Source organism: Neofelis nebulosa, chromosome 8 (genome assembly GCF_028018385.1).
Source record: "Neofelis nebulosa isolate mNeoNeb1 chromosome 8, mNeoNeb1.pri, whole genome shotgun sequence".
Classification (NCBI taxonomy): Eukaryota; Metazoa; Chordata; class Mammalia; order Carnivora; family Felidae; genus Neofelis; species Neofelis nebulosa.
Window position 1 is genome coordinate 103,487,208 of NC_080789.1, and position 53,693 is coordinate 103,540,900.

At 44.2% G+C, this 53,693-nt stretch overlaps 1 protein-coding gene and 1 pseudogene across 1 annotated transcript; one reads left to right on the top strand and one right to left on the bottom strand.

The window, feature by feature from the left end:
• Nucleotides 1–743: 743 nt before the first annotated feature.
• On the bottom strand, nt 744–1,661 carry LOC131484066 (large ribosomal subunit protein eL6-like; annotated as a pseudogene).
• A 12,204-nt stretch (nt 1,662–13,865) lies between these two features.
• On the top strand, nt 13,866–26,025 carry FGF6 (fibroblast growth factor 6). Its single transcript, XM_058743980.1, has 3 exons — nt 13,866–14,497; nt 15,459–15,562; nt 25,329–26,025. Exons 1-3 carry the CDS (start codon nt 14,152–14,154, stop codon nt 25,503–25,505), a joined length of 627 nt encoding a protein of 208 aa, XP_058599963.1. The 5' UTR covers nt 13,866–14,151; the 3' UTR covers nt 25,506–26,025.
• The last annotated feature ends 27,668 nt before the right edge of the window (nt 26,026–53,693 follow it).

Below are 53,693 nucleotides of genomic sequence, written 5' to 3' on the forward strand. Positions count from 1 at the left end.
GCATCATTTTACATTTCCTACCAGCAGTGTATGAGGGTTCCAGTTTTTCCATAATTTCACACCCCCTTGTTTTTGTCTGTATTTTTGATTATAGAGTCATCCTAGTGGGTGTGAAAGCATATTTCTTTTTAGATTTAATTTGCATCTCCCTAAGATTAATGATTTTGAGCACTTTTTCATTTGTTTATTGGCTATTCATGTATCTTCTTTTTTAATTTTTTTAATGTTCATTCATTTTTGAGAGAGAGAGACAGAGAGAGACAGAGTGTGAATGGGGGAGGAGCAGAGAGAGAGAAGAAGACACAGAATATGAAGCAGGCTACAGGCTCTGAGCTGTCAGCACAGAGCCTGATGTAGGGCTTGAACCCATGAACTGTGAGATCATGACCTGACCTGAAGTTGGATGCTTAATTGACTGGGCCACCCAGGTACCCCTCATGTATCTTCTCTGGTAAATGTCTATTAAAATATTTTGCCCATTTTTTTACTTGGGTTGTTTGTCTTCTTATAATTGGGTCATAAGAGGTCTTTGTATATTCTGGATATAAGTCTGTTGTCAGATATATGATTTGCAAATATTTTTTTCCATTGTGTGGCTTCTTTGACTTTCTAAAATAAAAGCAAAATCAAGCACAAACACTTAATTTTGATGAAGTCCAATTTATCAATTTTTTATTTATCATTTGTTTGTTTTATGTTTTTGGAGGTGGATCAGTTATTTAATTAGGTTCTGTATAAGAAATTTAGAACACCAATTTGTGAGGATAAATTCCATCTGTGAGAGAAAACACAGAGTGGAGGTAGCCCTGAAGCTAAGGAACAGCTTTGATTTTTGGCAGAATTTTTGAATCCACAGCTTCCTGATCAACCTCTATAATCTCATATTTCTCTTTCTCTGGGTCGAGGATCTCACTGTCCTCATGTCTAGGTTTACACAACTTCTTCTTGAAGTAAACATCAGTGAAGATGTTTGGGGATTTTCACACTGCCGATATCAATTTTGGTGGAAGTAGCAATGATGAATTTCTGGTATGTTCTATGCAGAGGAACTCAATTGGGGGCCAGCAGTCCGGTCACAAGAAACAAACCACTTCTAAGCTGCTTCAGGAAAACCACTTTTTTGCCTCTGTGGCACCCAGTGAAGATGATCAGAATGGTCCCAGGAGTGATGCTAGCTCACCATTTTCTCACATGCTGACTGACAAGTTTTTTTTGCCATGGCTTAATAGCTTTTGAGGCACATCTTCAATAGGATAATACCTAGGCATTTTGTGAAGTTTAATCACTCTGGTACCACCATTCTCTTCACCACCAATGGGTTTTGTGACAGTGGCAAGAATCTTCTCCTTTTTCTTTTCAACCCTGCATTTGGCTGCTGAACACTTCCTCTTGTACGTGGCCTTTCTGGAATACATAGCTGATTGGGAATATCTGCCAATTCCTCTGACTAGGACAGGGTTTGGGCTGCAGTGGGGCTTCCCCTTCTTTGGTGTTTTAGGCTTGAGGTTACCCTTCATAATCTTGCCACCAGCATCAGCCTTTTTGGCTTCAAGTTTCTTCTCCTTAGTATCAATCTTCTCAGATTTTTCGCCCACCATCTTGCAAGATGGGAAAGAGCTAATGTATCAATTTTTAAAGTTAATTTTTGTGTATGGTGTGAGGCAACGATCTTAATCTTTGTTCTTGTATATGGACTTCCATTTGTCTCAGAACTATTTGTTGAAAAAGTGATTCTTTGCCCCATTTAATTCCTTTGCAGTTTTGTCTAAAATCAACTTATCATAAATGTACAAGTTTATTTCTGGACTCTCATTTCTGTTCTATTGATCTGTATTTCTATCCTTATGTAAAAGATTTATTAAAAACTTACTAAAAATTTAATCTTAATAATCAAGATGGTTAGTTTTAGAATCAAGAAGTCCTCCATTTTTTTCTACTTGGGTTCATTTCATTTTCATATAAATTTTAGAATTTTATTGCTTAATTCTATTTTTAAAAAGCTGAAATTTTTATAGAGATTACATTCAATCTACCTAGAATTTGAGAAGGATTGCCATTTTAATAATGTTGAGTCTTGAAATCCATGAACATGGATTGTCTATCCATTTATTTAGATCTTCTTTAATTTCTTTTAGCAATGTTTTATAATCTACAGTTGAACATCTTTAGATAGATTTATTCCTCAGTACTGTATTATTTTTGATACTAGTGTGAATGGAATTATTTTCTTGATTTCATTTTCAGGTTGTTTATTGTTAGTACTTAAAAATAAAATTGATTTTAGTATATTGATGTTGACTTTATTGAACTCATTTATTAGTTTTAATAGTTTTTTTGTTGTTAACTTTTCGGGATTTTCTCTCTGTAATATAATGTCATCTGCAAATAAAGACAGTTTTACTTCTCCTTTCCAACCCGGTTGCCCTTTACTTTTTCTTGCCTAATTGTATTGGTTGACACTTCCACTACAAGGAGAAAAGAAACATGTCTGACTTGTTCCTGATATTAGGGTGAAAGCCTTCAGCCTTTCAGTATTAAATATAAAGTTTTCATAGATTTTTTCATAGATGTCCTTTATCAAGTTGAAGAAGTTCCAATTTATCCTTGATTTTCTGAATTTTTATCAGAAATGGTATTGATTTTGACAAATATTTTTTTCTGCTTGAGACAATTATAATCTTTTTTAGTTTGTTAAATTACACTGATTGATTTCTGAGTGGTAAACCAAAATTACATTCTTAGGATAATTTCCTAAAATGTCCTTGAGAATGTTTCCATCTATGCTCATGGGGATATTGATCTACAGAGCTTTCTTTTTTTCTATTGTAATGTCTTTATCTGGCTTTGGTAAGTGGTAATACTGGCCTCATTGAATGAGTTTCCCTTTCATCAATTTTCTGTAAGAGCTTATGGAGAATGGATATTATATCTTCTTTAAATACTTAATAGAACTTACCAGTAAAGTCATCTGGGTCTGAAGTTTTCTCCTTGGGAAAGTTTTTAACTATAAATTTCTTTAATAGGTAGCTATTCAGGTTATTTATTTCTACTTGAGTGAGTTTTAGTAGTCTGGATCTTTCACAGAGTATATTCATTTGGTGAAGTCACCAAATTTATTGTCTTAGAGTTGTTCATAATAGTCCTTTATTATTCTTTTGATATCTGTAGAGTCTGTAGGGATGTCGCTTCTCTCATTCCTGATATTGGTAATTTTCATCTTCTCTATTTCTTTTCCTGATCAGTCTGGCTAGAGGTCATTAATTTTATTGACTTTCTTTAAAAATTCAGCTTTTACATAAGAGACTGTTAAAAACTGAGAACAAACTGAGGGTTGATGGGGGGTGGGAGGGAGGGGAGGGTGGGGGATGGGTATTGAGGAGGGCACCTTTTGGGATGAGCACTGGGAGTTGTATGAAAATCAATTTGACAATAAATTTCATATATTGGGAAAAAAATTCAGCTTTTAGTTTTATTAATGTTCTCTTTTTTCCCCATTTTTTTATTGATCTCTCTAATCTTTATTATTTCTTTTACTCTTACTTTAGGTTTAATTTATTCTTTTTTTCTAGTTTCTTTCTTTCTTTTATTTATTTATTTATTTATTTATTTATTTACTGGGGAAGTGAGGGGAAGAGGAGAGGGAGAGAGATAATCTTAAGTAGTCTCCATACCCAGCATGAAGCCCAGCATGGGGCTTGATCTCATGACCATGAGATCATGACCTGAGCCAAAATCAAGAGTCAGACCCTCAACCAACTGAGCCACCCAGTGCCCCATTTTTTTTTCCTAGTTTCTTACAATCAAAGCTGAGGACATTCATTTTACATCTTTCTTCTTTTCTAATATAGATGTTTAGAATTATAAATTTTCCTCTAAATACTACTTCAGTGGCATTTCACAAAATTTGCTAACTTGTATTATCATTTTCATTTAGTTCAAAATACTTTTTAAAGTATTTTTTAAATGTGTATTTATTTATTTTGAGAGAGAGAGAGAGCAGAAGAGGAACAGAGAGATAAGGAGACAAAGAATCTCAAGCACAGAGCCTGATGCAGGGCTCAATCTCACAAACTGTGAGATCATGACCTGAGCTGAAAGCAAGAGTTGGACACTTAACTCTGAGCCATCCAGGTGTCCAAAGTTCAAAATACTTATTAATTTCCCTTTAGGTTTCTTCTGTTACCTGCAGATTATTTAGAAGTGGGTTATTTCATTTTCAAACATTTGGAGATTTCCCAGATATTTTCTGTTATTGATTTTTAATTCTATTTTTGTCAAAGAACATACTTCATATTACTTGAATTCTATCAATATTGGATTTCTGGCCCATAATATAATCTGTCTTGGTAAATGTACCATGTGCCCTGGAAAAGAATGGATATTCTGCTGTTTTTGAGTGGATAGTTTTTTTTTTTTTTTTTTTTTTTCAACGTTTTTTATTTATTTTTGGGACAGAGAGAGACAGAACATGAACGGGGGAGGGGCAGAGAGAGAGGGAGACACAGAATCGGAAACAGGCTCCAGGCTCCGAGCCATCAGCCCAGAGTCTGACGCGGGGCTCGAACTCACGGACCGCGAGATCGTGACCTGGCTGAAGTCGGACGCTTAACCGACTGCGCCACCCAGGCGCCCCTGAGTGGATAGTTTTATAAATGTCAACTAGGTCAAGTTGGTTGATAATGTTCTTCAGGACTTCTCTATCCTTACTTATTTTCAGTCTCCTTGTTCTGTGAATTGTTGACAGAAGGAATTAAAATGTCTGACTGTAACTGTGGATTTATCTATTGCTGTTTGTAGTTATATCAGGTTTTGCTTCCTGTATTCTGAAATTCTAATATCAGATGCATAATTATTTAGGACAGTTATATCCTCTTAATTGTCCCTTCTTCATTATGAAATGAACTTAAAATATTTTTTATTCTATTCTTTGATATAAAGTCTATTTGACTGATAATAATATAGACATATAAGAGTTATTTTACTTTATTTTTAATGTATTTACATCAGTACATTTACAATGATTTTAATCTAGGCATTTTTTTTTGTGGGTTTTTTTTTTTTTTTTTGCCTTCCTTTGGGTTAGCTGCATGTTTTGGGGGATTCTATTTTAACTCATTTGTTAGCTTATTAGCTAACATGCTTTTTTATCCAATATGATACTCTGTCCCTGCTAATTTACATATTTGGACTATTTGCATTAATGTGATTATTGACGCAGTTTTTTTTTTAAGTTTGTTTATTTATCTTGAGAGAGAGAGAGAGAGAGAGAGAGAGAGAGAGAGGATGAGCAGGGGAGGGGCAGAGAGAGAGGGAGAGAGAATCCCAAGGAGGCCAGAACTCACCATGTGGGGCTCAAACTCATGAACCCATGAGAATATGACCTGATCCAAAACCAAGAATTGGACACCTAACTGACTGGGCCACCCAGGCACCCCTGCCACAGTTTAGTTTTAAATATAGTGTCTTGCTATTTACTGTCTTTGCTTTCTTGGTTGTGTTTTTTGTTTTTTGTGGGGCTTTTTTTTTTTTTTTTTTTGCCTTCCTTTGGGTTAGTTGCATGTTTTGGGGGATTCTATTTTAACTCATTTGTTAGCTTATTAGCTATAACTCTTTGTTCTATTTTTTAGTGGTTGCTTTAGGGTTTATAGAGTACATTTTTGACATGACTCGCTCTACCTTAAAGTGATATTATACTATTTTGTGTCTAGCATAAGAATCTTATGCCATTTCTCTCCTCCTGGTCTTTCTGATATTGTAATACATTTTATTTCTTCATTTATTATAAACTCTGCACTCTCTTGTTATTATTACTATTTTAATCTCTCAGTTATCTTTTAAAGAGATTTAAATAAAAATTTTTAAGATTTCATATATTTATCAACATATTTATCATTTCTGATGTTCTTCCTTCCTTTAGGTAGATGCATACCTCCATCTGGTATCATTTTCACTCTTCCATAAGGGCTTCTTTTAACATTTCTTGTAGCATGAGTCTACTAGCAATAAATTCTTTTGGCCTTTGTTGGCTGAAAATAATGGTATTTTGTCTTTAAAAAAAAGATATTTTGGGGGCACCTGGGTGGCTCAGTTGGTTAAGTGTCTGACTCTTGATTTCAGCTCAGGTCATGATCTTGCAGTTTTAGATCAAGTCCCACGTTATGCTTTGCACTGACAGCACAGAGCCTGCTTAGGATTCTCTTTCTTCATCTCTCTCTCTCTGCCCCCCCCCCCACCACTCTTGTGTGCTCTCTCTACCAAAATAAATAAACATTTTAAAAAATAAAATAAAATAAAAATGATGGGTCACTTGGGTGACTCAGTTGGTTAAGCATCCAACTTCGGCTCAGGTCATGATCTCATGGTTGGTGAGTTCGAGCCCCGCATCAGGCTTTGTACTGACAGCTCAGAGCCTGGAGCCTCCTTCGGATTCCATGTCTTCCTCTCTCTCTCTCTGCCCCTCCCCTGCTCACAGTCTGTCTTTCTAACTCTCAAAAATAAACATTAAAAAATTAATAAAAATAAAATAAAATAAAACAAAACAAAAAAGATATTTTGCTGAATATAAAATTCTACATTGACAGAATTTTCTTTCAGTATTTTAAAGATGTTGGCTTACCATCTTCTTATTTGCAGTATTTCCTACCAAAAAATCTGCTGTTATCCTTACCTTTATTTCTCTGTACATAATAAATGTTTTTTGCTTTGGTTGTTTTTAAATTTTTCTGTTTTTTTTAATTTGATTATGACTGTGTTTTAGTTTTCTTTGTATTTCTTGTGCTTGTGATTTCTTGAGCTTCTTGGATCTGACTTTATATAGTTCTCCTCAAATATGGAAAATTTTCAGCCATTATTTCCTCAAATTCTTTTGGTCCTTCCTTTTTATCAGAGATTCCAATTGCACATGTATCAGGTTGCTTGAATGGTGCTCTGCACATTTTGAATTAATTTTTTCTCTCTGTGATTCAGTCTGGGTAATATCTATTGTTATGTTTTTGATTTTACTAATGTTTTCTTCTGCAGTGTCTAATCTGTCATGTATCCCATCCAGTGTGTTTCCCATTTCAGGCACTCTGGTTTTCATCTCTAGAAATTCCATCTGGGTCATTTTTATATCATCTGTGTCTCTACTTACCATGTTTAATCTTCCTCTAGCTTTTTGAGCATATAAAATACAATTACGATAACTGTGCTAATGTCCTTGTCTAATAATGCTAGCATTTAGGTCAGTCATGGATCAGTTTCTACTTTTTAAGTTTTTCTTCTTTCAATGGCTCATATTATCCTGCTTCTCTGTATGACTTGTCATGTTTTATTATATGCCAGACATGTGAAATTTACCCTATTGGAGTCTGCAGGTTCTTCTGTTTTTATGAATATTCTTGAGCTTTTTCTTGGAGTGAATTTAAGTTACTTAAAAACAGATTGATCCTTTTGAGTTTTTCTTTTAGTATTTGTTAGGTGGGACCAGAGCAGCATTTGGTTTGAAATAACTATTCTCCACTATTAAGGTAAGACCCTTGTGAGTACTCAAACTAATGTCCCATGAATGACTATATTTTTTCATCTGTCTGGTAGGAACTAGCACTGTCTCCATTCTGAGGTGAGTACCAAGTACTATTGTCTCAATCCTTTTGGGTAGCTCTCTCCCCAGCCTCAGGGAGCTTACACTTGTGCTAATCTGTACCCAGATGACCACTCCAGGGGATTGCCCCTCTGCATATCTCTGAGTTCTCTCTCTGTACATCTCTCTCTCTTGCCTGCTACTCTGCCCTGTAAACTCTAACTTAGTCTCCCTCAGTCAGCTTCATTTCTTCAATTCAAGGTGTTTACAGGCTCCACCTAGTTTTCTTCTCCCTGAGCCATGCCTGAGAATTCTCTTAAGGGAGTAAACTGGACAATCGTAGCATTCACTTTGTTAATTTCTCATTTCTCAGGGATCATTGCTGTTTATATCCTGATATCTAATGTCTGGAAAACTGTTGTTTGATGTATCTTTTCCAGTTTCTTAGTTATTTTGAACAGGAGGGTAAATCCAGTACCTGTTAGTGCATTTTAGCCAGAAGTAGAAATCCTGAAAATGTTGGGGAGAGGGTGCCCAGCACCTTATTCCAGGGTTTAATTATCCATATTAGTAGGGGCCTCTTCTGGGGTCTCTACTGAATGCTCTCTACTGAGAAAATCTAGTTCTCTCTACTCTGGCTGGTCTGAACACAAAGAGTTGTGTGAGCTCTGGAAATTGCCCACCTTGCAACATTCTGATAGTGCTCATCCTACATTTGTATGGCTTCGTATTGAGCAACAGTCTTAAGGGCAAACACATCCAGATTTCTGGAGCTCTTTCTCTATGCATTCCCTCTTTTTTTTTTTTTTTTTTTTTTTGTGTGCTCTACCCTGCAAGTTCTTGCTGCCTCAGTGTCCCTCAAACACTGGTCTCTGCATCCTCACTCTGATCTCTGGGCTCTGCTTGAGTTCTGCTTTCCTTCCCTGTGGCCTGGGAAGTGTCTCCAGGGAGAAGGAAAAGGTGATGCTAGAATCCATCTCATTTGTTCCCTTTCTTCCATAGATCACAGTCCCATGCTGCCTGTTACCCATGTCCAAAAATAATTGTTTCCCCCATTTGCCAGTTTTCTCACAGTCTACAGTGGGAGCACAAGTCCAGTACAAGTTTCCCTAGAAATGGCAGAAGCAGAAGTCTCCAGAGTAACTGCTTTTTTTTTTTATGACAAAATGCAAATAGTAATATTAAAAGTGGGTTTTTTTAATGACTATGCCCCACCCCCACCAAAATTCTGATCACCCCTCCACAGAGGGCTGAGCCCTTGTTCGAGAATCGCTTGCCTAGTAAAATCCATGGATTCAAAGCCTTGAATTCAACAACATGTATTCAGACATTTTATAATATTTATTATGTAGCAGGCACTGTGTTTGGTTCTGAATATACAGAAACCAGTAAGGCACCATTGCTGCCCCAAGGATTCCACTCTCAGTGTGATCTCCTTGTCAAAATTATTATGATATTGACCCGGGCAGTGACAGAGGCATGTGCAAAACATTAACAAGGTGAGGATGGGGCAGGCAGCAGAGACGGCGGCACATGTCCAGCCTGGAGACAGGTGGAAGGTTGCTGGGGATTGCTTCCGGAGGTGACATTTAAGCTGAGTCCTTAAAGATGGGAAGCAACTTGCAGGCAAAGAGAGGACAGTCAGAGCAAAGACAGGGAGGCAGAACCAGCACAGAGTGTGCCTGAGAACAGCAGGCCATGTGGGGTTCATGAAGCAAAAATCCCCAGAGAAGGAGAGGCAGGAGATAAAGCCGGAGAGGCCGGCAGAGGTCAGACACCAAGGGCCTGTCGTGCCACACTGGGGAGCCTGCCACTGAGGGCTGAGTCTTTTACATAACTCTGCATGGTGGCTGGCAGAGAGCATGCCCGCCTCAGCACGCAGTAGGTATTATTAGATGATGATCATGAAAGGCAAATCTGAGAAACCGCAAAAGTCTGAGCAGAGCCAAAATCCCTTACGTTCTGAGGCTCCAGAAAGTTATCTGACTCCTCTGCCCCTTTGCAAATTCAGCTGAGATGTGCTGCCATAGTGGTCAGCCAGACCTGAGGTGCTGCCTCCTTGGCAGTTGGCTAGACCTCTAGGCTTGTGCATATGGTGAAGAATAGTAAGCAGAGGAGGGAGGCTAGAGAGTAGGGCTGGAGAGAGAGCAGGAGAGACTGAGAAAAGAACGACAGAGAGCCAGGAGACAGGAAAGCACACTGAGTCACAGCAAGATGGGGGCTCAGCTTGAAGGATAGATCAAAAAGATAATTTCTGGGGTAGAGAGGAAGACATGACCTCCTCCCAGCAGACTCTGCAAATCCTCCAGCAATTAAGCCACAAAGCCGAGCATCCAGGCCTCCCTCGCTCCCCAAGAAAGGGGCTGCAGGGAGTGGAGCAGGGTCTCCCCTGTGAACTTACGTGGTGATTCAGACACATCTGGACCACCGGTGGGCAGGCCCCAGCAGAAGTCTACTTGTCTGAAGCCTGAGGAGGCTCCATCCAGAAGGAAAAAAGAACTGAACTGGATAAGCTTGTCCCATAACAAAGACTGAATCCTCTGCAGGCAGGGAATCTGAAAATAAAATTGAAAGGAATAAACCACCAGGGGACAAGTAGTACCCTTTAATGAGCAGAAGTATAAAGAAGGGGGACTAAGATGCTCATTCCTCCTTTGAAACAGAACATGAAGAAGCTTCCTCTCCGGCCTTCAGGTGGTAAGCTGAAGTGAGAAATGTCACAGCCATGGTTGCCAGGGGGAGGCGGAAGGAAGGCTGATGGACAGGGTGGTCCATTCAGATGCCCTGCGGCAGTCCCGGGCAGGAGCAGGGTCACATACTCACAAACACGTGTGAGGCATGCTGGGGAGCTCCAGAAATAACTCGGGGACAATTTATAGTAAGGTGAAGTCCCTCCCCACATGAGCTGGTAGAGGCAAAAACTCAGGAAATTTGGATCATGCTAATGGATCCCCACTTATGTGGGTGAGGCCTGGGGAAAGTTGACTTCCACTAGGAAAGAACGAAGTATGACTCCTCCACGGACAAGCTAGCGGGACCACATGGGACTCCTACCCGCAGAAGTTGAGGATCTTTGTTCTGGTCAAACTTTTTCTCTTGAATCCTCCCACCTGAAGTAAGCTTTATGAGCCCAAATACCCCTTTCCCTCAGCTCCAGGGTAGGGGCTCTGCTTAATCCCTCCCCTCTGCCCACGCCCAGGTCACACCCAAGTCTGTTGAGCACACTCGACCCCTAACCACCAGGCACAGGTGTGTTTTACACACAGGTGCCTGTCTGAGCAAGAAGGAGGGAGAGGCAAAGGGAGGTGGCCAGGCCTCTGTGCCAATGTAGCTCAAAGGAAGACCGAGACTAAATCTATAAAGACACTAAGCACAAAGAGTTATTTTATTTTCTACCTTATCATCTTCTGTATTTTCCAGATTATCTATAGAAAAAGGCTAATATCACTTTTTCAAAACCAAATATGAAAGATACAAATGGACACTGCTGTTCACAATCTACATGACCCCTGTGGTCACTCTGAGGTGTTTGAGTTTTAATATGTCATAAACAGAAGTCATAGAAAACAACCCACTTGGTGTTACAGAAGTGGTCCCACGGTGCAGGTGATGTGCCAAATTTGAGCTATCTACATAATGTGGTACCCCACTCAGGGACAAAGACCCTGTCATGGAAGGAGACAGACATTAACATTTTTTCCTACTCACCTCCACTAACTCTTGGCTCATCCAGAGAGAGTGATTGACAACCGCAAAGGCTGCTGGGCAACTATGTGAAAGAGGGGTCCACAGAGAGGCCTCCTCCACCTGTTACTCTTTTCTCTATCACTTCACATCCATAGGGGTCCCTAAGCCCCAGGAGAAGGGTCAAGTGCAAATCTGGTAAACCAAGAAGCCCTAGCAGTTGTCAACTTAATTAGCCTTCAGGAGAAATATATGGATATATGAGCACAGTGGAGTTGCTATAGAGACAGGCCCAGGAGGCGCATTTAGAACAGGGCCTCATCACATCACCCGATAAAAATAAGACTCAGGCTTTTTAATAGAATGAATTACTTAAGTTTTATATTTAACAGGGACGATACCAATGCTATTACTGGTTTTCAGAATATTTTAGGAATCTAGACTGCCTGCTTCTACATATGTTAACAGCCATCACAACATATGCTCTGGTGGTTGGGAATTAAGAACTGGGAGCCCATGTGTCTCTCCCACCCCTTGAGATGAGACAGAGTCCTTCTCACTTTGGGCTTGTCCTCCCTTAATTGGGTGATAGATTTCCAATATATTTCAGATAAAGGACTGAGGGAGAGCTATATTGTGCTTTGCACTGGGCCCTTTGCATATATAATTGCTAATGCCTATAACAGTCTTATGAAGTAATGATCTCATTCTGCAAATGAAAATAATGAGGTTCAAAAATTTTTGCAATGTCACAAAGCTAATAGTGGAGTTGGGATTCAAATTCAGGTGTCTTCCATCCAAAAGCCCATTGCTTTATAAGACACCACCCACAATCTCTGCACAGAGAAGAATCTGAGAAAAGGTGGATCTAAAGAGATCTACCACTGATATATAGTATTGACCTTATTATAGCTTAGACTCTCCTCTGAGGCAACCCTAAAGTGGATAGGTTCCAAGAAGAATCCCACAGTGAGGGCGATGAGCACATCCCCAAGTATCCAAGGCAAGAGTTCATTTCAGACTAACTTCTTACCATCTTGCATGCTTCTTGGATGCCTCTTCCCTACCGCAAGCATGATTATTAATACGATGTTCCAAACTGAGCACCATTAAGAGAGCATCTCCACTGCTGTTATGTATATGAAAACTTAAATTTATGAAATCAAGCTGGAGATCCAGGTGAAGGTAATTTTATTTTGTCTTTGGATTATTCACGATTCTCCTACTTTGCAGAGACTTTTTTTTGTATAATTTTCCAACAAAGGCCTACATAGTAGGCTCAATCTGTGCCACAGGTGCCAGCCATTCCTTATTGTAGGAGAGGGGGGTGCTGGTGATTGTAAGGCTGGGCACAAGGCAATGGAGGTGACAGGGAGGGGAAGGATGGTTGGGAAGCTGGGGGGCCTGATGGTGAGGGTGATCCTAAGCAGGGGTGCATATATCCCTCCCCATTAATTTTACCTGCAGAGGATAATGGCAGAAGATGTTAGGGCTTCCAGGGATATGAGAGAACATATCTAGGGCCAAACTGAAATGCACGGCTTGACGGAAATTCTAACCACAGCATCAATTCAAATGAATGAGGCAGCAAGGCAGAAGGCAGGGAGAAGTAGAGACTGGAGACTTGAGCCCAGACCCGAGCAGGAGGCTTGGAAGCAGAGGGGAGGAATGGTGTCTGAGAAGAGTCCCTAGGCAGTGAGACTCATCCTAGGAGGTTTCCCCAGGCTGCCTGTAACCTCCAGCCTGTGTGGGAAGGGGAATCCTTTTGTGCTATTGAAATAATTCCATGATGTACTCTTAGCATAGAATGAGCTCACTAGACTCTGTGGGCCCCAGCCAGGTAATCTCACTTCTACTATAGGCAATCGTGCAGGGATTAAAAGCATAGGCTTTGGATTTAAGCCAATTTTCTAGGTTCTGGCTTACAAGTTCTGGCAAGTCCCTTAAGTTCTCTACAAAATGGGAATAATAATAGTCAGATGCCAAGGATGAGCCCAGGTAGGAAAATGGCCAGTGGGCTTTGTTGGGGGCCAGCACAACTTCCACCCCGTTGGCTGGGTGAACGCCATGGCCAGAACAGCGAGCAGAAGCGTGACCCTAGCCCTCTCTTCCTCGACAATCCTAGGGACCACCTCCCCACCCCTCACCACTGAATCTCTGTTCTCTCCCGTTAAAAGGGATCAGCTTTTCAGTGTCCCCTGAGCCTACTTTGCCCTCAACCATGCACTCTTTCCATGAAAAGGTCTCTAGGGTAGCTCATAGGCCACTGTCATCATCTGACACCAAGCTTTCCCCTATCACTATCTTTACCCTTTGCCCTCTAAACAAGGAAGCCAGCACTGCCAGGCCAAGAACTTTTGCCCAGTTTGGGTTGTGGGTGGCCTCTTACCTCCCTCTTCCCCTGGGCCCCCAGCCAAGTCCTCCCTCCCTCAGAGATGCTCCCTGCTCACTTCATTCCTGCCTCATAGCTGGAATGACAGTGGCTCCCAGAATCCCTGGGGTGTGGGGAGGGTGATGGGGGTCTGGGGAGGCAGCCAGGCCCAGGAGCAGATTAATGTTACAGCCTTGGATAAGTGAGCTGGGCCAGTTGACGTCAGGGTGATGATGGGTGGAGGGGAGGGCCAGGCTGCTGAACTATAAAGATAGGTCAAATCAAATATAATCGACTCGGGACGGAGCAAGCGGGCAAGCTAGACACCGTCCCCAAGCCATGGTCCCTACCCACGGCTCAGCCTGGGTCCCTCTGCTCCCGACCCGAGTGCCCAAAGCAGGCTTTGGTTTCATGTCAGCAGCCTTCATCTGCCTTCCAAAAATAAGCCCCTGCCGCCATGCTGAGGGGAGAAAAACAAGAAGGGCGGTATTTTTAGGGCCATTAATTCTGACCACGTGCCTGAGAGGCAAGGTGGATGGCCCTGGGACAGAGGCTGTTCATCACTATGTCCCGGGGAGCAGGACGTCTTCAGGGCACGCTGTGGGCTCTTGTCTTCCTAGGCGTCCTAGTGGGCATGGTGGTGCCCTCGCCTGCAGGCACCCACACCAACAGCACGCTGCTGGACTCCAGGGGCTGGGGCACCCTGCTGTCAAGGTCTCGAGCTGGGCTAGCTGGAGAGATTGCCGGAGTGAATTGGGAGAGTGGCTACTTGGTGGGGATCAAGCGGCAGAGGAGGCTCTACTGCAACGTCGGCATCGGCTTTCACCTCCAGGTTCCCCCCGACGGCCGGATCAGCGGGACCCACGAGGAGAACCCCTACAGTGAGTGCAAGCTGCAGCCAGTTGGGAAGCTGGGGGCTTGGGTGCAAGCAAGGCTAAAAGATGAAGGGGACTTGCTCTGGTGCATGGGGCCTATTATAAAGGGGACAGAAGTCATATTCTCTATTTGGAATCTTATAAGCAGAGCCACCTCCCCCAGACTGACTTTGACCCTGCCTGGGTGCAGGCTTAATATGCTGAGGTCCAGGCATTCTGGTGTCCTTTGCCATCACCCCACAGAGCCCCCGTGGCATCCATTACTTCAGTGTTAAAGGCACATCTGTGCCCATATAAGACCACCTGGAACCAGCCAGGAAGCCTTAAGGCAAGAGTAGTGAAAATAAGTAAGGGTTTTTGGACCAGATTCGACTTAAGCTCATTTTTATTTAGCTTCCCTCTTTAAGAAGGACAGGAAGTATTTTGCAAAATTTCTCACTGAAGCGCATCTTTCCCTTTATTTCCACCTGCCCTCTCCGTCCCCAGGTCCTTGTCCTGCAAGTTGGTGGGTTGCTGCATAGGTGCATTCCCGCATCCAAGAGGGGTTGGGGGCTGCAGGATCCACACAAGCCTTCAGTCTTCCGTGTGCCTGCAGTGTTTGCAAGATTAGATGAGTTGAAATTTGTTGAAGCACGGAGAGTATCTACTTTATTAAAAAGCTAATTAGCATTCATGTTTCTACCCCAGGCAAGGACTTCATGTGAAGTCTGTAAAAGCTAATCTCATGTAGATATGGCTGCAATCCCTGACCCCGATGTCAGAACTTCCCCAGCGGAAGTGGATCTTTGACAGTAAAGTGGCAGGACTTGCCGAGTCCAAAGTGAGATCAGGGATAGAGGTGATGAAGGGTCTGGCTTTCTAGGAGCTGGGGGATGGGCTGAGGTGCCCTTGTAGTGTCGCCTCTAGATTGATGTCCCGCTGAGCCCTGCACAATCCTTGGGTAACCTGGCCCCCCTTTCTTTGTCAGGCCTGCTGGAGATTTCCACAGTGGAGCGGGGTGTGGTGAGTCTCTTTGGAGTGAAGAGTGCCCTCTTCGTTGCCATGAACAGTAAAGGGAGATTATACACAACGGTGAGTCCACTGGGCTGGGGGATGTCCAGGCTATTTGAGGGCTACAGCTTACACAGTTGAAGAAAATGCTACAAAAGCTTGCATGAAGAAGTGAATATTTGTCTAGAATAAGAAGGAAGCATGTGAGCTCATGCTTCATGTGTTTCATGTGCTTCGCGATTAACTGGCTTCTGCTTTGGACCATGTTTTTCCTGAGCCTTCCAGCCTTTGTAATATTAAATAGGAACCGTAGGTCAGGAGGCTGCTGGTTCTGAAGGAGACCTGCACCCTGGCATAAAGCTGTCACCCAGCCTTACGGTCGGGTTTGACCCCCTGAACTGGAGAGGTCTGGAGAAGCAAGCCTGTCTTTCAGTCCGGGTGCTGTTCCCCATGACCCCGAGAGGTACCCCATCTAGCGCGCAGTATGAAGAGGAGAGACGAAGGAACTTGAAGTTTTACTCTATGGTTTTAAGCCCTCTGACCCCTGATCCTGTAGGATGGAGAAACATCCTCTTATTCCACCCTCTGGACTGGAACCCAACCTCCAGCCCGCTCCCCATCACAGATCACCCTGGGAAGGTGAATGCCGGCCCTTTGGTTAACCTAGTTGGCTTCTAAGTGCATTTACTAAAACCTCTGCTCTTATTGACCCCCGGAGTCCTGGGTCTCTCCTCCTATGATTTGGCTTATTCCAAAACTACGGCGGGGGGTGGGGGGGAACAACATCCTTATGAAGTTGAAGACACTGAGAGTTCTTTCGACAGAAATTAGAAGGAAAAAAGGTAGACCGCTGAGCAATTGTGAAGGAATACCAGAGTTATTTATGGGGAGGGTGTGGAGTGCTGTTCTACCTCTCCTTGGAGGCAGACTGAGCACCAGGAAGTGAGCAGAGATCTGGGATTGGTGCCTGGTTCTGGCGAGGCTATACCTACACGAGAGGCCTATTACATACCCAAAGGGGAGCTCAGGTGGTCTCTTCCCTGTGATCTTTAAGTTTACTTACTTATTTTTGAGAGAGACAGAAAGGGAGAGAGAGCAAGTGGGGGAAGGGACAGAGAGAGAGAAAATCCCAAGGAAGCTCTGCACCATTAGCAAGGAGCCCGATGCAGGGATATAACCCACGAACCATGAGATCATGACCTGAGCCCAAAACAAGAGCTGGATGCATAACCAACTGAGCCACGCAGGTGTCCCTCCCTGTGACCTTTAGTCAAGGAGACAAGGCGTGGATTAAAAGTGGGCGTTGGAAGTAAGAGGAATAGCCCTAGGCTAGGTGGTACCCTGAACCAGAATTCAGTCCCTGGTGTGTTCACCAAGGGCACTTCTGCAGAGCCGTGAAGTGCATTACCTGCAGAGCCCTGAGGCAGGTCTGCACACTGCCCTGACAGGACAGGAGACCTCAGGAACCCAGTGTCCCATCTGTAAAGGGAGGATAAAGTTACATGCGCCTCCCAGGGCTGCCGGGAGATAATGCTTGGAAAGCACTCCACAGGGTGCCCTGCAGACAGTAAGTACTCAATACAGAGCAGCTATCATATCAGCTGATGCGGCGAGGCACCCTGCCATGAGGTTCTGCACCCTTCTTTCCTAGAAGTGACATGTGTGGGACATTTTGCATCCCATCACCTTGGCAGCTTGTTAAAAGTACAGATTTGCAGGGACCTCCATCAGAGATGCTTATTTGGCAGGGCTGGGATGGGGGACCAAAGATCAGTTTGTTTGTTTGCTTGTTTGTTGTTGTTGTTGTTGTTGTTGTTGTTTTTAAGCTTCTCTGGTGTTTCTATAGACAGGCAGGCTTGGGACCACCAGGCCACACAGCCTTTGGAGGGCGGGGCAGGTGAAACCCAGCATGAGGTTTGGAATCCTCAGACACCCCCTTTCTTTCTCAGACATCACTCTGTGCAAAGGTGCTGGAGAAGATAGGAGCCAGCCTGGGGCCAGCCTAGGTTTGGGTGAAGCAGGGCCCCTCCTTGTGGAGATAGTCTTTCCAAAAAGCCCTTACTCACCAGCCTGCACCGTGCCTGGGATCCCGCCAATTGGAGAGCCAGGAACTGGGGTTGTTGACTAAGGCACCCTCTGCAAGGGACCATTTAGCAGGTAGATCTCCTGGAAGGAAGGACAGAGTGCAGAAAGCATTACCAGAAGGACTTTCAACTTTGAGGCAAGGAGAGGGCACAAATATAGGAAAATGTACCCACTTCCAACTAGAAATCCATTACCCCGGTAAGAGAACCTATATGACATTCAAAAATCAGAGCTTTAATCACAGTCAGAGGCACTGCACAGGGGTAAAGCATGGAGTAGCAAATGGGAAGGAGCCACCTTCCATAAGTAAGTGTGAACTGACTCCTCATGTTGGAGACACCCCTGCACCCCTCCCTCAGGGGCACATGACTTCAAAGGGGGTCAGGTGGGCCCCTGAGCTGGAGGGTTCACGAAATGAGAGAGTCCAGGGAAAAGGGGGGCTGTCCTGAGGGAAGGCTTGCTCATTCTGCACACTCTACCCTCCCCCTCCCACACCCCAGGAGCACTGAGTCCGGGAGCACCTTCTCTAGGGTGGGAGTTTGTCCTCCCTGGAGCCCAGGGCTGGGCAGGCTTGTGTAGGAGAGTGGGGCTGGACCCAGGAGTGTGGCCCAACTATGCCCCAAGCTTGGACAATTGATGCTTTGTGTGGCTGTGCCCCAGATGCTTCCAAACCACCTCTACCCCCTCCCGCTGCCCCTCAGGGGCCTGTTATCACAGTCTAAAAAAACAATTGCCAACTGATCCCCGGAGCCAGGAAGACTCCCGCTGGGTGATGATTTCATTCACACTATTTCCCTTAAGCCCCTAGAGCTGCCTCATCTCCCCAGGCTCAGCTGCTACCGCCTGCAGCTAAATGAGATTTCTCATGGGGGGAGGGGACCCTTGCACGGGGTGGGGACAGGAGACTACTCATGGCCAGAGAAGAAGAGCTGAGAAAACCCACCTAGGAAAAGTGACTTCCTGCATGTCTCACTTCTAGGAAAGAGGGGCACAGAGCCCCATGGCAGGATGCCTATTCCCAGCTGAGACAATATAAATAGCCGTCCTGGTATTGAGCACCTATTGTTTGTAAGGCATCTTGCAGAGTACTTTCCAAGCATTATCCCCTAGCAGCCCTGGAAGGGGCATGTGGTCTTTATCCTCCCTTCACAGATGGGACACTAGGTCTCTAAATTCGCACAATCAGTGCTGTGTGCAGACCTGCCTCAGGGCTCTGCAGGTAAGGCTCTTGAAACCCACAGAAGAAGTGCATCTCACGTACAGATTGGGACCCAAATTCCAGCTCCTGCCCCACCTACCTTCCACTACCTGCTTAAATGTGGGGCAAAATCCCTGGCCTTCTCTGGGCCTGGACCTCTGCTCTCTCCATGTAGACAGAGGCAGAAATCAGTGAATTCCAATGTCCTTAATGCTTTTAAAAATAAAATTGAAAAAAATCAAGGAACCCCACTTAACGATTGGTGGTCGGCCTGGGCACTCTCTACAAGAATCCCTTGGCCAAGAAAAAAATGCATACTGACAAAAAGCTAGTAGGAATTCAGTAATGCTTTTAAATGATTTTAGTTTTACTATTTATAACTGCATCTACATCCTTTTAATCAATAGTAGTATGACAATGTGCAGAGAACACAGTATTTGTTTCATCCATCAAGGCCTTTGCTTATTCTGTGGGTCATTACACTGGGAGAGGGGAGGACCAAGCCATGCCTTCATTCAGCTGGCAGCAAAGCTCATCCAGCAGAGAACAGATTCCTGAGGGGATGTGTTAGCACCTGCTGGGTAGAAGTACTGGGGGAATGGGACCCGAGAACCCTGAAGACAACTCTCCCCGACACACGGCCTGCCTGCTACAAGGAGCTGCACAGGATTGACAAGAAAGTCATGCCTGCTGAAAAGCTTTTCAAACACATCTAAATCGACAATGCCATTGTGTGTTAGGAAAGGGGGTTACAATATACAGACCTCTTGGAGCTGAGAGATGTTATCTATTTCTCCATTTCAGCTAAGGACAGAAAAAGAAACAGAGGCTGCAGGAGGAAAGGGTCTTAGGAAAAAGAGTCTTTTTTTTTTCTCTCCATTTCCCACCTCCTTAAACACCACCCACCCTTGCCCCTTCCATGCACACTCACAAACCAGGAGGAATAGAAGAAGCAAGTGGCTCTGGGTTAGCCCTGGGAGGAAGAGCTTTAAAGACACACATCCACTTCCACCAGTCCGGGTGACTTAGCTCTGCCCGAAGACAAGAGGATGGATGTTTCATCCAGCCCAGACCGCATGGGGCATTTCTGCCAGAGGTCACAGGCTGGAACAGCCCTCTGCAAAGCCCCTCTGCAAAATGCCCTTCTCCATGGTAAGAGCCGATCGCTTTGGAGTTTGGTTCCACATAAGTCTGATTAGACCTACATGGAATTTAAGACGTTGTCACACTGGGGCCTGAGCCCCGGCAAACCCAGGAAATGTGATCTGGTGGAATTATTTTCATTTGTTCAAGTAATAATATATGGTAGCTGCTTTTATTAACATGACGCTCACGTGACATGAGTGCTTTTCTCACCAGAGCTGAGGAGTCACCACTCTTGGGTCATGAGAACCGGGCTCAGGATGCAGTAGACGTGGATTAAGAGGCTGGGTCTGGATACCAGCTCAGGCATCAGTCTGGGCAGCGGGAATACCCACTAGCCTGAAGCATCAGCTGCTTCAAAGGGTTTGGGGAAATGGTCTTGGCCTCCTGCCACCTGAACCCCAAGGACAGGGCAGAGGGGTACAGAAAGAGACAGGCAAAGGAAAGACAGAGCTTTGAAAGCAAACTTCATCCACTTCTCTTTTTTCACTTTAGATTTGTACCCAGTTCTGGGGAAGGCCAGGAATATGAGCAAGGCTAGAGAAAAGGAACCAAATGGACAGAAACAAAAGTGGGGAAAATTGTTTTAAAGGGCAGGAAATTTGAATAATCAAAATGCAATGAGCGGAGAACAAGGCACAATGTGTACAACCACCAGGATGCACATTTAACCAATGTTTGAGGTTAAATGTTGAGACACTGTGAAAGGCTGGATTCTTAAATTGAACATGTTCTAGAATGGAGGATTTGGGCAGATGCTCTCAGAATTTCTTGCCCGAATCATTCAGTTCCTCTTCCTTTCCTTCCTCTCCCTCACACCCTCAGCCCCAAGGTTTGATTTCCTCTCTAGAGTTTGCAAACCACACGCAAATCCTCTCCCTTAACCACCATCTAGATCAGAAATGAATTCTGGAGACTGAGGGCAGGTTGCTCTCCAGGGATGTACAAGTTAGAACAGAGGGAAAAGTGGCTGGTGGCAGGGGCTAGGACTACCAGGACACAGGGGGACCACCCGTTTTTGATATAAATGTTTTCTTTTCTTTTTTTTTTTATATAAATGTTTTCTTATTCCACTTCCTGGCTCAACTTGTATCCTGAATTTCTTTCCCACTTTAAATAATCTACTTAGATGACTAGGTAATGCATGAACACGGTTTAAGGTGGGGAGAAAGGTGTAAAAGAATATGCCATGGGAATTTAGTCTCCTTCTCATGCTCTTTGAAGCCACTAGTACCTCCCCAAAGATGTCCTGGCTCTTTATGTATCATCCCAGGAAGACCCCGTGTCCCTGTGTGTGCACCCTCACTGTTATTTTAAAGGTCACACAAATAGGAGCATACTACACATCGTTTTGAACCTTGCTTCATCACTTAACAGTATGTCTTTGAGACCATTTCAAGTCAGTGCCCACAAAGGTTTCATATTTTTCCATGGCTTAATAGCATTCAGTTGTGTAGATCTGCCATAATTGAATTAACTACTCCCCTCCAAATAGACACTTTGTTGTTTTGGGTCTTTTACTATTATAAATAATGCTGCAGTGAGTAACTCTTGTACATGAGTGGGAGTGTGCTAGTTAGATACATTCTTACAAGTGGAATTACTAATCAAAGCTATATTCCTTTTTCATTGTTGTAGATATTGTCAAATTTCTCTTTATAGAGGTTATAACAATATACACACCCACAGACATTAAATGAGAATTCCTAGTCTTCATGCATTCACCAATGAAAGAATATTATCAAACATCTGATTTCTTTTTTTTTTTTTTAATTTTTTTTTTCAACGTTTTTTATTTATTTTTGGACAGAGAGAGACACAGCATGAACGGGGGAGGGGCAGAGAGAGAGGGAGACACAGAATTGGAAACAGGCTCCAGGCTCCGAGGCATCAGCCCAGAGCCTGACGCGGGGCTCGAGCTCACGGACCGCGAGATCGTGACCTGGCTGAAGTCGGACGCTTAACCGACTGCGCCACCCAGGCGCCCCTCTGATTTCTTTTTTAATGTTTATTTATTTTTGAGAGAGAGAGAGAGTGTGTTCACAGAAGAGAGGCAGAGAGAGGGGGGCACAGATGACCAGAAGTGGGCTCTGTACTGACAGCACAGAGCCTGACAAGAGGCTTGAACTCACAAACCGTGAGATCATAACCTGAGCTGAAGTCAGACACTTAACTGACTGAGCCACCCAGGTGCCCAAAAATCTGATTTCTTTTAATCAAACAATTAAAAATGTGGTCTCACTGTTAGGACTTACATTTCTCTCATTAGGCGTATTTTCTCATGTCCAAATGCTAGTTGTATTTCCTTTTCTGTGAATGGTCTGTTCATAAACACTGTCCAAGGGTCCTGAATATAGTAACAAAATGTACTCTCTGACACAAATGCAACTATTTTTTAACTGAGTTTGCCATTTACATTTTTGTTTTGTTTAAGGTAATTTTTTCCAGGCAGAAGTCAAATGTATTCCTTTTGCTTTTTTTATGGCATCTAGTTTTTTGTGCCCTGATCAAAAAGATCATCCTGACTCAAGATTATTTAAAAAAATTTTTTTCTGGACTCATGAGGTTCTTTTTTTTACATTTAGGTCTTTGCTACTTGTAGAATTTATTTTAACATAAGGAATGAAATGATAAGTCAAATTTTATTATTATTTTTAATTATTGTTATTAGATATTACCCAGCTGTTTCAACACCATGCTGTCTCCAGTGATTTGAAACTCCACTTCTATATTAATTTCAAATCCATTTTTATGTTATATTGCTATATATTTGGATCTACTTCTGGACTCTGTATTTTGTTCATCAATCTTCACCAGACTTTTAATCAATGTAGCTTCGTTTCTCATTTACCTTTTACAGTTAATCCTGAGATTCTATTCTCCTAGTGGTGTTGCTTCAGAGCTTTGCCCCTCAAATAGTCTCAGCTTCTGTGGCTGCTTCTACCTCTCATGTACAGGTAAAGAGGCCATGGCCCAGAGAGACCCCAAAGAGCAGTGCCAGAGCATCAGCCTCTGTGTATCCTAGTTCTGTGTTCTTCTCATGCAAGTTCACGGTCTCCCAGTCATTCAGTCAATAACTGCAGAGCTTAAAAGTGGAAATATCCAATAACCCACAGCAGGTTTTGCAGGAATAGCAATCCAGGGTAAGACAAAGTCCTTTAGAGCTTTTAATGCAAAGTAGTTCATGATAGAGAATAATTATAGTAATAAGAATTTTTTAAAAGTTTACTTATTTTGAGAGAGAAAGAGAGGAGAGAGCACATGTGAACAAGAGAGGGGCAGAAAGGAAGAGAGAGAATCCCAAGCAGACTCCACGCTGTCAGCGCAGAGCCCGATGTGGGACTTAATCTCAAGAACTGTGAGATCATGACCTGAGCTGAAATCAAGAGTCAGATGCTTAACTGACTGAGGCACTCAGATACCCCCAATTTTTTTTTTATATTTTACTATGTGTAGGTGTTACACCATGGACTTCCTGTACATTATTTCAATTAATGCTCCAATTCTATGACATAATTATTCTAAATGCCCCCACTTTACAGATGAGGGAACTGAGACTTAGAAGGTTAAATCACTTGCCCAAGTTCACATAGCGAATGAATTAAGAGGTGAATCATCATCAGCATAACCTCAAAGTTCCTTACAAAGGAAACTAAAGGTTGTAAAAACCCAAATTCCCTAGTGTGGTATTAGGAAGCCAGTTGGTGTGACTGGCTAAAGCTTTCACATTCACCTCAAGTAAATTAATACATGTAGAAGTGTCTTGTAAACAATAAACTGGACGCCTGAGTGGGGAAAGGGGTGAGAGGTGAAGGGCAGAAGGTGAGTGTGGTGTTCCTTCCTTACACCATGCTGTACCTTTGCTCACTCTTATGCTACATTGAAGGAGCCGGTCATGTATGGGTGTCCATTTGTCCTCCTGGCATCCCTATTAAGTCATCATCCACTCAGGGTCACATACCTGACAAGACACAATCCTTGACTCGGGGAACTTGGAGTCTATTGAGAAAGAAGAAGCTGTCCCCAGGGATCACACACTGTTGTACATGCTGTCTGAGAGGTGCGTCCAAAGAGCTGTGGGTATCTGGGAGCCCAGGGAACTAGCTCATCACCCTCTGTTCATAACAGGAAGAGGCTCTGGTCCATCCCCCGCCTCCAGCCAGCCCAGGGTGCTCATAGTACGATTCCTTCAGAGAAGGTCAGATGACACCTTTGGCACAGCCGGCCAGCCATTGAGTGGGCTTTTTATAGCCAATGGCCTCAGTCAGCAGGAAGGAGTCAGAAATTACACCCCACCTCTCTTTTTGTTTCATTCTGTGTTTCAAGATTGGATCTCAGACCTCCTGGTTCTCACCTTGCTCTCTCTTCCTCTAGACTCTACAGAGCCACTCCCTATACAAAACACAGAAATCCCCCCAGCCTCCCTCGGCATTGGCCCTGCAAGTCCGGGAAGGAATGGCCTTCTTTTCTAGGAATAAAGGAGGGCGTGGGTGATGCATAGGGAATGAACTTGTTGATGTGTGGCAGGAAGTTTAGTGCTCATTTTCAGAACAGGTGCTCCACACGCTTCTCTACCAAATTAGCACTGGCCCCAGACTCCATGGCACCACCTGCCACAGAGGGAACCTGGTTCTCTTCTCCATAAAAATCACTGCTCCTTACCATCTCTGTTCCTGAAGTTTTCTAGAGAGCCATGAATGTCTAGGAGGCACCAGGCATCTTCTGGGCTCAAAGTCAAAACCAAGAATGGGCATCTTTAAGGGGTGGCAAACCTGGGAGGTAAACTGGGAAAGATGGAGTGAGGGGGCAACGAGTGGAAAGAAGAAAGGGTTAACATAGTCAACAGATAGCGCTGGAAAGGACTTAGGGAATCATATGTCCCCACTCCTCCTCTAACTGCCCCCCCACCTCCTCCCCAGACACACAGCTTGCAGGAAAGGGAACCAAGGCTGAGAGAGGAGACTGCCCATGGTCACACAACTAGGAAGCAGAAAACCACTAAGTAGAGCCTGGGGTCCCAAACCCATTCCACTAGACCACCTCTCACAGTGGACTTGGGAAAAGCCTATTATATCCTTTTATGGTTCTTTCTCTGATGGAATAAGTTATCAGCTAGGTGCTTGGTGGAAAGTGCCCTGAACTGAAAATCAGGAGATCCACCCCATGTGACACAGACTTTCTCCATCCATGTCCCTGGGCCTTGATTTGCTTATCATGAAGAGGAGAACACGAGAGGGGTCCAAAAGAGCTTGGAAGTCTCTTCCTTTGTGCCCTCCCATGATTTGGTTGGCCTAGAATGGCCTAGAATGGCTCAGTTTCCTTGCTGGCTATCTTACGAAGGGAAGGGAGGTGTACCCGGTAGAGGGCCCACTACACCTCATTTATAATTGAGCCTCTGTTATTTGTCCATTTCTTTTGCAGCCCAGCTTCCAAGAGGAATGCAAGTTCAGAGAAACCCTCCTGCCCAACAATTACAATGCCTACGAGTCAGACCTGTACCGAGGGACCTACATTGCACTGAGCAAATATGGACGGGTAAAGCGGGGCAGCAAAGTGTCCCCGATCATGACTGTCACTCACTTCCTCCCCAGGATATAAGGACCCTCAAAGAAGGCTCACAGATTGAAAGCAACATCTTTTGTTTTGGAATTTTGCACAAATGAACAATTCCCCTTACCTCCCACCCCCCATGACTCCTCAGTCAGGCTTTTCCTGTACTTGGGGAGACCTGAGTTGGTTCCCTGGGTGACCGGACCCCATGGTATGTAACCAACCCAAGAGAGAGGTTGCGACCAACATCCTAGAATGGCAATGGATGCATGCTGTGACCTCAACTGAGGAAAGAAGGTACATGTGGCATATGACCACGTGCACAGGAAAAGGCCAGGGTGGGAGTATTCGTGTGTGTTGATGTATATCCATACATCTTCATGTAGATGGTCTGAGAAAAGGCATTGCAGAGCATTGGGTTTCTTTCTCCCAGTATCATTGCTGCAGGAATCTGCCTGCAAGAATGTCACTTGTCAAACCAGCTGGATTGATGTGTGTGCCCATTCTGCCTCTTTCCAATCATTCTTCCATCCAGAGGCCACTTAGTGCATGCATGGGTTGCATGGGTGGTGGGGCACAGCTGTCCTCTAAGGGTAGGGAGGGCAGGGTGGGAGGAAGTAGGGTTTAACTGCAAACCAGAAAGAAGGTGGGCAGGTTCCAAACTTCCTGTCTGTGAGGGCTCTGAGACTGCCCTGTCTGGGGAGCTGGGGGAGAAGGGATGATCTTCTTCTTGGAGAAAAGGGGTAGAGCAGTGTCTCGGGCAGTTGGGGAAGGCCTGCTGGAAGCAGCGGAAGGGACTGGATGTTCTATGGAGTGCCATTCTGCCTGGAGGATTCAGTGCTGCGTGTGGCTCCAAGAACAAGCTGGGGCCAGGCTGCCTGCCCATAACTTTTCCTCACTTTGAACTGGGTCTTATTTTAACCTCAGATGACAAGGATCCTAATAATGGCAACCTGTTTGGCGAGGGGTGAGGGGATGCAAAATAGGGCATGAAGGAAGTAGAGAGGCTTTGGACTGCAGATGATAATTCCTCTCCAGCTACGTCCAGGAAACTCACCCAAGTCCTCATCTGATACTCTCACTTCCTTCTTGGTCATCATCAGTTTGCATACACGCTGATGCCTGGATGCAGTAGAATGGGCACCATGACCTCCAGAGTTTGCCCCCTCCGGCCCCTCTACAGTAAGAGAAGAGTGATAATCCTGTGAAATCAAGCAGCCAAACTGAAACAGCTCCTTGCTGTACAATGCCTTCTTGCCTCCTGTCCTTTGAGAGTATTTAAAGCAGAGGTTCCCCAAGTGACTATAAATGTTGTCTGCCTTGGAGCCTTCAGATTCCTGAACCATTGGAATGTTCCTAAATCTGAAACCAGAGAGAGCCATATCAGAGTGCAAATATTTTCGGCATACATGAACCATCAAGTTACAAAATGACCTGACACCCTGCTGCTTTCAGGGGCCCCTGCAAGACAACCCCTCATCTGCTGCAAATACCTTCATCTTCGACATACCTCTCTATTTGCAGATGCGGCCATCTATAGATAGATCTGAGCTGAGCGACTGTGAGATGGACATGGAGGTTGGAAACCAAGGGAGACATCATATTGACTACTTTATGCCTGGCACACATCAGGGAGGGTGTGTGCTGGGTGAGGAGGAAAAGGCCACACCAAGGTGAGCAACCAGAAAGACTGAACAAACAGTAAGAGCTTGGGAGCAAGAGTGGACATGGCCAAGCCTTGGAAGAAACGGGAAGGAGCTGGGGTCTTCGGTCAAATGGGAGAAAGTTGGTCCATCTTGAACATTTAGAATACTAGAAGTGCAGTTCTGCTTGGAGGCAGAGTACAAAGCCGATTATCTTGTCCAGAGTAATTGACTGGCCTCTTTGACAGGGTACATCAGACCTGAGTTGCACTCAGGACCTAAGGCACGTATCAGTTTCTGATGGGATGTACTGGCAGTGCAGGAAGGCTGGGTGGATGGACGGACAATGATCTGGTGAGGAGAAAAGTTTTAGGTCCCAAAGCGTTAGCTCCTTTCTTCCTAAATCTCTGAGCCAATTTGGCGTGAGAGGGGACACACTTCTAAAGAGAGGCCTCAGATTGCTAGACCTTTCCTGCATCTCTCTAGAGGCTCCTAAAAGGGCCAAAATACTGACAAGGAGTTCCCCCAAATGTCCACTCCCATTTTTCATGCTAAGAGTGAGAAGGAGATGCTATGACATGCCTAGGACCAGGCTGCCTTGCTAGTCAGTCACTACATGGAGGCATCAGCACACCATTTGCTGGACAGGAACTGGTTACTAGCAGCCGGGCATCTGTTCAAACCGGTACCAAGGCCTACGTTGCACCAGTTGCTGAACATTCTGAATATATTCCTGGATGGGGGATGCATCGTTGACTCGCTAAAACTCCTCCTGCTAGAGGAGGTCTCTCCCAAGAGCTTTCTCTTTGACATGTAAGTGGCTTAGGACAAATCACTGTCCATCCACAGAAGTGGGTTAAGGGGCAGGAACAAAGGAAGACCAGCAAGTTCAGTCCCTTCTTGCCTGCTACTGTGTCTGTGCATAGGCATGCAGAGTTGTCTCCCGTCTGATCATCACATCTAAGGATTCCTGGACTCAGCTCTCAGCCCTGTTGGATCCAAAAGGCAGCAGCAGGGGGACAGAATGAACCTCACCTTCCTGCTGCCATGTATTACAAACAATTTGGGTCATTTCTCCCCCAGATCCTTAGCTGTGACCCTGGTTTACAGAGTTTGGTAGTCACTGGCTTCCCTCTTATCTTGAACCTTCTCTGGCAGCTCCATGCAAACTTGGGCCTCCAAGAGCCCAGATGCTGCCTTATTCCTTTTTCAAGAACAAATGATAAAAATGAGAGCAACATATGTGCACACCCTTGAAGATGAAATTCTCAGCTGGGGAAGGTGAGCTCAGAACCAATAGGGGAGCTCCAGGCCCCTTGTAGAATCTGCACCTTCCTCAGGGCAATGGATGGACCTCAGAGGAAACCAGAAACCAACTGCCTCATTGAAGCTGTTGATATATTCACTCCATCATTCACTGCCTTCTAACAACACTTCCCTTCCCACTTGCCATGTGTTTTTGAACCTCCTTTGGAAAGAAGCATATAATTTTGTAATTAATACCCTACCATTACCCTTCACAGCCTAATACCTCTGCCGCCATGTCCCACAACACGTCCAGCACACACACTCCAAGCCCCTGGTGAGGGCCATTCTGTGGCTTAGGAAAGAGAATATTTTCTCTTATCATCTGATCTAGGTTATGAACCTCTCTCCTTTCTAGACATAGGATCTTCCCAGGCCAATAACCCAGGCCTGAAAGTCTCTCCTAACCTAATCCTCTGCTGGGAAGCTTGGAATTTTTCTCATGATGGTGCTGGGCCCCTTTCTTGTCTTAGACCTCAGTGCCTCCAAGTTATCACTCTGTGCAATCCTAGAAGAGAAGGACGTATGAGAGTCCACAAGTTGTAGTTTTCCTTCCTCCCAACTTTGTTTTTTTTTTTTTAAATGTTTTTATTATTTATTTTTGAGAGAGAGACAGAGACAGAGTGCAAATGGGGGAGGGGCAGAGAGAGAGGGAGACACAGAATCTGAAGCAGACTCCAGCCTCCAAGCTGTCAGCACAGAGCCTGACACGGAGCTCGAACCCACGAACTATGAGATCATGACCTGAGCTGAAGTCGGACACTTAACCAACTGAGCCACCCAGGTGCCCCATCCTTCCTCCTAACTTTGTACATGCACTACCCTTGCCTGTTTTGTGCCACGGTCACTGGTGCAAACATATCTACCAAGGGTGATCGCTGGCCCTAAGACACGGGGGTATTCTCTCTCCCATCTATCCCCTCCTGCTGCTTTTCATGTGCACAGAAGCTGGAAAGCTCCTACATCTTTCTGTCCCCAAAGGCTCCAGGTCAGATGTCGCTGAGGAGGGATTCTCTGCTGCTTGCCACTTTCATGTCTATGAAGTGGGTCCCTCAAATCTGCACCCCCCCCTCCTCCTGGCCAGAAATGGCCACTCATTCTGCTACCTCCCAGAATGTTTGGAACAAGGCCAGAAGAGTAGATAGAAATAATCCACTCTGAGCTTATATCTGAGTTGGTGTTTCCTCTTCCCAGAATGGGGGGAGGGAGTGATTTTGCCCAAAACAGACCCTGAATCTAGTCTATTGTGCCAAGAGCCAACACAGAACCACGCTTGTATACCTCATTGAACTACTGAGATTCCAGCATTCAGACAGCTGTGTCCTCATATGGTTTCCCCTTTCTATAAATCAATTAAGTACCTCAGGCTGGGTCCCAATGCAGAGCTGTCCTTAAGTTTGGGTAAAGTGAATAGAAAACCCTCAGAATTTGTTCAGTCATGTGCGTGTATAATGTGATGCTTCTATTTTTTAATATGTATGTGCTATGCACAAACCATATCATGTTCCAGCAAAAAGTAAAAGGTCTTTTTATACGTTCCTCTAAACTGTTTGACTCCACCCCTCCTATTAAAACTCACAACAAATCTCCAGGTTGTGGTTGATTTTCACCTTGATTCTTTTTCTCTCAAGGAGCAAGGCGAAGGGAAACAGAAAGCATAGATTCATGGTGCTGTCAATATTATTGATTCATGGTGCTATGGATTATTAAGGCAGGGAGAAATCACGTGAGTCACTCAGTCCCACCACCATATTTTAAAAATGTGGAATTCAGCTCCAAAGGGGAAGGAAGCTATCATAGACGATAGTGAGGCAGCAGCCCTCTTCCTCTTCTTCCTTGGTCAAAGCAAGATATCCACATTTCTGTTACTGTACCATTTACTCATTCACTTATTCACCCATCAAGAAAATACTTACTGAGCACCCTATCTCTGTGGTGCATTGGGTTGAGTTTTGGGAAATGTGAGTGAATGAGGTAGACCCAATTCCCACCCTCTCACAAACTTGCATTTAAAAAAAAAAAACACCCAAGAGTATGTTAAAATGTAGATTCCCTGGCCACACTTGCAGAGATACTGATCCAGAGGCCTGGGCGGAGCTCAGGAGTCTACCTTTGTAACACACACCCCAGGCAATTCTGACATTGAGAAGCCCTAGTCTAGTAGAATGACTAGAATTACAGAATATTTGAATTAAGAGATACTCTATAAATTATGAACATAGGTTAAAAGAAGAAGAAGAGGGAGTTTAAGTTTCTCACCCAGGATCACATAGCCAGATGAGAACCTATGACTCACAAGCTTATTCTCTCACGTCCCACTTACCCCTTCCCACGCCTCTTCATCATCACACCTGTGATCTCCTGACCACGCCCCTATCATGCCAGCCTTAACCAGGTTCCTCTTCTATTCCTTGTGTAGTCTCTGGAAGAGAATAAAATGTGACTTTGGTTGAGCAATGTTGGGTTCTGAATAAATCTCTGTACTCTTGGAAGAGCTGCCTGGTCCTGTGGCCTCTGCACCTTGTTCCTGTATTTATCCACACAATTGATATTTCTAAGATCCTACTATGTGCCTTGAAATATCATTGTGACCAATTATATGTGGGCTTATATATTGGCAAAGAAGACAGACATTAAACAAATAATCACAGAAAAGTGTGATGAGTGGCATGAGAAACAAAGCCCAGGTGAACTATGGGGGCACAGAACAGGATGCTGAGCTCATCTGGGTGGAAAACAGAGTCCATCCCAGAGACAGGTAGGCTCTGAAGGGTATCAGCCAGATTTGGGGCAGGTGGGTGGGGGTCAGCAGGCAGGGTAGGAAAGTTACAGTAGGTGTTCAAAGGTCCAGGTGAGATTCCAGGGGAAGAACGTGGCACCTTGGAGGACCTAAACTAGGTCCAGTAAGGCAGGTGTGCAGAGGGAGGGCAGGGGTGAGATGGGGTCTCAAACCAGGCCATTAGGAAATGTATCGTGGAGCATCTATCTGGTAAGTATAGTAAGGCGCTTGGATATTTTTTAAGTTTTCATATATAATTCACCCTTTTCAAATGTACAACTCAATGATTCTTAAGTAAAGTTACCAAGCTGTGCAACCATCACCATACGTGAGTTTTAGAACATTTTCTTTACTCCAATTAGATTCTTTGTGCACATGTACCCTTAATCTCCACTTCACCATGTCCACCACAGGCAACCATTAATCTACTTTCTGTTTCCATAGGTTTGCCTTTTCTGGGTATTTCTTGTAAAGAAATCACACAATATGTGGTTTCTTGTGTTTGGCTTCTGTCACTGAAGGAGCTTGAATTTTCATCTAAAAACGATGTAAGGTCCATCCTTGGAGAGTTTAAGAAGTAACAGGACCAGACAGGGATTTTAGAAAGATGGCTGGAACTATCAGGTATAGAGTGGCATGGAGGAGGTGAGCCCTCTATGGGGAGGATCACTGGAGGCTTTTGGAGTGCTCTGGGCTAAGGAGATGATGGCAGAATAGAGTGGTGACAGTGGGTGGAAAAAAGGCTGGTCATTTCACACAGCAGTCCTGACCAAAGGGAGCACTTCATAAGCTGAACTTGATTATTCTAAAACATAGGCAGCAGGCCCCACCATTTTCTGAGGTGAATCTCAAGAGATTTCATATTCTTCGTCTGATGAGCACTCTCATCCTTAGATGGGCCAACCAAGAAGCTCCTCTGCTGGTATCTCTGTCCATCATCAAGGCCTTGAGGCCCAGTGCAATGGTTCTGAACATAGGCAAAGGGATGCTACAACCTCCTTTCACAAATAATGCTTGGCCAGGGTGGCTGCTTCCACTCCTTTCCTCTGGCTTTAAGAGAAAGTGCCAAAATGCCAAGAAAAGCTAATACCAGATGTTGAACATTTGTTGTGAAAACAATATCTCAGGGACATTCTGGTATTTCCACACCCAGTCAAAACTTCTATACCATATTCTCCTACAGCATCATACAACAGGAAATGATGCTCAGAGTGAAAAGTTCAAGATTTGAAAAATCTTCAGTTGACAAATGTATTTATGAAAAAATAAATGCATGTTTTTAAAAATTTTCAACTGAAAACTTTGGACAATCCCCCCAAAAGTTTAATGTTCGGTTTTAAAAATCAGCCAACCAAAATATTCCATTCTTTGAGCATTCCTCCTGAAGCTGCCCTGAAAGAGAGAAGGGAGCGTATTCACTGTGGCCCTTTGGAAGGCTGAAGGGTCAGTTGACTGGCCAGTTGTAGTGTTTATTATAAATATCAATGCTTAATCATTACGTATTTCTATAAGAAACATTAGAGCCCTCCCATCTGGTTTTGGTGGGGCGTTCTCCATCCAACAGGCCAATATATGTCTTCATGAGACAAAGTTACTTGCAGTTCCAAGGGACCACAGGGGTAGACAGCCACCTTCTTTTTGTGTCCTCATGTGGCCTTTCCTCTGTGCATGGACATGGAGAGAGAGATCTCTCTGGTGTCTCTCCTTCTCTTTATAAGGATACCCCTCCTATAGGATTCGGGTCTGCCCTTATGACCTCATTTAATTTGAATCACTTCCGTAAAGACTCTATCTCCAATTACAGGCACATTGGGGGTTAGGGCTCCAACATATGAATTCAGTCCATAACAGTGCCCCACTGCCATCTGGGGAAGTCTGACCTCAGACATGATGTCATGCTAACAACATTCCAGGAAGGAAATTGTCAGTCAGTCCATTTACCAGACCCCCAAGTGGTCTGCTATAATCACAAGTAGGCCTCATCTGGGGGCCCTATTCTTTTGAGTAGGTGAAATAGGAAGTTACCTCTAAGGTAACGGTTTTCAGCTGGGGATGATTTTGACATGTAGAGAAGACATGTAGGGTACGCTTGGCAGTATCTGGAGACATTGTCTTCAGATCGTCACAACTCGCGGGTGTGGAATGTGTAGCACTACTGATCTCTCATGGATAGTGGCCAGGGATGCTCTCTAACATCGAGCAATGTACAGAACAGCCTCCTAACACAAAGAATGATCCGGTCCCAAATATCAATAGTGCTGAGGTTGAGAAACCTGCTCTAAAGTAGAGCACACCTCTCATTTGTCCCGATATACTTAAATTAACCCTCATCAAAGACCCGGGTTAGGAAGAAAAGGCTGGAAGAGAAGCTTTCGATGCCATTATCAACCCGTACACCCAGACCCAGTCTCCAGGAGGTCCTTGTAAGAATGTGATCAGGGCAGTGGGTTTTCACTACTGGTCCAGAGAGTAGGGTTGGCAGATAGACACTGAGAAGCATTACACTGGGGTGTCAAGTCGGCATTCCTGGGTCAGCAGAGTGGCATGAAGGGCAGGTGACTAGGATCAAGGGGAAGAAACTCAACAGGCCCTTACTCTTTCTCACCATCATCCTGCACCCTCTCACACCTGGACTGGGGCTCTACCTCCAGGCCCCATGACAGCCAAACAGGGTTTTTCTTCAGAACTTTAGTCATAAATTTTTGTTACCTATGTAATATTAATTTCTTCTTTCCCCCCACCAAAGAGCACAGTTTATATTCACTTCTTTAAGGTTATACAATTAAAACATGTTCATGGTAGAAAATGTAGACAACTCAGGAAATTAAAAGACCACCTCATGACTCATCATCTCACAGCCCAAAGACTACTGCTCTTAAGATTTTGTTATATTCCTCTTCAGTCTTTCATGTGTAAAATCAAGGTAGTATGTGGGGCATGAGCATGACTGGACGCTGTTGCAGAACAGTTCTATTTCTGTCTCTTCCTGGCCCTTTCAGTTTGCTCCATGGAGCTAGTGTCCCTGGAGGAAAACTCAGGTACTCACAGGCTTTTCTGGCCACTCATAACTAACACAAAGCCATATGTGTTTCAAGCGATATGCATTTCAAAAGCAATTTTTTCAAGTTTTTTTTTTCCCATTCAAGTTGCAAAACACAGTCACAATTCAGAACGTATAACACCAAAATAATCTGCACTTTGGTCTTCATTCAAAGGTAAGACTTCTTCCCCGTAACCCAGCCAGGGCTGTTGCATATATGCAGGAAGGTATGTTCCACCCAGTTTCTTCTCACTTCCTTGGGTACCTCCTCACAGACTGGTTAGCAGTTTTTCCTAACCCTTTTAGGGTGCAGAAGGGAGGCCAGAAAGAGTGGTAAGGTGAGCAGCAAAGTTCTCACCAGGCTTTGTGTTCTCTGGGCCTGGTAAATGCCTAAAACTCTCTCTCTCTCTGTCTCTCTTTCTCCCTCTTCCTCAATATCATTCTCTCCCTACCCCTATCTCTTTCTCTCATTAGGGGCTGCTTTCAATTTTTCAGAGACTGTCCATCTCGGGAGAACTCTTGCATATAACATTTAAGACCCAGTGAATTCATCTTCTGGAGGAGGAGTGGGGAATTTGCCTACTCCTGTTCCATCCCCTTAAAGGCCAGCAGTCCACCTGCAGCTTCTTTCTGTCATAGCCCATTACTTCTCTAGGTGGCTATATTAAATAAGTTGTAAGTCATCCCCCCTACCATACATGACCCACACCAAGTCCCTGGGAAATACACAAACAGCCCTGGCCCCTGTAAACTCCAGAGTGGCAGCAACCTGCCCTTCACCCTTACCACAGAAGCAGCATTGAACCCTCCTTTCTCCTTCCTTGGAGATTTTCCAGGCAGAATCACACAGCATCCATTATGTCCCTCAACTTTGGGGACACATATCCAGCCTTCTATGGGATCTCATCAACTTTCTAAGGCCCTCCTAAAAAGTCTCCTCCTAAAAACCCACTTCTCAAAACCTCATTTTCTGGCCCTTGATATGGGTAAATTCCACCAATACTTGAGCTACGGCCCCCCAATATTCTTTGGCCCTTCTCCATTCTTCTTTATCCAACTCTGCCTCATCCTTCTCCAGGGTGAGCTGTGGGTTCCCTCTGACATCCCACAGTTGGGAAAATAACATATCTCAAAATTTGTATTGTCTTCTATTCATTTTTAATTGAGAACAACCAGCAAAACAAAAATTACAAATAAATTTTAAAAAATAAGCAACCCATATTTTAAACCCATAGACAACAATTAGGAGGGTGGAGGGAGAGAGGTAGCAAAATTTGGAATAGAATAATATAAAATAACATTAATTATGCTTTTTGCCCTCTTTATAGATCTAAATGTATGTTTCCCATTATAGAAAGTATTATGTGTTTCTTGATTTGTTAATAAAATTTTGTTTGGTAAACTAAAGATGTAACTATTTATAAAGAAGAACAGCAAAAATACTCATTTTATAAAGAAGAACAAAAAAAAATACTCAGCAGAAAAAGCCATGTCTTCATGTTTTCCAAATTGTCAAAAAAACTCGAAAACTTAAAACTTCTAAAAATTTGTTCTTTTTCTGACTTTTTCTGATTTTCCTCTGACCCTTCACATTGTTGTTTACTCTTTTGGCTAAGCACATTTCAATTAGTTTATCCTTTGGTTCCCTTGTCCCTCAGGGTCTCTTACACAGAACACCTATCTCCCAGAAGGAAGTCAGGGCACGCCTTATTCAGACTCTTTGGTACCGCCCCCTTGTGGTTATTTCCTTCATAATGATTACTTCGTCACTAGATTTCATCCCTAGATGTTCAAGAGTGAGACACTGAATGCCAGTTGTGAGTTGGGACTCCGATGCTAATTTTAGAAATGAATAGATCATAGTTTTGCCTAGAAAGAGCTCACAGTCCTGAGTGGAAGACAGTCACCTGCCCAGCTACTGCTGCTTTTAAGTCACAATACACGTGAAGTTGCAGAGGCGGAAGTGACCAGGTGGAAGTGACTCACCAGAGTGATGGAAAGGGCCACTGAGGCTGGGGCTGCAATGATGAAAGGCACATGGAGAAGAGGAAGGGATACTCTAGACTAAGAGGCCTCTGAGCACAGGCCCCTGTCAAGATATAAAAGCACAAGCTAAGTTCAGCTGAGTATGGACTTGGGTGGCCGACAGGTGGGGGGTCAAATCTCACCTGTGCCATTTGAGAGCTCCATGATCTTAGGTGAGCTATTTAAGCCTCAGTCTCCTCCTCCATGGCAATGGGGATAATACCAGTGTCAATCTCCTATGTCCTTGTCAAGATTAAATAGAATGATATACCTATAGTGCTTTGTGCAGTGCTCAGCCTCCGTGGGGGTTCAATAAGTGTTGGCTGCTACAGGCAAGTAGTTAGGGTGCTTTAGAGGGGGGGTGGCATGGGTGGGTGTGGAGGGGAATGTAAGTTGCCACCAGATCTTGGATGCCAAGCCAAGGAGCTCAAAATTATCTTGTAGACAGTGGTGCACCACTGCAGGCTTTTGCAATGAAGTGGTGTGATGAGATCCTGTTTTAAAAGGACACTTCTGGGACAAGGATAAAAGATTGGAAGCAAGAAAACTACTAGTTCATTTATTAAACAAATATTTATTTAAAACCTACTAACTTTATTTTTTTAATTTTTTAAATGTCTATTTTTGACAGACAGAGAGACAGAGCACTAGTGGGGGAGGGGCACAGAGAGAGACGGAGACACAGAGTCTGAAGCAGGCTCCAGGCTCTGAGCTGTCAGCACAGAGCCCGACATGGGGCTTGAACTCACTGACCACAAGATCAACCTAAGCCAAAGTTGAACGCTTAACTGACTGAGCCACCCAGGTGCCCCATAGCTTTATTTTTTTTAAATTTTATTTAAATCCAAGTTAGTTAACTTCCAAGTTAACCACTTTAAATCCAAGTGTTAACTTAGTTAACACTAAATCCATGTAGTGTAATAAAGATTTCAGTAGAATTTAGTGATTCATCACTTACATACAACACCCAGTGCTCATCCCAAGTGACCTCCTTAATACCCATCACACACATTTAGCCCATCCCCCACCCACCTCTCCTCCAACAACCCTCAGTTTGTTCTCTATAGCTAAGAGTCTCTTATGGTTTGCCTCCCTCTCTGTTTTTATCTTATTTTTCCTTCCCTTCCTCTATGTTCATCGGTTTTGTTTCTTAAATGCCACATACGAGTGAAATCATGATCTTTGTCTTTCTCTAACTGACTTATTTCACTTCGTGTAATACACTCTAGCTCCATCGCGTTGTCGCAGATGGCAAGATTTCATTCTTTTTGATGGCTGAGTAATATCCCATCATATGTATATAAGAGTAATATCCCATCGTATGTATATAACACATCTTCTTTATCCATTCATCGGTCGATGGACATTTAGCTCTTCCCATACTTTGGCTATTGTTGATAGTGCTGCTATAAAAACTGGGGTGCATGTGCCCCTTCAAAACAGCATACCTGTGTCCCTTGGATAAATACCTAGTAGTGCAATTGCTGGGTCGTAGGGTAGTTCTATTTTTAATTTTTTGAGGAACTTCCATACTGTTCTCCAGAGTGGCTGCACCGGTCTGCATTCCCACCATCAGTGCAAAAGTGTTCCCCACCTCTCCATGCTGGCATTTGTGGAGATCAGTAAGCTGGAGACAGTGGGCTCCTGCCTATTGGGAGCTCTCATCTCAGTGGAGACTAGACCGTCCATTAAGTCACCACCACAACCATATTCCATGTTGTGGGGAGGGCTGGCAAGGAAACAAGCACATGGCTAAAATGGAGGATAACCTCGGGGGCCTGTGTCACTTAAGCACTCCGTGTCTCAGCTTCCTCATCTCTTAAATTCCATCGATAACCCTGCACTGCCCACCGTGCAGTCAGTGGGTAGATTCACGTGAGATGAGGTGCTGGAAGGAATGTTATGAAGCTCACTAAGGACCACATAAGGTCCTTGCACTAGTTCTTTCCTTGCTGGTCACAGGCTCTTGGTGACATCTGTGAGACCTATGTGCCAGGGTCCTCTTCGGCTGCATCATCTGCTTCTCCTCAGCCATTCCACAGGCAAGACAGGTCTGGGTCTCCTTTCCTGCACTGCTGCCCCCACTTCTTAGAATCCTGCGGAGAGACAAAGGAAAGGGGAGGAAAGGAAGGGAGGGAAGAAATATTTCTGTTAAATGCCAGGCACCTTCAGACCTGTAATGTCAGTGGTTATCAGTGAGAGCGCCTAGACAACCTGGGAGGGTGTTTCCTTGTCACGATGACTGGGGACGCTCCCAACCTTCGTGGGCAGAGGCCACAGGTTAGACACATCTGCAACATGCAGGATGGTCCCCTCATCGTGCTCTGCTCAACTTTAAAATGTCATGTAAGTGGGGCACCCAGGTGGCTCAGTTAGTTGGGTGTCTGATGTTTGGTTTCAGCTCAGGTCATGATCTCACATTCCGTGAGTTCAAGCCCCGTGTCAGGCTCTGCACTGACAACAGAGGCCTGCTTGGGATTCTCTCTCTCTCTCCCTCTCTCTGCCCCTCCCCCACTCTCAAAATAAATAAATGCTCTTCAAAAAAATGTCATTTAATGAAACAGCTGTTCATAAATCTGGGCCTAGAATCAAACTCTATTTTACATAAAGCAAGAAGTGTTTTCCCATCTGCTTCATATCCACTGAACTCCCTGGCAAGGGTGTAAGGCCCCAGAGGACCACACTTCATTTTGTTTGGAACTTTCCACAAGCAGGTCACCATTTTGGAAAACCATCTCATAATGGTGCTGCCAGTGGTACTGAGTTATCGGTACAGCTGTGTTTGTGGCTCCCACATTCACAGTGTTCTCTCCCTCTCTCTCTCTCTCCCCCCACAGATATACTTATTTAACCCTTACTTCAGAGGTCAAAAAGGCATATAATTCTTTTTAAGTTTATTTTGAGAGAGAGAGAATGAGCAAGAAAGGAGCAGAGAGAGAGGGGTCAGAGGATTTGAAGCAGGCTTTGTGCTGTCAGCACAGAGCCCGATGAGGGGCTTGACCCCAGGAACTGTGAGATTGTGAGCTGAGCTGAAGCCAGACGCTTAACAGACTAAGCCACCCAGGTGCTCCAACATTCTTTTTTAATAGAACATTTTCTGTCACAGTGAAATCCACATTTATCCATTACAATTATATATGGGACTGAATTCTTTGGCTTTTTCACGTTGTTGTACTTAACCATTTAAAGGTTGAAATATCAAGTGTTTTAAGTTACTTTCATTTCTCCTGCAGCAAGGCATCCCAGTGATTTTCTTAAAGTGGTGTGCATAATTTATATTAACCATGAATTTCGCTTTAAGATAGGAAACACTGTGTTATAAAATAACTTGCTATGGGGCTCCTGGGTGGATCAGCTGTTTGAGCGTCCGACTTCAGCTCAGGTCCTGCTCTCATGGTTTGTGGGTTCGAGCCCCACATTGGGCTCTGTGCTGTCAGTGCAGAACCTGCTTTGGAGCCTCTCTCTCTCTCTGCTCCTCCCCACTCACTCTGTCTCTCTGAAAAATAAACTTTTTTTTTTAGTGTTTAAAAATATACTTGCTATGAAATGTGCTGCTTTATGTGACAGGGTAGAGAGAGCTACTGTGTTGGTTCATTTAACAAGAGAGGGTGAAGATAAAGCTCCCGGATTCCCCTGGTGACCCATCTCTAGGGCAGATTGAGGACAGTCTCTATTCACCCCTTGCCTCCCTGGCCTTGTGTCTTCCTGTAAGGTCTGTCTGGGCAGCTACTCTGGTCTGATTTTAGCAGGCTTGCACCCTACAGCAAGGACCAGGGTGGGGGATGTCCTAACTGTTGCCCATAAAAATTCACACTCTCTGTCCAAAATTCCATACAAAGCCATTATGCTCCTAGGCTGTGACTGAGGGCAGGGAAGGCCCCCAACAAAGAATGAACAGTGCCCTCCTGATGGTTCTACAGCACAGGGCTGTCTCAGCCAGTGACCTGAGCTGTGTTGCCCATGCTAAATTTAAGTCCCCCAGGGAGCCTCCCCCATTCGGATCCCTCTGGTGATTTGTCCTTCGCCCCTGAGTTCCCAGTGGCAGAACGATGCTGTATTTATAGAGCATCCTTCTGAGAAGAGCTCCAGGCTCTTTTGGGACATTAGCTCATTGCGGCAGGGATGGAGGGAGGAGAGAGCTGCACGTCGTGTTCTTCTCTCCCATTAAGGCAGAGGAATGAGGCCCACTTTAGAGGCTCCCTGAGCCCCTGTCCAGTGCGACCTTAATCAGGTCAAGTAAACCTCCTCCTGGCGGGTGGCAGCAAATGCCTGGCCCCTGCAGCCTGGATGTTGAGCAGCAAGAAGCTGGAGCTTTGTCTCCACCTTTCATGTCCCGAGCAACCCTGGCAAGAGCGAACTGCATATTTAGCAAACAGAAGCACGTACACCAGTTACAATTGGACTTCAGATAAGTAGTGAGCAATGCTGTAGTATCAGTTGCCCTCCAGAGCTCTTTACTGGACACAGCAGGATCTCAGGCCGAACTCTTCCTTCAATTGTGGTAAAACAGACAGAACATAAAATGTACCGTTTTAACTGTTTTTCACTCCATGTTTTAGTTGCATGAAGTACATTCACATGGTGGTGCAGCTGCCATCAGCACCTGTCCCCAGATTATCATCGTCCTCTGCACCCTCTCAAATGGAAATTCTGCACCCACTAAACAGTAACTTCTTCTCTCTCCCTGCCCCCGGCCCCTGGTAACCACTGGTCTACTTCTGTCTCCATGAACTTGACTCTTCTAGGTACTTCATATAGGTGGAGTCATACCATACTTGCTCGTTGTGTCTGGGGTGTTTCACTCAGCATAATGCCATCAAGGTTCATCCGTATTACGGCATCAGGCTGCATTCTTCAGCCTCTCTCTCCCTCCTTCCAAGCTTCCTCTTCCCGGAACTTATCCCGCACCCAGGATAGGATGCATCCTCTCACACATGTCCACTGGGGGCAAGGATGCCGACTTAGCTTGACACGATGCTTTAAATGGCATAAAGTTTATTTTCAGATACCTGGTCTCCAGCACTGTGCATCTTTTCATACTCCGAACGTAAGGTTGCCATATTTAGCAAATAGAAGCACATACATCAGTTAAAACTGAATTTCAGATAAACAGTGAATAATGTTCTAGTATCAGTATGCTCCCACACAATGTTCGGGCCATACTTCTACATAAAAATGACATTCCTTTGTCTGTGATTCAAGTTTAGCTGGCAGCCTTGTCCTAACACCCTCCACATCCGCGGGAAACCCCTTGCCTTCCTACTCTTCCTTCCCCATACCAGTCATTTATACCTACAGATGCAAGCAGTAGGAATCTAAGTGAAAAGAATAGGACATTTACACTCAGAGCACCTCATGTGACTCTCAAGTCCGCACCAGCTGGTAGAAAATCAGTTGGTCTTTCTGAGCTTGATTTACCTCGTCTGAAATAAATATCAGTAGCACCAGCTGCACAGTGTGGATTTAAGAATCAAATGAAATAACATATGTGAGTTTCTTTTACACATATTATTTATTTCTGTATTCTGAGTGTGGAGTTACCCTCAAGGATGCGAGGACAACTTTGAGATGTCTCCAGCTCCATCGTGGTCTGACTGCCTCCACATAAGAGACTTTAAACAAGAGATGGGTCCAGTCAACCCAGAACTGAGATGTAATAATAAATTGACTATGCTATTTAAGCCATTAAGTTTTGGGATGATTTTTTTTTTTTTTGCAAGTAGTTATTGGAATAAGTGGAAACAGCAAGTACAAAGGTCCTGTGGCAGGAAAGTGACTATAGGGGGAATGGCACAAGGTGATGTGCCTCATGTTGGCCTTTTTAGATATAAAGAACCAGTCCCCTCAAGACCTATACCCAACCCATACCTCTCTCCTTCTCTACATCCTTCTCCTAAACCTGCTCCTCCTCTTGAATATGGTGTCTTCTGGATAGTGATGGCACCACCCCTGGCTGATGAAGACAGTCATCTGTCACTCCTCTCATTCCTTTCATTGTAAGAAAAGTCACCACGATAAAGCACCCACTGTGTGCCGAGCATTGTGCATACTTAATTCTCAAAGCATTTTTCTAAGGTGGGTGCTATGACCATTCCATGTTGACTGATGGGGGCACAGGGGGACAGAGATGTAGAGGAACTGGCCCATACTCGCACAGGGAAAGGGGCAGAACCGCGATGCAAACCCAGGAACGTCTGACTCAGAGCTCGGGCTCTCACCTAGTGTGCCCTACTGCTTTGCCAAACTGGTAAAATCACGGAGCCACTGCTACGCCTCGTCATGCCTCATTGTGGGTGTTGGGGACCATGGCAATCATTATCCAGCTTGTCCTTCAGCCTTCTCCATTGTCTCTCCACAATTCATCTTCACGTTGCCACTAGGGTGAAATTTCTTGGCTCACATCTCTGGTAGAATAAGATCTAGACTCGCTTTGCAAGCCCGTCATTGTCTAACTGGTGCAGACTTTCCATACCCACTCCCATATACCACTCCCAGTGTCTTAAGGAATTCACTGTCACCCATACCTGAACCTCCTGAGTCTCCACCTATTGCAGGAGGCAACCCTCCTCCTAGAATGCCCTTTCCCATCTAATGCAATTTTCACAACCCAGCTCAAACATCACCATGTCTCCTGGTGGCCCTCCTTCACTCCCTTTATTGCCTGCACACATTTCTCGTGTTGTACCATTATTACAATGGACCTTGCCAACTCCCCTCACTGGCTGGTTGCTCCTTGAAGGCAGAGAAAGATTCTCTAGTCATCTCTATATCCCAACCCCTATCCATCCCTGCTGGCGCACAGTAAGTGTTCACTAAAAATGTTGGTTGAAAGAATAAATGAACAGATAGATGTGCTTTGAGTATATGGGATGGGCTAGAAAAGTCGGTAGAACATCAGTGGTATTGATGTGTGCACCGAGTGAGTTCTTTCTTCTTTATTGGGAGAGCAAACCAGTCGTGAATGAGGTGGAGGATTGGCGGGTGCTACTAACCAGGCTCTGGGTCTGGACCATGGGTAAGTGGGCCTCCAGGTTTTCTAGTCTAGCCAGCAAACAGCCAGTAGCTGTAAGACCCCTTGGCTTCCTGCCGTGATGGCACTCTGGGGAGAGATCCCCTCCCCCATGTGCCCTCATTTCCTCCCTCCTCTCACAGGGGCTGTGAGTAATTGGAAAGGAAGCTTATGGGGAAAGCCCTACACCGCTGATCACATGTAGTAACTGGCCGTGTGTGGCTGGCTGGCCCACAAGATAAACATCAGGCCAAATGCGTGATTCCTGTCACCTTTAGTCCCATGCTGTGATTTATCGTAAGCATCTCTCTTTCGGCCAACAGTTCTAGGAATTGGGTGGAACACTGACTCCTCAGGCTGCAAGGAACCTGCAGAGGCGACAAGCCTATATCTCCCCTGGAGACTGACCACTTGCCTGAAGTACTTGCTCAGTTCTTAAATGTCTTCAGACATTACTCATAGCTGCCTCGGGTCACCTGTTCTGGAAGTTTCTCAAGCGAGGCAGTTTACAACCAGTACCTTTTTCCATTCAGCTCAGTCTCCACCAGGTCATTTTCTGACTCTGTTATCCTGTGCTCAACACCATGCTCAGGCCCCAAGGGAGGTCTCCAGGAAGTGTGACACAGTGTCCCATAGGAGAAGCAGCGAGCCCAGGGGCTGAGGCATAGCCGGGGCCAAAGTCTGGCTTCACCACTTCCTAGCTACAGGATCTTGGGCAACTCACTTAACCTCTCTGAGACTCAGTTTCCCTATCTGTAAAATGAATGTGATCATTAGTTCCTTCCTCGTAGGGCTGTTCTATGAATTAAACTAGTAAATACACCCAAAGTGCTTAGCACAGTGCTTGGCACAGAGTAAAGAGTCCATACACATCAGCTATTGTTACAGCACTTTGGGGAATTCAGACACGCACTATAAGGTGTTACACATATAAGCAGCATCATGATGTCCTTTCATGCATATTCTATATCATGGCATGCTTTTACACTTTATCTCATTTGATAAAATAACAAACAGCATGTGAGTTGATAGAGGCAATTATGTGCTGCTAGAATTAAAGATATGAAGCTGAGAAGAACCTTAGAATCAATCTAAAACAGATCCAGTATTTTGCAGAGAAGAAAATGATGTTGAAGGAACTTTGCCCACACCACACGTCTCAGTGAGAAAAAAGCTTGGTCTCCTAACTTCCACATATAATGTCCATTCTCCCACATCATTAGCCTACATGCAAGAGCACGACAGAAATGACAAGAGGAGGAAATCCCATCAGGAGAAATCTGTCTGCTTGTTCTTTCCATGGTGGGCATAGGAACACAGGATGAGGTGGGCCAGGGCTGGGGAGACAAGATAAGTCAGCCCCAAAACCAGCAAAGTCCACACAAGTCTGGTTTTGGCACTGCCGTGGCGGGAGGCCAAAAATCTATTTGAATCGATTTTTGCTCAAATTAATTCTTAAATTTAAAAAGCATGAAAGGCTGAAATGCTTACAGAGAACACTTAGAGAGCTCTCATCTGGGCATAAGTGCTCAATGGAGGTGCAAAATTAATCACCCAGGAAGGGTATTTGGTGTTATGGTTGATTCTCTCTCTGGAAGCAGGAACCTGGAATATTTATCAATCTATTCACTTTTTCATCAATCTTAACGCATTTGCTGAGTCTTCACAAAGGTCTAGCTCTGAGCTGGGCACAGTGCAGGGAGGTAGGGAGCACAAAGCTGAGTCCAAACCCTTCAGGAAAACCAGCCTGTGGCATGAGGCTGGCCGACGGTACAGTAAGGGGGAGGGCCCAGCACCGTGGGGCATGTGGGAAATAGCGTGGCTCTGAGCAATCAGGGGATGCCGCACGGCATACAAGAGAAGCAGGGCTGGGATGGAGACAAGACAGAGGACTCTAGAGGCCATTCTGGATGTGGGCACTAATACAAGTATGGAGTTTGCGGCGGCATCCTGGCTGACATTCCAACTCTCGGTTCTTAACTGTGCAGCTTTAGGTGAACTAACCTCTCTGAGCCTTAGTGTTTTTACCTATAAAACTAACCACAGAGACTGCTGGCTTCCCAAGTTTCTGGAAGGATAAAATGAGCAGATGCATATAAAGCAGTTACCTGGCACAGTCAGTGCTTCATGAATGTTAGCTGCTACTGCTCATGCCTCTCTAGAGGCAGAAGTGCCCAGGTGGGTACAGAAGGCGGGCTCATGCTCCCTTCACTGGGACAATGACAATATCAGACCAGGAGAAAAGCTATCCCGGCACTAAAGCTCGGCTTACTCTGCTCAGTAAAATCTCTCTGGCAGGAGCTCTGGAGAGCTCACCCACAGAGTAGTTTCACAGTACGTTTGTAAAAGCGGGCATCCAATAAGGATTATTGGCTGGAGAGATGATTGGGTAGACTAAAGAATTCTTCCTGAAGCTTCCCTGTTTGCTTGGCTTACCATTGAATTAGCAAACTTTTTTTTTTAAGTTTACTTATTTGGAGAGAGAGAGACAGAGAGAGTGCGAACAGGGAGAAGCAGAGAGAACGGGAGAGAGAGAGAATGCCAACCAGGCTCCGTGCTGTTAGCATAGAGCCCAATGTGGGGCTTGAACCCACAAACCATAAGATCATGACCTGAGTTGATATCACGAGTCAAATGCTGAACTGACTAAGCCACCCAGGCACACTTACCAAAACTTTTTAAAGCTGAGTATGCTTTTCTGCCCATGCCACTCCCCAGACTCATAAGAAACATATTTATGTGAACATCCCCCATGTGGTAAAGAACCTATGCACCAGATGGCCCAAGTTTAAGTTGAGGGTCTCCAAATTTTTTAAAAGAGCATCCTCGTTCATCCTGAGTTCTAAAACATTTCTATACTAACCCTTTAGAATTCCCTTACAAATTAGAAAGAATAATTGCCATCTATATTCAGTTACACATTGGTCAAAGCACTAAAATCTGCAAGTTATTGCTGCTTGAGACCATAAAGATCATCTGGGTCTGTGGTCACCAGCAGGGCCACACCTGAGAATCACCAGTGAGGCTTTTACAAGATGCTGATGCTTAGGTTCCCGAGTCATTTCTGGATTCTGCATCCAGAATCACTTCTCAATTCTTTGTCTGGGGTACAGGCTGGGCAGCTCTGTTTTACAGCTACCAGGTGATGTAATGTATACCTGGGCAGAAGGTAAGCATACTCAGCTGGCCCCCTCCTTTCACAGATGACAAAACTGGGGCCCAGAAGGGATATATAACTTGAGGTCACTTCTAACCAACTATGTGGAGACAACACTGATTTTTTAGACCTTGTAAGAAATACATCTGGCTCCCATGTGTGAGCATCGGAGGCAGCATCTTGGGGCTGTCCCCAATATTCCCTAATTCTCATAAGGACCTTAAACTTTCTCTTTGAACTTAGAGGAGGACTAGCTCCCTCCTTCCTTTTCACCACCCTCCCACCCCCCGGCCACGTGCAGCCTCAAAGTAAATATTACCCCTAAGTTGCTCAAGCCCTCTTCAAGTGCAGGGGAGGAAAGAATTAGCACCGGTCATAATTTTATAAATACAAATCAATTGCAAACGTCCAAAATTTCCCATCTTAATTGGTACAAAGAATTCCATCCCAAGTGCCAAAGGTTGCTGTGAAGTGTGGTCTACCATAGCATTGTTCTACATTTGAGGCTTTCGTAGAGTCAGTCTAGATTGTTACCTGACATTTATAGTTGATTGTTCTCCTTAAGATGACCAGGATGATCAAATCTCTGAGAAAATGGTCAAATTGATGGCTTATGCACAGAAGACAACTTACTGAACATTCAGAACTAAATCAAACAGCCCATGTTGACCGAACTTTAATAAAATTACTCTCTTTCACTCAGATCTCAGTAAATTAAATGAACTGATTGACTCTCTTTGTTGATCTCTTATAGATAGCCTGCCTCCATCACGTTCATTTCTGTAGAAAACCTCTTCACATCGGTGGATGTGTGCTCCAAAGAGTATCTGCTAGGATTTTCTTAAAGTACTCCCAAATTTTTGCACACATGATTTCTGAAGTTTCTTCCATATGACCCATGTCAGCCTCTCCTCATTAGCAGGGAAATAGAGAATTTATAACTGGTCAAGGTCCTCAGCGTGACATTCAAGGCCTCTGGGTATTGCCTCTCACTCCTCTGTCCTAATTATTTACGCCCTTCTAGAGTTCCAAAGATTCTTGGAATCTGAACCATACTTTGGGGTACAGTGCTGACAAGTAGGGGTGGGAAGAGAAGGAGAAATTTGGGATAAGGGAAAGAGAGAGTGGTCAGCAGGACACCTGGCCTCTGCATCTTTGCATGGTTCCGTTTCCCAGGACAATTGTATCTGTGACTAGATAAAAACATTTTCTGAGAAATGATCATCATTGCTATCCTTCTTCCTGGACCAACTTTGGCAGATGCTAGCCGGAAACAAGTCTTTTCTACTCTTTACTGGAATGGTATCCTTGTTGCTGTTTCCGGAATTAACATGTTATTGACGTCTTGTCCTCTCCTTACCATAAAGAAAGGCCACTCTCGCTCATTAGACTACATCCATTCATTTAATCCATTCATTTAGTAAACATTCATTACATGCCTTCTATGTGCTCAGACCAGTGTCATACTGTGGAGGGGATATAGTTACTACACAACAAGAACTATTAGAAATATGTCCCATCTTCTAATGGTGATCAGCCTCACTAGGAAGACGGCACAAATGGCGGGATACAAGAGGACCATTTCCAGAAGACAACTTAATGCAAACCAACATCACCCTATGTAGTAGTTATCTTCATGAAAAGTGCATCCAAAATAATTTTTGTACAAAAAAATGTAAGTACACTAAATAAACTTTCTTTTTTAAAGTTTATGAGGAAGGACACTTAACCAATCCTAGAGAACAGTTGTATCAAATTCTGAAAGTCCTTTCTGGCTTTAAAATTCCATGATTCTTGGGGTGCCTGGGTGGCTTAGTCAGTTGAGCATCCAACTTCATCTCAAGTCACGATCTTGTGGTTCATGAATTCAAGCCCCACACTGGGCTCGCTGCTGTCAACCTGTCAGCACAGAGGCTGCTTCAGATCCTCTGTCCCTCTCTGTCTGCCCTTCCCCAGCTTGCACTCTCCCAAAAATAAATAAATATTTTTAAAAAATAAAAAATAAAATTCCATGTTTTTTTGAGATCAGCCCAAATCTTGCTCTAAGTTTAAAAAGACTTTTTTTAAAAAATGGCAGGACTATGATATGATCAAAGCCTGCAAAATAGTTCAGTGTCATTGGGGAAAATATAGACTTTATATAACAAATCTCAAAACATTAAAAATGTAAACTCCCTTCTCAAAAGTTATAAAAGTTCTGGAAAATTGTAAAATAAATAAATGCTATCATTTTTATGCAGCTGATAGTGTTATAGAATACATTACTGCCAAATGTTAATATAGATAGATATTCTGGTTTAATTGGGAAAGAGATTTAGATACATTAATGCATGAATTACCATATAGACATATTTGAGGTTCCTGACATTTGAGGCTAAGAGCCAAAAGAATAATATATCCTGGCCTGGGTTCTACTTCTTGCTGTGACGCTGATCAGCTGTGAAAACGTAGACAAGTCATTTCCCCTCTGGGCTCACCTGAAAAATGGGCTGGACTGGATGTTTGCCAACTCCCTTCCTTCTCTACTGTTCTGAGAAACCATCTTTTGGAACTGCTGGAGAAAACAGGATACAGGGCTAAATGCCCATGGGTCAGATGCAGCAGGGTAATTCTGGCATTCTGAAAAGATACCTATGATAAATTCTTTTGTAACAAATTCATCTGTTATCTGTATTTGGGTTTCGGTATGCTCACTCATGATTGCTTGTACATATATAAGCCCTGAGAGGTTATGGAGTCTGAATGGTTGGAGGGACCCGGATTAATCAGGGAGGGGATCTTTGGGATAAATCTTCTCTGAGCTTTGGAAGGTGAGCTAGGTGATGAAAAGTGGGTCCAGCAACATGTGCCCCAGCAGTCATTCAGGACACTGGCTGGAGCCAGTGAGTACCAGCATCTCCCAGGAATAGAATATATAGCAACTAATGTGAGGTGATTCAGGGTGGGTCAGAAATTACTCTGGGCTCCCCTCCTCCAATCAAAAATACCTTTCCTGGGACACCTGAGTGGCTCAGTCGGTTAAACATCTGACTTCAGCTCAGGTCATGATCTCACAGTTCGTGAGTTCCAGCCCTGCATCGGGCTTGCTACTGTCAGCCCACTTTGGATCCTCTGTCCCCCCCTCTCTCCATCCCTCCCCAACTCATGCTGTCTCTCTCTCTCAAAAATAAACATTCAAAAAAATACCTCTCCTGAAAACAATGCCTAAAAGCCGTCCTATCTGTGGAACTCTTGTTATGAGATAATAGTTTCATTTTTGTTTAAGAAAATTTGAACCAATGTGGAGCACCTGGGTGGCTCAATCAGTTAAGTGTCCAACTCTGGCTCAGGTCATGATCTCGCGGTTTGTGAGTTCTAGCCCCGAGTTGGGCTCTGTGCTGACAGCTTGAAGCCTGGAGCCTCCTTCGGATTCTGTGTCTCCCTCTCTCTCTGCCCCTCCCCCACTCATGCTCTGTCTCTCCCTGTCTCTCAAAAATAAAAAAAAATTAAAAAAAAAAACAATTAAAAAAGAAAATTTGAAGCAACGTTTTGTATCACTATGTGTTGGGTTTAACTTACCTCTTAGCGAGCTCACTTCCAGGTTCTGTGGGATCAGAAGACTTCATTGTTGTCTCCTTTTCCCCAGAGTTCATGGTAGGCTGTCTGGATCACTGGAACTAAGAGAAACTGTAGACAAAGCTGCTAAGGTTAGTGATTCAGTGAAGACAACCAGGTTCTAAAGTCAGAAATAATCCAGTAGGTTTCTTAAGCTAAGCTTCAGGTTACTCATCTGCAAAGCAGGAATCATGATCTCAATTTAGTATGGTTATGGTAAGGATTAAATGTGGTAATATAGGTAAAACATCTGGTACATGGAGAGCAGATATTATTATTGCTATATGTTGGGAGTATTTACATTTCTGTAGAGGTCTGCTAGAGATAGATCCTTGGTATGAAAATATGGATTTTCAATGGCCACATCTAAAATGGCCCCTGGAGAAAATACACAGCTTCCGGCTGCAGGATCAGAGGTGTGGGAATTGCCCCAAAGATTAAAAAGATGATGGTTCAGGGTGCCTAGGTGTCTCAGCTGGTTGAGCATCTGACTCTTGGTTTCAGCTCAGGTCATGATCTCACGATTTGTGAGTTCGAGCACCACAAAGGGCTCCGTGCTGACAGTGCAGAGCCTGCTTGGGATTCTCTCTCTCCCTCTCTCTCTCTCTCTCTGCCCCTACCATGCTCCTGCTCTCTCTGTTTCTCACTATAAATAAATAAACTTAAAAAAATAAAAGATCATGACTCTTCTTGGCCAAGATTAGGGTTTCTCTGGGGAAATGGTTCCCTTAACATTTGGTATACTTCCATCAATTTTCTTCTGGCCAGTTCCATGGCTTATTAGCCATGGGCTCAAAGAGTTTCTCTGGATGTAGTCTTTTGAGACGCCTGACCAGTGGCCCTTGTGCTCTGCCCATCATCTTGTACACAGTTTAAAGGCATTTGCCCAAAGGCAATCCAGATAATATCCTCAGGCAGGGTGTCTTCACCACAAAGCTGAACTTGTCCACACCCCGTCCAGATTGTCAGGTGGAGAAGCTCAAAGAAAGGTGTTTGGGAGAGCACTGGCCAGGAAGGTTGTCCTGGGCCTCACTGTCTCCTGAAGATAAGATCCTTACCTCCTTCTCTGCTTTCAGATGGCAATAAGCAGTAAACTTGTCTCTTTCTTATAGGGTTTACTACAGACCACAAAAAATAGCCAATACACCAATATTCTGAATTTGCCCTGATACTACACCCTCAGTGGGAGCTTACTAACCCAAGGTTCTACTGAAAAGAGTATCAGTTAATTCATAGCCACATAGGGCCTCCAGCTTCCTGGCCTGAAAGAGCAATAATATTGATTCTGGCTGTCTGCAACCACACCTCCTTAACTCACCCATTCCTCATGTCAGGGTGCCTCCTTTTCCTCATACCACATTCTGTTGCTATGCTTTCTCTTACTCAATGCTTATCTCCCACAGTAAGGGCAGTCTTGCACTTGGCCAATGAGACACCAGCCTTGTCTGCATGCTGTGCCATCTGACATGTGTCAGCCTCATCCTCAGGCTGGTAGGAAAACAGGTGTAGCATTTCCTTTTTTAAATTAAAAAAAAATTAAATATTTATTTATTTTTGAGAGAGAGAGAGAGCATAAGCAGGGAGGTACAGAGAGAGAGAAGGAGACACAGAATCTAAAGCAGACTTCAGGCTGAGCTGTCAGCACAGAGCCCATCTCAGGCCTGAACTCATGAGCTGTGAGATCATGACATGAGCTGCAGTCAGACACTCAACCAACTGAGCCACCCAGGTACCCCCAGTTGTAGCATTTCCTAATGCCACATACAGACATGATTACATCTTTCCTCTGTTTTTCTTTAGGATCAAGAATTTTCCTGAAGCCTGCCAGCAATCTCTCCTAATCCCTCATTGGTCATACTGGACTATGTCACTGGTAAGGGCAATTGGGACTACCATGGCAGCTTTCAAAGTGTGGTTGGGGTCTCCTGGGGTCCCTCGGATCCTTTCAGGGGACCCACGAGGCCAAAACTGTTTTCATAACAGCATCGCCTTTTTCTCAGTCTCTCACAGTGGAGTTTTACAGAGACACCATGCTATAGGATAACATGATGGACCGAGTGCATAAGTAGATATGAGAATCCAACCAGACATTAAAAAGTGAATTGCAAAATGTGACACAATGCCACTCTGCGAAACTTTTTTGGTTTTGGAAAATACAGTTCTTTTTATTAAAATATGCTAATGAGGTTAACATATAATGGGCTCATTATTGTTATTTTTAATTCAAAATGTTTTCTGGCGTGTCTGGGTGACTCATTCGGTTGAGCATCCAACTCTTGATTTAGCAAGAAATCAAGGGTTGTGGGATTGATCCCAGGGTTGTGGGATGGAGCCCCATGTCAGGCTCCATGCTGAGCATGGAGCCTACTTAAAATTCTCTCTCTCTTTCCCTCTGCCCCTCTCCCCTGCTCGTACTTTCTCTCTCTCTCTCTCTAAAATAAAATTTAAAAAAAATTTAAATGGTTGTTAAATTCCTCAGTTTTAGTGTCAAAAACAATAAATATCAATAGATGATAGCTTTTTTGAAATTGTAGATTATATACATAATAAATATAAATTTATAAATAAATATAAATTATAGATGAAATCAATACTTTTTCATGGTGGAAAGGGGTCCTGAGACCAGAAAACTTAAAAAGCAGCATCCATTAAGGCTGGAATGGGGTCAGTATCCCCTGAAGCTCCAGAGGGGGATGCAAATGTGAAAAATTCAGAGTTGTGTTAGAAAGGAATAAAGAGGAAATAACCGCTGGGCAGATAACCAACAGTAGCCACTACAGCACACAGTATTTTTGAACTAAACTGACAAGAGCAACGGCTCACCCAAGGTCACACACAAGTTCTTCTGGAATCAGAACATACCAGGACTTTACCAGTCAGAATTAGACATCCATAGCTATGCTTTCTGCTAAGCCACGTTGATTTCTTGAAAAAGGGCAGAAAGGTTCAGAAAACCTGGTTAGAGCAAGGTGGGCATGCTCATGAAATGCTCGTCCCTGAATAAATGGTACAGCCTTTCCAGAGAGCGATTTGGCAATATGCACCAGGAGCTTTGAAAGTGTTTATGCCCTTTAATCCAGTAATTCCACTTCTAGGAATCTACACAAAGGAAATGATCAGAAATGTGAATGGAATCTACGTGCAAGGATAGTCATCAAAAGGTTATCTTTAATAATGGAAACAACCTGAATGTCCAACAAAATGGGATTAGTTAAGTAAATTCTGAGAAAGCTGCTGGCTGTCTGTAGTGGTTTTCTCTTGAGATCGGAATATTCATAAACATGAATGTTTTGCAAGCATGTATTACTTTGGTGACCATAAAAATAATACAGATAAAAAATAATTATGATTTTGAAAAACTTGTAATAATACCCAGTGATCATCCCAACAAGTGCCCTCCTTAATACCCATTTCCATTTTAACCCATCCCCCTAACCCACACACCTCCAGCCACCCTCAGTTTGCTCTCTGTATTTAAGAGTCTCTTATGGTTTGCCTCCCTCTCTGTTTTTATTTTATTTTTTCTTCCCTTCCCCTACGTTCATCTGTTTTGTTTCTTAAATTCCACATATGAATGAAGTCATATGATATTTGTCTTTCTCTGACTGACTTCTTTTAGTCCATGTTGTTGCAAATGGCAAGATTTCATTCTTTTTGATTGCTGAGTAATATTCCATTGTGTAT

Bases quoted from the DNA above. Each gene is read 5' to 3' on its own strand.
- FGF6 (XM_058743980.1), top strand. From the start codon at position 14,152: ATGGCCCTGGGACAGAGGCTGTTCATCACTATGTCCCGGGGAGCAGGA. The intron at 14,498-15,458 runs GTGAGTGCAAGC...TTTCTTTGTCAG, and splicing joins CCACGAGGAGAACCCCTACA to GCCTGCTGGAGATTTCCACA. The intron at 15,563-25,328 runs GTGAGTCCACTG...TTTCTTTTGCAG, and splicing joins AAGGGAGATTATACACAACG to CCCAGCTTCCAAGAGGAATG.